Genomic DNA, 72,089 nt, shown 5'->3' with positions numbered 1-72,089 from the left:
TCAATGTTTGAGTCAATTATATTAACCCTAGTTGTGATGAAGGTTTGAAATGTTTAAGCTTTTCATCTCGTTTTGGCCTAGACGACAAGATTCTTCCATTGGCTTCGGAGCGCCAGTCCGTACAAATATGAGAATTGGGGGACTAACTAATGCTGTAGTGACATCATCATTATTAGAATCTGTAAGAACCAAAACCCTCTCCAGTTTTTTTTTCTGTCACTCATAAATTTGCATTTGTTTGATTTCTCACTTTTATATTTTCCTCTTCTCAATTTTTAATTGTAAATTTCTAATCCAAGTTGCCTATCGTTGCTTTTGTAATTCTAGGTGGAAAGTGGTGATCTAGTTGCATATGGCCTGATACCTGAATTTGTTGGGCGTTTTCCTGTTTTAGTGAGTTTATCTGCTCTAAATGAAGACCAACTTGTTGAGGTATGTTTGTGGTTTCATTTCATCATATCATTCTTCTTGCTGCTATTGTTGATGTGGACTGGAGGGGGCCTTCAGCATGTCTTGACTGATTGATGGGGTCATGCAATGTTGATAGACGCTGTACTATTGGCTGCAGAACTTTTAATTCTAGTAGACAATTGTGTTTTTCTGATTTTTTTCTTAAGTATTGTACTATTTACACAGGTCCTCACAGAACCCAAAAATGCTCTTGCAAAACAGTACAAGAAAATGTTCAGCATGAACAGTGTAACCTCTTGATCCTCTCTACCCATAAACTCAATCCTTTTTTGCTCCTTGATCTAATGTTCATTGAAGATGATGAAAGCCACTTTTTGGTTAATTACTGAATATTGCAGGTAAACCTACATTTTACAGAGAATGCACTTAGATTGATTGCAAAGAAAGCAATGGCAAAGAACACTGGTGCCCGGGGCTTGAGAGCCATATTAGAAAATATACTTACAGAAGCCATGTTTCAGGTATATTATGGGGTCCAACTTGATTGTCATGATATGAATGCAGGTTTTTCGTTTTTCAGGTCGAGCTTGTCAGCAGTCGTTGCAATTACCTTGAGTTCCTTGATTCCCAATTATGCTAAATCATAGCAAGTTTGGGGAGGAATCATAATATTGCGTTTAAAAAAATGTTGAATTCATCTTTACCCTCATCCCTCAGATTTTAGAATTACCAGAGAGTTTCTATTTAGGATGTTGGTTGCGATTCAGTGATTGGGGTTCAAGCCTCCAAAGGAGCTTGAACACTGTTTTCCAGTCTAACCTTATTACTTTTACCTTGTAATCCTGGTGATGTGATGGTTCTCCGTCTTTCACTTTCATGTGGGCAAGCTAACTGTTACACGGTCTCGGGTAGAACTCAACCCCAAAAGCTAGCTATTAAAGTGAGGGTTCTCTCATGCTTATGTACTTCATATTAGTTTGGTACTCGGGCAATGTGGGACTTAGCTTCACACTAACTACCATAGATCATAATTTTGTTTTGGCAGGTTGTTTCGGTTAGCTAGAAAATGTTTCTGAACAGTTCAGCAATCATTTCATAAATGTATGCAAGGGAAAATTTTTGGCACATAAAACAATGTTCAAGTTGGATATTCATAATAGGTACTAATGTTTCAGGATTGCTTTGGTGCGTTTCTTAGTGTTTTGATGGAAACATTGGTATTCCGCATTTCTAGAGTTGTTCCTTTCGGTTGCTTTGAAACCGAAATGTTTTGCCCATTTCTTGGGAAATGAAACAAAATTTGTTCTTGCTAGCAATGGTGACAGGCTAACTGTTGGATGATCTGCAGGATCTGAACCTTATCATCTTCAGTGTCTCATTTCTTTACTTGTGGATCCTCGTATTACCAACAAATCCTCATAAATGACAACTTCTAAACACGTGCAGATTTAGGTTGTAATGAAATTTAAGTGTCTGATAGATGCATTAGTTTTTGCACAGGTTCCAGATGCTAAGTCAGGAAATGACACTATTAATGCAGTTGTGGTTGATGAAGAGGCTGTAGGATCAGTAGACACTCCAGGATGCGGGGCAAAAGTTCTCCGCAGAGATGGTTTATTGGAGCCGTGTCTTTGTCAAACAGCATCAATGGGTCCTACGGTATGTTTTCTTGCTCCTCAGATGGGTGAGAGCCAACCCGTACCCGTCAAGCTAACTGTAACTCCCCGTCCCACATCGGAAGTCTACATGGATGATCTTGGGCATATAACAAACTTTGTGGGCTACTATTAGTACCTTGGGCTTCAGCTTTTGGGCCATGTGGTGTGGTTTGTGGATCAAAATCAAGGTACTATGCCAGTGGTCTGCTTGGGGCGTCATAGGTGGTATCAGAGCAATCCATGTACACGACCATGTGGACCTTGGAGTTTGATTTGATTTGGTTGTTGGTTTGATTTGTATTGGTGATTATAGTGCTCAACCCCTCGCGAGAGCGCAAGGCTATAAAGTTGGGGAGATTGTAACACCTCGTCCCACATCGGAAGTCTACATGGATGATCTTAGGCATATAACAAACCTTGTGGGCTACTACTTGTATCTTGGATTTAAGCTTTTGGGCCATGTGATGTGGCATGTGGATCAAAATCAAAGTACTAGGCCAGTGGTCTGCTTGGGGCATTACAGGTTGTATAAGTAGATATGTTGTATTACCTTTTTTACCATCACTAGGTTAGTTGATTGAAATGGTGTATGACTGCAAATGAATGTGGCAAAATACAAGAACTTTTTGCAAGTTGAAGATAAAATGAAAAAAGTACTATTCAAATGTAAAACTGAGGTTGGAAATTCCAATATCTAGGCCTATGAAGCTTCATCTTGTTTGAAATTGTTCAAGAAAAAGAAAGGAACTTAGTTTAGTTTTTAGAGCATATATATTAGAAAACACGTGTCTTTTATCTTTTATTTCTAGGATAAATGGAGTTTACAGGGTGTGTCAAGGCATTTCGTTCATAATGTTGGTGTTTTGTGCACAGTTCACCATAAATTCGAGTTAATCATAAATTCGAGTTACAAATGTGCTTGTTAGGTGAATGTGCATTACTACCACTCTGATCATGCTGTAAGCTGGAGCTGCAAATAAAACCTCTTTATTGATATGATCATGCAATTTTAGGTGGAAATGATTTGCTTCCCATACAATTGCATAAATTAGTTAGTATGCCAATAACTTTAGGGCATGTTTGATAGCCAGATGAGGGTTTGGGATAGGATTAATAAGGTGGTCTGGAGTTGAAGAAACATGTTTGGTTTGATTTTTACAGGATGGATTAGCAGTCCCATGGGATTCTCAATCCCACAAATGGACCGGATTACCCAACCCAAGGGGGGGGGGGGGGGGGGGGGGGGGTGTTATTACTAATCCTATCCCATGAGATTGGTGATGGACAGATTGATATACCCTTCCTTTTTAAATATATTGACAATATTACCCTCGTTTGCTCCTCCAGATATCTGTTTAGCAAGCACAGAACAACGACAATGATCGAGAAGTAGAGAATGATGACGATCTCAGGCGTGTGCACATCGTTGAGACAATAAGAAAAAACTTCAGTTCACTAATTTTATCAACTGGAATATCTCACAAATCATGCACTACCAATTTACCAACGGGAGTATTTTTCAATTTTGATCAAAAATTACAAACGGATTATTTCGAATCCTAAAAAAACCCAAGTACTCCGTACTAGGGAAGGGGTGGACTCACGGGAAGGATGAGAGCGGAGAAGACGACGGAGAGAACGGGGAGTACAGAATCTCGTCGGAGAGTAGAGAATCGCGACGACCATGGTCGTACAAGCCGCCACCGCCTCTAATTTTTGATATTTTGCCATCTTCTTCCATGCTTCTGATTCGGAGGAGGGTGAGATGGGGAGGGGAGATGTCGATTTGCTTCTGATTCGGAGGTGGCTGAGATGGGGAGGGAAGATGTGGGATTGGTAGTGGTTGGACGGAGTATGGCAGAGAGAGAAAGAAGGGACGGTGGAAATGGTGGGTTTGGGAATGGGCAGGTCTTTTGTTTCTTTTTTTAACGGAGGAAATGGAGTGCAGCTGGCTTGCATCATTTCACATTAACCATTTTTTATTTATTTTGCACAAAGGGTAAAAATGGAAATAGCATTTTCAATCCAATCCTATCCCATGTAAAACAAACACGTTAAATAACAATCCTATCGTTCAATTCGATGCTAAACAAACATGCAAATAACTAATCCCACCTCATTACTAATCCCTTCTCCATACCAATCCCTATTCTAATCCCATCTCATTACCAATCCCCTCAAAACGAAACCTGCAATCAAACACGCCCTTAGATTCTACAAACTTGATTCTAGAAATCAAAATCCAAACGCACTGACACTGATGCTTTTCAGAATCATTTTTTAAGCGGTTTGGTTGTTTTTTCCTTGCTCAGAAGTAGAAGCTGTTAACTAGCATGTCACTACTTCTCATGCGTTACACAAAAGTAACCTCCCCAAGAGCTATTGCAAACACCCCTTTGTAAGGTTACCAGGGGGAACTTTAGAAAGCATCTTCTCTCCCCTTGTGAAATGAGTTTATGTTGTTATTAGTAAGACTATTGGACTGAGGATTACACAGAACAATAATCAATTACTCACACGGATTGTCTTTTTTTCCCCTCTCTGCATCGCACGGTGATTATATTAACAAGGTCTCAGAAGTTTTTAAAACTGTTAAATTAAACTTTTATTTTTTCTTACAATCTTCAATTTCCCCAATCCCCACCCCCCGCGGCCAATTGGTAGTTTGTATAAAACCATTTATCTTGTAGTTGTTGCTAATTCAGTGTTCTAAAACTCGGTATTCCTCGCCGAGTATTCGGCGAGAGTAATCGCTCCAAGGTGCCTGGCCGAGGGAACTAATTCCCTACTCGATGGGCATTACTCACCGAGTACTGGCCGACTAATGCTGAGTACTTGCTCCAAGGTGGCTGGCCGCGCGAGTACCGAGTAACGAGTTTTAGAACACGGGTTGCTAACTTGTCCATTTCCTTCCCTTTTGTTTTCATTTCTTTTGCGAGTTCCTCCTTCATTCATTATAATGTCGTCATTATGCTATTCGAGGCAAAATCATCCGTCTTTAATTTATCTGAAGAGAACAATGAGTCCTGACTGTTTCAGCGCTACAATTGATATAATCCCTATTTCCCAGGAAATGAACAAGGAATTTGAAGGGGGATTGGAAGGAGAATTAGGGGTCTCATCCTAAGGCATGTGCTTATGACTCCATGTTTGTAGATAAATCCCAATTCATGCGGGGGCTTGTTGGATGTAACTTTTTTTACTAGCTTTCGGCTTGGGCATGTAATCTAATTTTATTCACTAATAAAAAGGTTTTTTTTTTTTTTCCGGGCCTGAATTCATGCATGCGGGTCCACGAGATGATAGATGTGATTGTATATGGAGTATTGAAGTAGCAGTGGTATATATTCGGTTTGAATTGGATATAAACGTGGATAATAATTTTTGATCGTGAATGAAGAGAGAATTCTAAAAACCAGATTTGATAATATTATTCCAAGGTTATAATTAGGGATGGCAGTCCCAGCCGCCCCGTCCCGCCCCAAATGGGTTGGAGATTCGGGCATTTTTTGGAGATCGGGTAGGGGATGGGGATGGGGATGGTTTTAAAAAAAAAAAAGGGGAATGGATAGGGGATGGGTATGAGTCTGTCCCTGCCCCATTCTCACCCCGTTTATATAAATAAGTTATATACATAAATGAAAGTTATATAGGAGTACTATATATACATAAGTGAGGAAGAAAGAAAGAAACTAATGCTCATTGTCAGTTAACATAGAAGTAATTGAATTCACTCACCACAGATAGAAAATTAGTAGAAAGAAGAGCTCAAATCGATAGTTCTAGTCAGATAAATATTGTTCACGTTGGAAACTCATGAAATAGCGTCGTGTTGAGAGACTGAGAAACTGAAGCTTTAAAAAGCTCTGCGTGTGTTGTTTGTTCTTGGCGTCTTGCTGGAGGGATACAGGATTAAGAACACAGGTTTTGTCTGTGCTTCCAGTTGGATCCCCGATTCTCCACGGGGATTTCCATTCCCCATTTGGGGTGGGGATGGAAGGTAAAAATAATTTCCCGGTGGAGATTGGGGAGGGGATGGGGATGGATTTGGGTTCGGGGATCGGGGACGAGGATAGTGGTATCCACCCCTACCCACCCCATTGCCAACCCTAGTTGTAATAGCTTATCTAAGGAACTAAATTGGCAAATTATTCGACCCTAATCCATCGACATCCTCCTATACTCGGTAGTCAAACATGCCTTTTTATTACGCTTGTTATGAATTTAGTATGTAAAGTAATTTTGTGATGACTAGATTTTTTCTTTTTTGTTTATGGCTACACGGGTTTTGTGTGTTTAAATAAAGGTTTTCAAGTATTGCCCATCAAGAAATTCGAAGACAAATTACTTTTGAAATGCGGATTAAAAAAAATACTTTTGAAATTATATATCTGGTGGAAAGTAATGGTTCGCGGTGGGTGATAATTTCATAAAGGATGTTAAGGAATTTAAGGGAAATATAGGATTTAGTTTTTTCCACTATGAAAATTCAAATTTAATCAAAAAGTTTTTGACAATAGCCCAATTTGGATTGAATTTCAGAATAAATTCTCCAATGGTTAGCAGATACCAGTCAAAATAGAATAATATGTACAAGTCCGTATTTATATACTTAGCATGTGTATGATATACAGATATAACTCACAATTTCTTGCTTGGGGAAGGAAAATAAAAAATCACACAAAAATCCAACTCATTCACAGATATTCATCTTCCCTCTTTGCTTGTTTTCCTTCCTTAATAGGAGAAAAAGAGCTTTTCATACCTCCCTCTCAATCATGTTTATCTACATCCATACTTTCAATCTTAATAAAGTTTTTACATTTAACATTGTATCGTAAATTGATAATGACTAATATCATTACACGTATCTATTTTTTTTAAAATATGCGGGCACATAGCAGGGATATCGTATTTGTTACATGTCAGAAAGAAGTGGTCGTTGCTTTCCCCTTGGCATCTTGTTTTTCCTTGGAATCATTAGAAAACAGTTGTCCTGATGAAATCATGAAAATCAACACTACAAGCTAAAAACAAGCAAATCAAAAAAGGGCTGAACATTTACAAAAACTAAAAAATAAAAATAAGAAAAACAAGTTTGGTTTCATTTATGTAAGTTGTTAACTTTATAGGATCGAAAGCTCGTAAATCACATAAGACTTACACGTACGATTGAAGCGCAACGGAATTAAGTTGCTTAAGCTTTTCACGATCTAAGGCCTGCTCTACAAGCACCGATTACGTTCACGAACACCGTCTTCTCTTCACGCCGGGTAGAAGAGACTACTAGAGTCTATTCTTGATATCCACACCGCAAATCCTAGGGTTCTTAGATGGAAACCCTAGAGAGAGAAGATATTTGACAGGAGAATGTTTTTCTAGAGGAGAAGGAGAGATTGAACTCTGACTCTTTGTATATTGTATCAATCTCCAAATATCTGCAGGACTATATTTATAAATTAAAGTTCAAGAGTTCAAAGTCTCCTAATAGATGTAGGAGATTTATTATCTTTGAACTCTCCTAACAGATAGAGATTAGGAGTCTGTCTCATCCTTCTAACCAACTCAATCACATAACCCATGTGGGTTGGGTCCGGTCCGAGCCGACCCATTTTTCTAACATCTCCCACTCATACACATTGGGCAATATGAAAATATCTCATCCATGTCAATCTTATCAATTCTCTCTTCATACAGGAAATGAGGCGTGCGATCGACGAGAAAGAAACAAGCTAAATAGGAGTACCATATTAGGCTTCCATCAAACTAACATGGCACATCACTCCACGAGATCTCGTCATTTCCCTAGACAAATCTAGCCACATTGGATTGAGCATCTCCAATCCCTCTTGAGTCCCAGCTCAGAGCTATGCTCAACCCCCTTGCGTTGGTGTGCTTCCAATTTCAAAATTATTTTTCATTTTGATATACTGTATATAAAAGTATAATAACTTGTGCCGGCACAAAGCACAACCAACCTCATGAACGCATGTGATACCAGAAAGTCTTCCTTGAGCCCTCATGTCAATTCATGCTAACCTTGCTACTTTTCCAGTCATGCTCCATGGGACCCTGACATTTCGTGGCCTTAGGTAGTCAAGCTAGAGTAGCAACACAAAGTCTCTACTTCATGACATAGTCTCAAGTCAAGTAAGGGTAACGAAGTGGTCATATAAATGTAAATGTATGTAGAAGACTTTGGTCTGTAACGAATATAATTGGTGGTAAACCAATTATATGTTCATATTGCTTGTGTAGGTAATCAGTCATGCAAGCGTCCCCTCCTTACGCCTATAAAAGGAGGGTTTCCCCCATTATAAAGGACCAAGTTAGAAAGCCAGTCAGTGTTTGCAATAATATTCCAGTCTCTTGTGTTCTTATAATTCCTTGTTGTGTTCTCTCTACGATCCTAACCTACTTAGTGTTTGTACCCACTTCGTGTCTGTAAACTTGGTATCAGAGCCATGTCTTTCATTCTAGCTTAAACCCTCTTCTGGGAACTTCTTTTCCAAAACTACTTCAAATCTTTTCTAAAAGAAAAACTTGAAGCGTATGCTCTGTGGTTGCCTTCACAGGATTCTTCACATCAGAAACTTCATCAACTATTTTGGTTAAAAGAATTTTGTATCAGTGAGTTAAAGTATCTTGAGACTTTTGGCTATTGAGCGGTGTGTCTCGGTTTATCTATCATAGTATACAGAATTTTATTAATCAAAATTGGTTGAAGGTCTTACGTTGAAAAAGAAAAGAATTGTTGTACTAAGGGAAAGAGGAACCCATAATTTTTCCTAAGAATGAATCATCTGTTTTCTACTTGCTCCTCCGCTACCTCATCTCTTGTTCCTTCACGTTCCTCCACCAGTAGAAATTCTTCATCTTCTTCTTCTAATCTTGAATATTTGTATGAGTTTGAATACCTTCCTGATGATAGTAAGGTTCCCCTTACTGATCTCCCGTTCCTAAACCCCTATAATGCTTTTGTTCGACCTCAAACCTCTGTAAAAAAATCTGTCACCCAACTTTTTTCCACAAAATGACCAACCTCTGTGAAAGAGTATGTCCAGGTCTCTAAATTTGATCAGTGCTTTATCGCCGCTACAGAAGCTGAACAACTCTTACCTTTGGAAATCCCAGTTGACTTGCCTCGTCTTTGGCAACAACAAGCATTTACCCACCTTCATTTTGGAGCAATCCGCTTGGCTGTCACTTTCCATGGGCAAAAAGGTTTGCCTGTTACTTCCAGACTTGCTCTGGTCGATACCAGGTTTCTACAGTATCAGCATGCATGTGTCGCTACAGTCCAAACCACTTTAAATGCTGGAACTATGATCTTTACCTTCTACCCCAATTTCAACATGCCATTAGCAGATCCTCATCTGCTATCCGCCTTGAAGGTCCAAGTTCAAATTGGTGGTGCCTCTCAAATTTCCACCACATATGCAGCAACCCTTCACTACCAAATGGCCTATCGTCTTCAAAACCATGCTTTTGACATGTCCTTACCTTCCTCCACAGATGAAGCCCTTTTCCTCACTGTTAACGCAACTCACCAAGCCTCTTGTATCCATGTTCCACGACAAATTTTCCGTCCTGAGCTTCTCAAGCTTCTCCCAGAATCTTGGGTTACAGCTTATGAGAAAAATCAAAACAAGTCCATACCTGTCCAATCATCAAATCCAACTTTTATTTCAAAACCTGATGATACAGTGGAGATTTCTTTCCTAAAAGAAACCTCTGCCTCAGCCTCCACCCATCCTGTCATTTTTCCCTCAAGAATTAACATGTTTGTAGATGGTTCTAGGCCTGGCCCTCCAATTAAATATTTTGATTCCAGTGGCCTTCCAGTCTTCTATTTCAAAAATCCAGAAACAGGTCATTGTTATTTTGATGCCTGTGACTGTGATGAGTGTCTAGAAGACAGTCTCCTAGAAGATGATGAGGACTTTGTTGAAGAACCATATCCCATATGTCCTTCGTCACCCCCAACTCCTTGTAAATCTCCACCTCCTCCTCAACCTCCATCTAATGATGGTTCGTTAAGTCAACCGAGTGGATGTTTTATGTTCACCTCATCTTCTTCCTGGACTGAAGCAGTATTCTTAACAAAAAAGCCTGTTTGACATGTTTCCTTCTTCCTCTCAAGAATGTTTTTGTGGGTATCCTCAAATGTCTCAACCCTTACCTATAAATCCTACTTCAGGATTCAGTGAGTCCAATATCTTTGGGAGCTCATCAGCTTTTCTTCCTCCACCAAAAAGACCATCTCCACCAAAACTTCCTTTCCCAAAGCCCCAGATAAAACCTGTCCAGCCTCCAACAATTTCGTCTCCACCAACTACATCTACATCTACTCCAACTACCTCTACTCCTTTCAAACCATCTGACCCAAATTCAAAGTCACCCTAGTTAATGGTTTAGCCAACTTCTAACCCTTCAAAAAATCCAATCTCCACTCTCCTACATACCTTAGCCACTATACCAGAAGCCCCATCTCCTGAACCAACCATTGAGTCTGAATCGGATACTGAATCCATTGACTCGATGCCCATTCCTCATGTTTTCATGATGAATCTAGAAAATACTCCAGAGGAACATGTTGATGATCCTATTATTGAAGAAGGTCCTGAGTTTGATACACCTCCACCTCCAGAAATCCCAACCTTTGATTCCTTCTCACATTCCAATATCCATACCCAAGGTTTCTCCTTTGATAACATTCCCCCATCAAAATGGTTGGATAAGCTTTATGAAATTCATGCTTGGTGCACTGCTGCTATGCTCTCTCCCAACGCTACACTAAGTATCGTCATTACTAAGTGTACAACAAAATTCATTGGCCATCTTCGTCAATGGTACTTGGCTCTTGGTGAATACCAACAGCTACAGCTCAAACAATTGCCAACCCTTGATCAATTTATCTCAGTCTTGCATACTGAGTTTCTTGGTGACCACAACAACACAAAAGAGTTTGTTCGAGAGAAATATCTCAGCATGAAGTGCTGTTCATTCAAAAGGAAAGATCTCGAGATTCATTATGACCGTATGTCTCAGAGATTTTATCTTCTCAATGGCATGGATGGTGTCAATCTCAAGCAAGCCTTTCTCAATTCCCTTCCTGAACCATTGGGAAATGAGACAACAAGGTTACTTCAGACAAAAGGATTGACGCTGAATGCAACATCTCTTGGTGGTATTTACCAGCACTCTTTGATTGCCTTGGAAAAATTGTGCAATCACCAGAAATTCCTCAGAACTCTTGAAGAACAGAGAAAACTTCTTGGTAAAGCATGTGACCGGCCACACTTATCCATAAAGTGCAAAGACAAGAAGTGCACTTGCCGTCCTTCATACCGGAAGTCTAAACACTTTCATAAATGGAAGTTCCAATCTCCTGGCAAGTTTTCAAAGTTTCCAAAATCTGGCAGGTTCTCACACTGGAAAAAATGAAAATTTTTCAACAAGAAAAAGTTCAGAGGGCAGCGAAAGTCTGATCTCTGCTACATATGCGGAAAGAAGGGGCACTATGCAAAACAGTGTCCAAATAAAGCAGCAAGGGACAAAATGGTGAGCTCTTTGGCTCTCATTGATGATGATCTTGAAGATGCTGATGTCGAATCTCTGTTTTCCATCGACAATGAAGCAACAGATGAAGCAGTCCTTGCATTCACTTTTGATGATTCAGACGATTCATCAGAATCAGGTAACTCTTCTGATGATCCTGACTCATTCCCCTATGAAGTCCAAACAATTGGTTTCTCCAACATCATGCTGGCTCAACCTTTAGCCAAGGTCAAAATCTTACTTGGAAAATATGAAAAACCCATACCAGTCATCGCTTTCTTTGATACTGGTGCAGTAGCCTCCATTCTCAACCCAGCAATCTTTCCCAGGTCCTTTTGGCAATCATGTTTTAGACCCTTTACAGTAGCCAATGGAGAAACTTTTGTTATCACCCTGATCAGCAAGCCTATTACCATCCAACTTTTCCCAGGATACACCATAAAACATCAAGTCTATGGTTCTGATCTCCTAGGAAAAGATTTATTGTTAGGCTTTGATATCCTCCAAAATCTCAGCAAAGTTTCCTGGCTCAAATAAGGTTTAAAATACAAAAACTACCTGTTACCCTGGACCACTCAGCCAAATCACTTTTCTATAGAAAATTTTTCCTCCATCAAAGAAGCCATAATCCAAACTTCCTGTGCTGAATCTCATTCCCAATTCCTCACCAATTGCTTCAACCCACTTTGGAAAAATCCAGATTTCTTCATTTCTCTTCCCTTTAAGAAAAATGAAGACAACAACCCCACCAAAGCTACCCATCATGGAATGAACCCAGAACACTATCAGTTTGCTCTACAGGAGCTCCAGCAACTCCAGTCAGAAGGATTGATTGAGTCCACAACCTCGCAGTGGGCATTTGAAGCATTTTATGTGAACAAAAGAACCGAGCAGATAAGAGGAAAGCTCCGCCTGGTTATCAACTACCAGCCTCTTAATCATTTTTTGCAGGATAACGAATTCCCTCTTCCTCGAAGAAGTGTTCTTTCTGCAAACTTGCCTAAAGTTCAAATTTTCTCAAAGTTTGACTTGAAAGCAGGTTTTTTGCAGCTGGGCATCCATCCAGATGATCGTCCCAAAACTGGTTTTTGCATTCTAGACCACCACTTCCAGTGGTTAGTCATGCCTTTTGGATTGAAAACAGCTCCATCTTTATTTCAAAAGGCCATGATTTGGGTATTTGCTCCTATTCTATCCTCAGCCCTTGTCTATATTGATGACATTCTACTTTTTTCTCCAGATATTGAGTCTCATATTGTCCTACTACAAATTTTTCATTCCCTAGTCCAAACCCATGGTATCATGTTCTCAGAGAAAAAAATGTTTCTTGCTCAACCAGAAATTGATTTTTTAGGGATGCATATCTCTAAAGGTCAATATATCCTCCAACCTCATATAGCCTCCCAACTTGACCATTTTCCAAATGAAAATCTTACAGCCAAACAAGTTCAACAGTTCCTTGGAATTGTTAATTATATGGCTGATTTCATCCCCAACCTTGCCCAATACCGAACTCCTCTCTCAGCTCTACTAAAGAAAACCCTTCCTCCTTGGACAGCCCTTTGTACCAAAGCTGTAAAAGACCTTAAAGCCATAGCCAAAACTCTTCCTCCATTAACCATATCTTCAGATGGAAAGAGAGTCCTTCAGACAGATGCCTCTGATCTATATTGGGGAGCAGTTCTTTTGGAAGAAAACACAGATCAAAAGCGTAGAATTTGTGGATACAAGAGTGGTGCATTCTCTCCAGCAAAGCTTCATTACCACTCTACCTACAAAGAAATTCTGGCAATCAAAAGGAGCACTGAGAAGTTTGAATTTCATCTAATTGGTCATCATTTTCTAATTGAGACTGATATGATGAGTTTTCTCAGCATGCTCAAGTTCAAACAGAAGCACCTCCCAAAAGCACAGTTACTCAGATGGGCAAATTGGTTTTTCAATTGGAGTTTTGATGCTGTTCACATAAAAGGAAAAACAAATGTCCTTCCTGATTTTTTGTCAAGACTCAAAAGAGAAATCAACCAGTTTTCAAAAACAAAACCCCATTCATTTGTCCCTGGTTGTTTTCCAATGATTTCCTGTTTCCACCCAGTCAATCTTCTTGTCCACCTTCAGTGCCATCTTTTAGAGTTAACCCTTCTTTCTAGATGTGTCCAAATGTATCAAAACCTTCAACATCTCTGTATTTTCAAATATGGTCTTGATGAAGGTCCCATAAAAGGTCTACCTTTCCATCCTGTTTATCCATTTCTCACCCAGTTTGAAGTGTCTTACCATAATGTCTTTTATTTCAAAAAAGAAGCCTATCTCCTCTTATGGTATTTAGTCGATGTGTATACTATAAGTATCTGTTTTAATAAATCAGCAGTCTTGGTCTATCTGGCTCATGCGGCGTTCAATCAAGTTCAACCTTCAGAAGATTTCTTTTTGAAATTTCTCCTGCTTTTTGGAAGCATACCCTACTGGCAACAGAAGATCAGACAAGTTCCCACAGGTCCAGACGAAGACCTCTAATTTGCTTTTTGGACAACTCGCAACAACAGATGTCTTCCTAATCATGATGGTTCTATCACTTGGAGAAAGGAGTATCACACTATATTCCTTTCAGCATATCAAGAGTCTTCGAGCATTGAGATCCACAGTGGAAATTATCTGGTCATGACTCAAACACTGTGTTCACTCAATGGATTGACACCTGCAGAAGTTCCCTCATCTCTCCTCCATTATGAAACTGCAAACTGGAAATTCAATGATACTTATCCGGAAGAATAGCGCCAAAATATTCGCTATCTTTTGACCCAGTATCACTTGACTGACAGAGATGAAGAAAGTAGTTCAGATGATCCAGAGTGACAATCACGTGCTCATACCAGCTGTCTCTTTCATGTGGTGTATATTTACTTTTGTGTACTGTACTATAAAGTGTAGTAGTGTTGTCCTCTTTTCCGGAGAGGGTGAAATTATTGGAAAGTACTGTTTAGGTAAATAGTAGTATTATTATTGGTCTGTTGTAATAAATGCTAGCAGGAAAGAAAATGTAAAGTTGTATGTGTAATAAATGTATGTAGAAGACTTTGGTCTTTAACGAATATAATTGGTGGTAAACCAATTATATGTTCATACTGTCTGTGTAGGTAATCAGTGATGTAAGCGTCCCCTCCTTACGCCTATAAAAGGAAAAGGGATCCACATATGTACAGACAACAGCATATGTGGTATGATTCACATGCTACGGTGGAGTAATCCATAAAGATTGTGTCACTCCCAAAAACACCGTACAGACATAAGTACAGTCGCTACTAAAAGTGTCTTACTCGAGACTCTCAAATTTGTCGCATGCACTGCGCCCTATCTAGGTCTTCATCTGGCTCAAGCAAAGGCTACACAAACTCTATGTTCGGTCAAGAGTGACCTCATCTTGGTCCAACTAAGGCGATAATACGCTAAACTCAGCATCATATAAAGAGTATAATTATGTCTCATCTCGCTCGCCCATCAGCGCCGATGTAGGTTACCGTGTGAGATGGTCAACCCCATGCCTTTTGACACACAATTGTAAGTGCATAAACAATAAATATCTGAAGGTGTCTTAATAAAGCATAAACAACTCAAATCCTACGAAGTCCCAGACTACTAACATGGCTCTGAAAGACATCCCTTGCTATAGGCTTTGTCAAGGGATCAGCAACCATACTGGTCGTGGATATATGCTTTAGGACCACCTCTCCTTGCGCAACCATGTCTCGAAAGTAGTGAAACTGAATATCAATGTGTTTGGATTTTCCATGATATTTGGGATCCTTAGCATAAACAAGAGCTGCCGTACTATCACAATATAGAGTCACAGGCCCACTAGATCTAGGCTCTGTGTCAAGGCGCTGTAAGAATCTCCGCAACCAAACAGCCTTTTAAGACCTATTTATTGCCAATGGTCTTGCGCCAAAGTAGAAAGATCATCCAGCTCCCACACCTGATATTTGCTCATAGAACTAAACTCATCCTCCATAGCAGCTAGTCATTTCTTACAAGCAGGTGAAGACAAAGCCTCATTATACGAACTAGGCTCATCTTCCTCTTGAGGAGCACACATGAACGATTTCCCTTCAATCTCAAAACGACGACGAGGAATACTTTCACGATGGCTCCTACGTGGCGGAGGATCTTAAGAATCAATAGTCTAGTGGAGTACTCCCACTAGGAGGCAAGCTACTCCCACTACCCAGCAACCATATGATGAGGATTTAAACTCCCACCCTCACTGAGAACATGTGTAACTTCCTCTGATTCATACATCTCATAAAGATTAAGATCTTCCCTCGCATCTTCTCTGCTTGGAAACTCATGTTCAATGAAATTCACATCTCTGGACTCATCAATCTCAATCAATCCACCATCAGGTTGTTTGCATATCATAAAATAATGCGCACACCTGATGACCCCCAGGGTCTCAAATGGTCAAGGACTAGCTTCCTACTTGCCCATAACTCATATGGTGTAGAAGCGGTTGATTTTCTTGGCACATGGTTAAGGATGTAGGCCGCACTTAATAGAGCATCTCCCCAAAAACTAGTTGGAAGATTAGTATGCGCCATCATCGACCTAACCATATCTAACAGTGTACGATTTCTTCTTTCTGCAACACCATTGTGTTGTGAAGTACCTAATCTCGTTAACTGTCATTGGATACCTTTATTTTCACTGAGCCCTTTAAATTGCTCAGATAAGTATTCACGTCCGCGATCTGTCCTCAAAACTTTTAGGGTTCTCTCTTTTTGATTTTCAACTTCTTTAACAAATAGAATGAAGCTGTCCAATGCTTTCGATTTACGAGTGATCAAACAGACATTTCAATATCGCGAATAATCATCTATAAATGTGATAAAGTAGGTACCGCCATGTCATGTCCTAACATTCATGAGTCCACAAATATCTGAATGTACTAGCTCTAGTGGATTTGTAGCTCTCACTGCCTTATCGAATGGTTTTCTTATCGCTTTTCCTACCATGCAAGACTCACATATTGGTAGGTTGACTTTAGCGAGTGGGCCTAAAAGGCTTTCTCTCGCTAACCAAGTCATCCTATCTTGGCCAATATGACCTAACCTGGCATGCCATTTCACAGAATTAGAAACAACATCATTATCATGAAAAAGCCATAAATGCATTATTATTCAAACCATCCAAATCCAAAACATAGAAACTACCAAAAATAGATCCATGCCCAAACGGCGTATTATCTAGGCAAGTTAAAAAACCATCTCTACTGAAATTAAAGGAAAATCCTAACTCAACTAAAACTACTACTAATATCAAGTTACGTCAAACTCCAGGCGCATAAAGTACATCATAGAGAATAAGTGTGCGACCACTTTGCACTTTAGCTGATAAATGCTAACTCCTAGTAAACACTTGGCTGAACTATTCCTCATAAATACACTCTAGCTACCAGCAGGAATCCGCCGATACTTGATAAATCCTCCTCGTTCTCGGGCTACATGTTTTGTCGCTCCTGTGTCAACAATCTAATTAGGATCAGTATGAGCAACCAATACATGAGAGCAAACTAAGCAATCTGTGCGAGAAATAGTGTAAGATGGTACCTTTTTCAGCTCAATGCAATCACGAGCTAAGTGTCCAATCTTCTGACAATTGTAGCAAGTGACTTTGGATTCATCCTTGCCTCTGCAGTGCTTAACACGTTCTTTTGGCGCATTATCTCTAGCTTCTCCATGCTTAGCCTCGCCACCCTACCTTTTGCGCTTAGACCCAATTATCTTGCGCTGGCCAGGTTCAACCACAAGAACCGCATTGCCTTGCTTAGCATCTTGGCGCTCTGCTTCAAGCTCAAGATGACACTTCAAATCATTAAAGGTTTTAACCATTTCATTGTGTGTAATTATGAGCTTGAAATGGTCCCATGTCTCTTCAGGCAAAGACCTAAGCACAGCGAGAATCTATTGCTCATCAGTCAGAACGTTACCGGCAGCCCTAAGGTCGCGTATCATAGCCGACATAACCCTCAAATGTTCAGGCATGGAATGTTGGGGGTTCATTTTATAACTGTCGAACTTCAATGTTAACGCGCGCAACCTAGTTGCCGTTGTGCCACCAAAAGCAATATTCAGTTGGTTCCACAGTTCTTGGGCCGTGGCGCAGTTTTCAAACTCGCCAATGAGATCATTGTGCATGCTGGCTAACATAGTAAAGCATGCACAACGGTCTTTCTCGACCCAATTTTGATAAGTTTCCATGTTTCGGCGGTCTTGGGCAGTGGTCCCCTCTTCGGGGATAGTCATGGTATTGGTCAAGGTTTCAAGTACTTCTTGCTCATTAAGGAGATACTGAATTTTCTTGTGTCACATGTCATAGTTTTTCCCATCCAGTTTTTCTCCCTTAACAAGATCAGCAACAATAGTCTTCGAGGCTTAACAATACTTCATAGAACACCCAGCAAACAGGCAAGACCACATGTGATATATCTGTAACACCCCGAATTTTAAGAACGTTAAATAAACAATTTTTTGAATATCTAAATAGAGTCTGGCTCATTATTACATCATAACCTCCATAAGATTACTTTCATTACAAAAGGGAGGGAAACTAGGGTTCCTAACTACAGCTCCGCCTGCTCCTCCGTCCTAGCCAGCTCTTCAGCTCCAAAGGCCTCCAAGGTATAGAGTTCATCATGTTCATCTATAAGATCTGACACACATTATACCAGCGTCGCCACCAATATAATATGTCAGGGTCACCAAAAGGTAACACCGTGAACTACGAAGGCTCAATAGAAAACCGATACCCATTAACCCTTAAATTAGAAACATTAAATCATAACATTAAAAGTTAACAATGACACATCCGCATTTACTATTCAAACTAACGTTGGTGTCCATGATTTTCTGAGTTTCTCCTACGCGACTCGTCGTGGACCGTGTCTTCATTTATCACTTACCAAATCAACATTTCTAAAATCGTTTTAACACACCCAACCTCGGTTCCGCCGTTCCGGTCTCCCGAGTATCCTCATAATGGTTCTGCCGCACCGGGTTCCCATTGGCACACAAAATTTGCATTGGCTCCTCTCCACGGATAACCAAGCCATTCCTCACCATGGTTTCGCCGCTCCGGGTCCCATGGGAACGCACACAACCTCACAATGGTTCCGCTTATCCGGATTTCCATTGGAACACACACACACATTTCCACAATGGGCAAGTCCGGCCTCATTGCGATTTCAAAACACACATTGTCATTAACACACCCTAGGTGTCATGTTTCTATCTTCCTTGATTTTTTTGTGTCTCGTCACATGCATAGACTCCGCGGTAGGACTTTTCACGTATACATAAATTATTCATTGAAATCTTGAAACTAAACTAGCAAGATCATCCAACTCTATGTTATTTAGCATGCTCAAATCACAACTTAAATCATAACACCACATGTACGGACGCCTTTGGAGTGAAATCACTTATGCTTTATCACACAACAAGTAATACAAGCAATACATGTATGCATGCTCATAACCATCTTTGAATACTTCCGATCAAGCGTTAACATTCTAATCTTTTAAAATCCGTCATTTCCTCCTTTGTGGGAAATTCTAAACAACATATGTTTATTGAAGAAAAGGTTGATTATTCAACATGCTTATACTTCCATTAGCAAAAATAAGTTCGTTGACTATCATGCATTCCAAACATTATAAATGATAGATAACCTTATCTACTTAAAGAAAACGGTTAAGGATAATCCTTATTATACTTTGAACTAAAAAGTAAGGACATGCTACCCTCCAACATACGGTTCTTTGCTATACGTTGAGTTAGTGGACAAGTGACTCTACATATACTTAGAGATAGGGGATAAGAATAATCTATCATTCTTCTTGGCGGTAGGGCGGCTACGGAAAAGTAAGTCGGCTATCGGACAGAATGACTTTCTACGGTAAGCTTCTGGTAGCTTCGAAAGAGAAAGGTTTCTCTCGAAACTAGTTCTTGACTAAAACCTACTAACTTTTGGATCGAGAGGGTGGCCGGGTGGCGGTTTAGGATGAGTTTCAAAAAGAACTTCAAGAAAAACTCAAGAACACCAAGAACAAGAAAGAACAAAGTAAGAACTCAAGAATTTCTAGAGAAAGAAGTTGAAAGGTTGGAAGGTGTGAGTTAAATGGCAAGAATGGGGTGCTATTTATAGCAAAAGTCTTGGCTATTATCCAAGGAATAAAAATTTTCTTTAGCAATTATTGTCCAATGGGTAAAGATTTTCTTAGAAAAATAATAGGGCAAAAGGTACATGTAACCATATATAAATATATTTGTGTACTTAGAAAATTTAGTAAAATACTTTACAATGTACTATATAATCTTTTAAGATTTTCAAGTATCCAATAAAAAAATATAAGATCAAAATTTTCTAATAAACTAATCTAATAAGCACATGTTCCTATTATATTATTATATATATGTACACACATGTCCAAGTTTTCAAATATAAATGTAGGTACTATTAGGTACCATATAACCCATCAAGATTTCCAAGTATCAAATAAAATATATGACCAAGATTTTCTTATTAGAATAATTCAAGAAGTACTAGTACTTATATATTTATTAGTGTACTTAGAAATCTAGGAAATTAGATATTCACATATCTTTAATGTATATAAACACATGGGAAAATCTAGGAAGTGATTTATTTAATAAACCTTAGTACTAGTTAGTAAGACTAACTTATTATCCAATGGATAATATTTTTCCTTGTATTTTTTGACCAATAGATAAATGGAATAAGGTAATATATATACTTGAATAATATTTGAAATAACCAAATGTCCTTTAGGCATGTGTATATAAGTCTATATACAGCTATATATGAGTTCTTTATCAAATCTAGCACAAAATATCTTTGATAGAAAATCTAGGTTTCCTATTGTCCAATGGATAAAAGTTTCTCAAACTTTTATTGTCCAATAGATAAAGGTTCATCTATGGTTAGGAGATTGTAACTAGATGAATTGGTAGTTCGATTCTTCCAACTAATCGGTTGAAAACTAATTCTACTTGACACGTAGGATTTCTAGTCAAGAAATATAATTTAAGATTTTATTTTATACACTAGGAAAATATACAAGTGTTTCTACAAGTACACTTGTCTTTTGAAAATGATTAGATTGTCCGGTGCAAAGAAATATAATTTTATAAGTCTCAAATCTAGTTATGACGGATTATTAAAGTTAAAAAGGAATTTTAAAGAAATCCAAGTAATTTAAAATAAAATTTAAATATTTAACAAAATTTTTATTTACCAAAAATCAGGGTCGTTATAATATCTCACTACTGCAACTGATTTTTTTTTTAATTTAAAGCTGAATATACCAATTATACTTCTAGCCGAAATATGAAAAGACAGAAACGAAGGCGATCATGCGAGAGCGAGCCGTAATAGCTTTGATGCCAATGTTAACTTTATAGGATCGAAAGCTCGTAAATCACATAAGACTTACACGTACGATTGAAGCATAGCGGAATTAAGTTACTTAAGCTTTTCACGATCTAAGGCCCGCTCTACAAGCACCGATTACGTTCACGAACACCATCTTCTCTTCACACCGGGTAGAGGAGACTACTAGAGTCTACTCTTGATATCCACACCGCCAATCCTAGGATTCCAGGAGAATGTTTTTCTAGAGGAGAAGGAGAGATTGAACTCTAACTCTTTGTATATTGTATCAATCTCCAAATATCTGCAGGATTATATTTATAGATTAAAGTCCAAGGGTTCAAAGTCTCCTAATAGATGTAGGTGATCTATTATCTTTGAACTCTTCTAACAGATAGAGATTAGGAGTCTGTCTCATCCTTCTAACCAACTCAATCACATAACCCATGTGGGTTGGGTTCGGTCCGAACCGACCCATTTTTCTAACATAAGTTGTGTTAGAAATATTCATATCATCTGCATCAAGCTTAAGCTTATACCTTGTCACTGTCGCTTTGCTGCCTTCACTGCTGTTGAAAATACAGGCGACCACTGTCGCCATGACCATCCATCGTCATTTTCCCCACATTATACTGTGATGATTGATTTTTTGTTGGTGCAAAGGTTTTCAGCGCGAGAATAGGTTTCCAACATGCATCATTTTCGACCACATAAATTAATCATGCACAGTATATTACACGTTTGTTAATAAATTTTGGTACTTCCAACAGGTCTCCAACAACCACCCAACTCTAATTAGCCTCATCCTTCAAGTTCAAATTATGAGCCTTCATTTTTCGGTAGGAGTTAGGGACCGACCAGTACTTTCCTTCCTTAGAGGAGTTTAAATTTTATTTTATTTTATCAAGAGATTGAGACAATTTATTTCATAAAATTATAGACATTGCACTAAAAATTGGAGAAAAAAAAAAACTTACAATCATAATAGGTGAAAGTATTACTAAAGACATAAATATCAAATTAAACTGTTGAACTGGGTTAGAGCTCTTATTTTAGTTATGCCATATTTGGGCTTAAGAAATACTCACTCAAAAAAAAAAAAAAAAAAGAATGAAAATTAATGCATTTTCACTCTCTAGATATTCAACATATTAAAAGGTAGGGGAAAAAACTGAAATAGTCCCTATAGTTAAGTATTTGTGTCAATTTGGTCCCCGAAGTTGTAATTGGCTCGATTTACACTCTGTACTTTTCATTTTGTTCCAATTTGGTCCAATTACAAACTTCCGTTAGTCCGCCGTTAGTCCTTTAAACAACAAAATCATATGGCCCCCTTTTTTGGGGTTAAAATAGACTCGTTCGGCTAAATAAGCCAACTGGCTTATTTTTTTATCTTTATTGAATTTTTTTCGTATTTGTTAGTTTTTCGTCAATTTTTTTGGGGTTATTGCATCGTCATGACGAGAGGAATCTAAAAGGTAAAAAATTATGATCGAAATCCTTTTTTTTTTGAATAAAGACGAAAAAATTGGCTTATTTTTGTCTTTATTCAAAAAAATTCGGTTTCGATCGTAATTTTTTACTTTTTAGATTCCTCTTGTTATGCCGATGCAATAATTCCCAAAAAAATGACGAAAAAACTAACAAATACGAAAAAAAATTGAATGAGGACAAAAAAAATAAACCAGCTGGCTTATTTAGCTGAATAGGATTACTCATTCCCCTCTTGCCCTAATATACCTCTGAACCAAAACACAGCTCATTCTTTCATTCTCCATTGATAAGGAGGCACTTGGGAGGAAAATTTGGTTATAATTTTCTACAAAAAGTTGCTATCGAATTCAACAATTTCATGATCAGCCATGGGGCATCATAACCACTGATATTGTCTACATGTTCAACTTGTGAACAAATACTGAGATGCCTTATTTTTCTGCATAGTACTGAAAATGCATATAGAACCATGTCCAAAAGTTATAACATGATATAGATCCAAAAGTCACAATATGATAAATAACCATATCCAAAAGTCAGAATATTCTATAAACTCAGTTTCAAATTTACCATGTCATAACCTAATACATAGACATAACAAACCAATCAACTAGGTTACAATAAACCTAACTTAACAGCCCAAGTGGTTACAAAAAATAGTGCCCTGTCATTCCATTCATTTTTCTACACTTGGCCCATACACTGATTCCTGACTAGGAATGTTGAAAAATAAATCAACGCCAATTTTTTTGTCTTTATTCAAAAAAATTTGAATTTCGATAATAATTTTTTACTTTTTAGATTCTTCTTGTCATGACGATGCAATAACCCTCAAAAAAATTGATGAAAAACTAACAAATACGAAAAAAAAAAATTGAATAAGGACAAAAAATAAGGAAGTTCACTTATTTAGCCGAACGGGTCTGTTTTAACCCCAAAAAAGGGGGCTATATGATTTTGCTATTTAAAGGACTAACGGCGAACTAACGGAAGTTAGTAATTGGACCGAATTGAAACAAAATGAAAAGTATAGAGTGTAAATCGAGCCAATTATAACTACAGGGACCAAATTGACACAAACACTTAACGATAAGGACTATTACAGTTTTTTTCCCTAAAAGGTATTACACTATGGATTTGTTTGTTTAATAGCACTATCGGTTGAGCATCATTTCTATGCATCGCACAGGTTTATTGCTAGTACATATTTATGTGAAAATAATGTACGTAAATAAATTTCAGAGCGTTAAATATTGTATGTGTTTCAATTTAGTTATTTTGTAAATTAATTACCATATGATAACAGGAAGATTTACATAAAGAGTTCAATGCTAGACTCTTTAGATGTCAAAATCAAATCATTCAGGCAATCCTTTCATATCAATTTTATATATTACTCTGGGGGTGTTCCAGGTAACATTCTTTTTCTAAAACTTCTTTTTCTTCAATTCTCAAACTCAAATATAATGAAAATGAAAAATAATTTTTTGATTTTTCTTGCACCGTATAAAAGATCTCAATGAAATCTATGAAACAAAATCCATATTGGTAGAAAAATTATTTACGTAAACAAATGATTTTTGAGCTTGAAATTACCTTCCTTTTTCTAAAACCTTCCTTTTATTTAGTTGGAACACCACCTCTAGCTAACAGAATATTCTTAAATAAATCACAAAATTTGAAAAATTTAGCGTCATTTGTCGCATTCGGAGTCCTTCTCACGAAAAATACCCTCGTGTTACTATATAATACTAGTGCTTGCCCGTGCCTACGGCACTACGCACCTCGGTTGAAATTGAAATTACCCTTTGAATCTTGATAGTGGCTCAAAACATTATTTCAATTTGTAGGTAGCTAAAATTTTTTAGGTAGTTCCAAATTGGTGGAAATTAACCCATTTTTCTTGAATGGCGAAGATTTTTTTTATTGATATAAAAAAAAAGATTACCCCGCGACAATCATCTGCAACTCAGCACAAATTTGATAAAATAAAAAAGGAACAATACAAAGCAAAAAAGGAAAAGAGTTTTCAGATCACAACCCGACGCAGAATGTGCATAAACCCAACTAAGAGATAGGAGAGCACAAACCAACTTGAAGTATTGATCCAAAATGAGCCCCTGTCTGCTTGAAGCATGAAAATGCCGAGCACCACCTAGAAATTAGTGCAGCAACCAAAATCAGTATTGATCCAAGCTACCAGGGTATTGTCCATAAGCCATAGCAACCAAGCATTTTGGTACTGAATCATGTAAACACCATCAGGTGTCCTAGAGATAAGAAAAGTTCATACGAGTCTGAGGTATACCGAAATGAGAAGCTACAATAAATATGACAGTTCAAGTGTTGGCCTCCAAAAGAAATCACCTCAAGAAGGGAATCATTGAGCTACGGTCTCCAAACAAAAGACCAAAAAATTATAAGAAAAAAAACTCACCGAACCACCACATAAGCAACCCACCGAAATAAATAGAATTTGTCAATCTTTCTTATCAACTCAAGCCAAGAATGTAAAAGCGCTAAAACCATCAAGGAAGAAGGATTATTGGTAATCATTAAAGCAAAATTGGTCCCCATGCAACAATGTACAGTTTCACAGCATCAACCAAAAGTTATAATGTATAAGAAAGGTGTGAAGATTATTACTCGAAACAGCTGACCTGTCAACTTGTATATGCAAAAATAGGCTTTTTGACCACAATTTAAGGGAACAAAAGGAAAAAGACTATTGGTTCAAGTGAATCCGAGTCTCTGGGTCCCTACACTTCCCGCGATTTCTTTCCAAAACTATTTTCTGTTTTTCCTTGGGGCCTATTCTGCTTAATTGGCTTAAGAATACTTCTCTTGCACTAGAATTGCCAGTAAGTACTGATCAAAAAAATAATGCCAGTAGGTCTTTTTTTCTTTGAGTTCTGCCTTTCGTCTACAATTTGCTGCACTAAATGGGGAAAAAGAGCCTATAAGCTGAGGAGTTTTGAATGATGTTTGGAATTTGAAGAGCCCATAATTTTTTTTTGCTTTTGTTTCCTTGGCTTTTTTAAAGATGTCTGAATGGAGTTCATTCTATTTCTACCATGCACTTTAACAAACACCTTGAAAGCAAACGTATGCCATGGGTGATTAATAAGAAACCGAAAACCCAACAATAATTGCAAACTTCAAAACAGAAAAGGATACTAAACGAATAAAACATTGAACTTACAAAGGAGGGAGAGAGGACGATGGTGATGGAGGTGGTGCCGAGAGAGAGAGAGAGAGAGAGAGAGAGAGAGAGGAATTCTGGCGTGGGGGTTTCAAAAGACGAAGTACGGTGAATACGTTTTGGAATGTGGTGGCGAGGCATGTATGGCAGTTGTGTAATTAGCTTTAAAATGTGGGCTCTTTAATGAAATGGGCTCTTTAATGAGATGAGAAGAATGCCTCTCAGCCTTTGGATCAAATCAATCCTAGTCATTCCAATAATTTGTCCTCACATCCTTCTGTTTTATAATAGAGATAGAAAAATGTTATATGACCTATGTAGCATAGACAGTTTTTTTTTAAAAAGGTAGTATAGACAGTTGAGACCTAGACATTTATTTGTGGCACCCGCACATTATCGTGAGACTTTCAGCATGAAATATTTTTTACCCGTAAACTTTCATTTAAATATCTCATAACTAACTATACTTCACATTATTTTCAAGACAAATGCTAACCGATGCAATGAAGCACCTCTTATGTGGGCCCGTAGGTAATGATAATTGACCCCTGCAGTATGTGGGCCTGTAGGTAATGATAATTGACCCCTGCAGCTTGCAGGTTGAAGAATTGAAATTTTAAAGTCAAATTACAAATTCAACCTTTCAACTTTTTTCCTCTCTGGATCCGTACATATAACATGGTGCAAAACTTTGTTAACGAATAGTATATATTACTACATCTGTCCCAAAATATTTGTCCGGTCCGTAAAATGAGAACTAAAAAATAATGTATTTCTCTTAAGAAAAATTTAAACTTTTTTTATAAATTAAAAGAACTCATCTACATCTAGTGAATCGTTGAAAAAAAATTAAATTTTTCTCAAAAAAATTGTATTAATTTTACATTATCATTTTGCGGACCGGACAAACATTTTGAGACCGAGAGAGTTATACATTTCACCTATTTATATTTCTTTCAAATACTATATCAATACTCTCTATTTTATCTATTCTATATTATTACTGGGAAATGATAATATCAAAACTATTTTTTTCAGTGCCAAAATTCTAGTACACAAAAAGCTTATACCATATTAGAGGTGCGAATTACTGACACGACTCGTTAACACAACACGAACACGACACGAAATTAGAGGGTTTGGGTCGATTATTTTTTTGACATGAACACGAATATGACACGACCCACAAACACGATAATTAAATGGGTCAAACACGGATTTGACTCGCGTAACTCTATAAGGACACGGATAACCGTTTAATTTTTCAGGTCGACATATTAACCTGAAACGACACGACTCAAACACGACACGGCACGATTAGTTTTGATTCTTTTGAATTTCCTAAATGGGTAGGCATTTTATCTTGCCGCAAGAGTGAGATCATTTATCTCATTTTTTCCGCGCTAAAGTTTTTTATCACACCACAAAGGTGAGGTCTTTTCTCTTTTATCTTGCCACTAGAGCGAGATCTTTTATCTCATTCTTTTCCACCCTAAAATCTTTTATCACGCCTCAAAAGTGAGGTTGTTTTTCTTTTATCTTGCCATAAGAGTGAGGTCTTTCATTCTGTGCTAAAACTCACTTTTTATCACGTTTTCACTAAAAACCGTGATCTTTGTGAATCTCCTTAATGTGACTCATATCTATTATTGTAGTAGTGGTTATAACAATATAGAGCAAGTAAAATAGAGAGTATTGATATAATATTAAAAGAGATATGGATCAATTTTTGCTTTGTGCCTTTGTGGAAACGGATTAAGCAAAATAAACCGCCCAAAAAGAGAAAACCAAGCAGTCCAAAGAAAGAGAAAAAGGGTAAAAACATCAAATAAATAATTACAGGGCAACATTGAGCAATTATAGTTTTGACAGTGGAAAAAGTTGCTCTTCAATGCTAAATGTGGTACATGAGTGGACATGAAGTATTATAATATTACTCTACTTACGAGGTCAAGGGGTGCAACAATGCACCCATTAGACGGTATTTTCAATTGGACACCTGTAGTTTACTTCTTTTAAATTCGACACCTTGTGTTAGATTTTGTCATATCTCTAACAGAAAGTGGCTAGCATGACTCGATTTTCAGATGAGGAGGCATGCACATTTCGACGCTATCTTGGCCCATTTTCACTTGAAGTGGGATTTTGACTCAACACATAACTCTTCTCTCTCACATCTATTTTCTCTCTCCATTCTGTTCACAAGTGCTCCCAACTTAGGGTTTGTGTTTTGAACCAAAAGCCTAACTATGTACCCTACAATGTTAGAGAATATAGGATTTCACGAATTTGTCTACATCATCTCTCAAATAGGGTTTTGAGTGTTTTGAACTACTATTGGTGGTTCAGTGTCAGTTGTGATATTAATTCTTGAGATCGTCTTTTTTTTCCTCTTATACTAGAATTGCTCAATTTCCATTGTATTGGTTTGGTATTTAGAGGAATGTTTATGATAGTAATGTCAAACTAGTGGGTGTGATGCCAGGCTTACTTGGTCATTGCCATCTCATTTTGGAGGTTTGAAGGGATTAACGGTTCTGAATTTGGGGAAGATATCAAATTCATGCCCAGTCTGTATGAGCCTTCAAATCTTGAATCTAATTGGGAATCAGATGAACGGGCCAGTCCCGAGTTTGTTGGTAATTTAGGGAATTAAGGGGGTTTTTCTTGTCTTTTAATCAACTTAGTGGATCTGTTGCTCGTCTAAATATTGAGCCATGTGATAGGCGCACAATATCATAGATATAAGCGTCTAAGTAGGGCAAGTTAGCGCGTTAGAGGCGCGTTTTATCTCATTTTTCACTTGATGTCTTGCTTTTGTATTTTTGTTAGTTTTGCAGGAATAAGGCGGATTTTACGCCAAGATTGGATTGCGAGGCCTTGAGGCCGGTTTGGACATTGCCGTGGGAAGTCAATGCAGAGGCGTGAGGCGTCGAGTGATGTCGTTGGAGCATCGGGTGCTGAACGTGCATGGCAAGGCTCGGATTAGCCACTAACAGAGGCGGTATCGATACAGATGCGTCCATAGGCAAAACCAAAGCTGCTGGTATCGATATAGCTATCGATACCAAGTGCAACAATGGGAAAAATATTATTTTCTATGTTTTAATTTCGGATATTGGGATTTTTGTATAAATACCCCCGGAACTTCGTTTTTAGGGTTCGGATTTTATTTTAGTAGCTTTAGACTACGGTGTTTTTCTTCAGAGCTCTTTTCTTTCAAGTTCTCGATGATTCATTCAAGTTTTCATACTTCGATAACTCGTTTCAATTTCTGTTCTTTATAAAAGTTGTTCGTTGGTATTCAATTAGTTCATATCTCTTGTTTAATTTCCTCCTTGAGTAATAGAAACATGTTTCCAACTAGGTTTTCTGTCGTTTCTTGCTTGATAATGAGTGAGTATATAGTTGTATAGGTAGGGTCGTGGGGTAATTAGCACACCGTGGCCAGGTCGGATACTTTCTTCTCCTATTTCAAAATAATAATGAAAAGGCAATTTTAGGTTAGTAAAGCACTTCCATTAGACAAATCTGGGTATTGTTGGAGCCCATGTGAACGGGGAATGGAGGATGGAGGATCAAAACTCATTCTCCGCTACGCATGGGTAAACAGCGACCATAAATGTTCGCATCTTTCGGGATATCTTTTTTCTCTCTAAAGTCGAACGTTTTCAAGAACAATGAATGGAGCAGATAAGTCCGGACTAGTTGCGAGTGCTATGAACCTTACGACTGTGCCTCCTTTTTAATTATTTGAAAAAACCAAACAATTCCGTAAGATTAGTTAATCTCAGCATCAAACACAAGGGGTGGCTACCTAAGAGCCAGTTTAAATAGTTAACAACATGAGTTATTGTTAGCACACATTATCATCTCTGTGTATTTGACTTCGGTCTTACCGGATATTGTGTTATGCTGATCTCAGCCCTACGCTTGGGACAACCCATTATTTTAGGACTAGAAATCCGCTAAGCAACATATCAATTATTTCCATTAGAAAATGGCTAGAATCTAACGTCAAGTGTCTCGAATTTAAAATAAGCAGTCAATTACATGTATTTTTAGTTAAAAAAAACTTGAAGTACATGCTCTTATAAGACATTTATGTCAAAATTTAGAGATTATTCTAAAAAGTTACTAAATTTTTAAGTGATTTTCGACCATCGTCACATAGAGTTCCTTTATATCACATTATCGTGGAGACATCACAAAGTTAGTAACTGTCCGTACCTAGTAAAGAATTTAGGAACATCATCTAATAAGCACTCCGAAAATTCTATGGAAACCAACGGGATGTACACCGATAGTGCACATATCAGCGGACGGGGCTTACATCCAGGTCATATATAAATGATCTGGATAGGTCATTACTTTTAAATTACTTTTTTGAGTGGCCTCCAAAAAAATAATCTCAACCGAATAAATACGAAGTGTTTGATCCAATGTACCAATATTTTGTTTAGAATATGGGATCCTGGATATTGAATGGAGTTCTGCTACACACACAGTAGATCTGTGCACAGATTTCGCTGTGGGGTCACCACGGATCCCACATAAATCATCAGGACCGTTCATTAAATGTAAAACATTTTTCAAGGGTCCACGTAAAAAATAAGCTTAATCCGATACCTATAGATGTTCGATTCAACTATATATAACTTTTCATTATCCGAAAATCTGAATGAAAAGTTAGATAGTTGGATGAAGGATCCATAGGTATCGGATTGAGCTTATTTTTTACGTGGATCCTTGAAAAAATGTTTTACATTTAATGAACGGCCCGAATGATTTGTGTGAGATCTGTGGTGGGCCCCACAATGAAATCTGTGCACAATCTGTGAACAGATCTGCTGTGTGGGTAGACTTTCTGATATTGAATGTAATCTAGGTGGCAAATGGGTATGTTGGATCGAGCACTTTGCTGTGTTTGGTTTGGTATTTGAAAAGTTTTTTAAAAAATAGTAGGGGTAATAAGTGGAGAAAGATAGAGAAAGAAAAATGTTAAAAGTATGAGAAATCTAAGAGGAATTTTTTAAAAAGTAATTTTTAAAAATGAAAGAGAACAAGGCATTATAGCAATTCAAATCAACTGATTGAGGGCTATTCGCAGCCCCGCATTTTCTCACTTAGTTCGTTAAAAATTTTCAATTATACTCGATAGTTAGTTACCGAAATTGAGATACATTTTCAGCATACAATTACCGAAATATAATTATTTTTTCAACAACTATTTACCGAAAATATATGTTCGGCAGTTATTTACTGAAGGTTGAACATATTTTCGACATGTAGTTACCGAAATATAATTTTGTTTTCAACAGCTATTTACCGAAATGTTATGTATGATTTTCAACAACTATTTATCGAAATGTAGTAGGCTAAGGGAAAAAATACGGGGTTGCGAATAGTCGCCCCCAACTGATTTTGTTACCAGGTCACTCTGAAAAGTGTTTTAAAACAGGAAATTAATAAACAATTTTAATCATTTGAGCACGAACAAGAAGTGGTCCCCGGGCCCCGCAGAACTGGAAGCTCATGAAGGGCAAGCCAGTTTATGAAACCAGTAACAGCCAGTCTATCTACCATAAGTGAACAATATTTCGGTTTCCCATAGAAGATTCTAATCACTGTTGGCATCAAGTTGAGTATTATTTATCCTTCACTTAGGATAATGAATATTATCCTCATTTTTATTGATTGAAATGGTGTGAATTCCATCACAAAATGAGTCATGCTTATCAAAAAGTTTAGTCATGCGGCAGGGGTGGCAAATGGGCGAGTTTGGATCAAAATGGGTAAGTTGCAAGTGGATTGGGTGGATTGGGTCTTTAATGGGTCCTTGACCCATTTAGACCCATTAATTATGAGTCTAATTACCCATACCCAACCCAACCCATTTATTTAAAAGCAAATCCGACCCGCCCATTAACCCAATTACATACTACTCCTATATACTAAAATGACTAAAATATATATGTACACTAAAATGACCAAGTGGCTTATTTTTTTATTTTTATTCAAATATTTTTCGCATTTGTTAGTTTTTTTGATTATTTTTTGAGGATTATTGCTTTGTCATGACAAGAGGAATTTAAAAAGTAAAAAATTACGATCGAAATTCATATTTTTTTAAATAAAGACGAAAAAATTGGTTTATTTTTGTCTTTATTCAAAATTTAGGTTTCGATCATAATTTTTTACTTTTTAGATTCCTCCTATGACAAAGCAATAATTCACAAAAAAATTAACGAAAAACAAACCAATGCGAAAAAAATTAAATAAGAACAAAAAAAAGAGCCACGAACTAGCCACCTTTCCATTCATAAGTTGAATTTTCTCTCTCTAAACACATTTCAAGGTGCAGGTACAGAGAAAAATTTGGGACTTGTATAAAGTGCTAGGGTTTTTTATATAATATAAACTGTTACAAGATGTATATATATCTATTTTGTTTGTGCCCATAAATTTTCATTCGATCAAAATCAAAACTAGCCCGTTATTTCAAATTGAACCGGTACCTCTCTCTCTCCGAATGAATCGACTTCCCTCTCTTGTCTGTCTCTAATTTCAAGTATGGAAAATTGGCCCAAATGGACCCTCTGTCTAATCGTATGCGGGTGAAAGATTTAGTGCTTCCCGATAAATATCGACGGAGATGTCTTCGTTCGAACTCCATGACTGTGTCCGAGTTGCAGTACTGGCATTAATGATTTGATACTCTGTCTCGGTGTTCTGTGTTCCGGCTCAGAATCCTCGACTCGTTTTGTATAAGCTCGGCTCGAATCGGACTCGACTTGTTTACAAACAAACAAAGTTTGAGTTCGAATTTTTGGTTCATTTAGTGTACGAGTTCACTACAAAACTTGGTTCAACTCGGCTTGTACTGTAACTGTAATTCGTAACATAAAACTGTTCAAACCGAGTCATCAATTCTCGATTTGACCAAGAAAAAAGTTCGGTTCATGTAACATGTTTACTTTTATTTTTTTCATTTCTGTGGTAGGTCTATTTTTTTGTTGGGTAATGTTCATGACCCATTGGGCATTTAAGTTGACCTAATTAAGACCCAATAATAAATGGGTTAAATGGGTTTGGACCCATTCTTGTCCATCTAATAAATGGGTTGGGTTGGATTTATTTTTTAATGAATTGATTTAGATTTCTTAATAGGTCTGGGTTCAATTTGCCATCCCTAGGACTCATGCTCATGCCTAACAAAAAGTGCCCGATTAGTAGGAAATCCATTTATGATGAAATTCATACCATTTTAATCAATAAAAAAAAAGTAATGTTGAGAATGAACAAAATTGTACTCGTTTGCGTCTTCGTACGTTCAAACCCCACCCAGTCTCATAGCAGAACTCAGTTAAAACCTCGCATGTGGCTCCCGCTCTCTTCCTCCAGTCCTCCCTCTCTCTCTCTCTCTCTCTCTCTCTCTCTCTAGATACACGTCACACGAATATATAACCTCCTCTCCCTCTCTCTCTCCTCTCTTCGTTAGCCCACCTGCCTTTTGTTCCTTGTCACAGTCCCCCTACCTCCGTCGTCAATCCCAATGCCTCCTCTCCTCCCCTAAGAAAAAAGCCATCACCATAACCCATTTCCCCCCAATCTCCCCAAAATCACTCCAATTCCAATGACGCCAATGAACCTTAAGCCCAAATCAACCACCCAAAGCCTCCCCTCCGACGCCGCCCGCCTCCTCGTCCGCGAAACCCTCCGAATCAGCGCCGACCTCGCCTCCTCCTCCTCGTCCGCCGCAGCTGAGCCCTCGTCCGCTGCGTCGGCTGCGGCGGAGAGCGCGGGGCTTAGGCCTTCCGCCGCGGCCAACCTCGGGCTTATCGATGAACAATTCGTCGGGTCGAGCTTGAGGTTGATTTGCTGCGAGGAGGTGGACGGACGGCGGTGGGAGTATTTCGCGGAGAATGGCGGAGGCAGAGGCGGCTCGAAGCAATTCAAGAACGGATCCATCCGTTCCGTTAGCTTGCATAGCCCTCAGGCCCCTGTTGAGGTCTCTTTTGTTGAACTTTATGTATATTTGTGCATGCTAGCTGCTTATACTCTGTGCTAGGTATAATCTGGTCTTGTATTCAGCGGTGGACCCAGGATTTGTATCTACTGGCCTGAATCACACATATTTTCATATTGATATATTTTGGACGTATATATTGCTACTTGCAAGGTCTGAACGAAATTGTGTGCAGGTGCGCAGCGTCTAATTTTATACCTGCAACCTAAAAAATGATTGATAACTTTAAATTTTGGAAATTTTTACCCCGCACATATAAATGACTTGCTGGTAACCTAAAAGTTAGTATAATACGCAAGCCTATTTGGAGTTGTGTAGGGGCCCGGGTCCCCCTACACCCCCTTGGGACCTGCTTGTATTTGTATGCATATGTACATGCAAACAGCTTATATGGGTGTTAGGTATGTTCTGTGTTTAGAAATCGGCTGAACCAACAAACATGCCACGCGTGAAAGAACAATTAATAACATAAACAAAGATCGCGAGACAGAGAGATTTTTATGTGGTTCTCCAACTGTGTAATTAGATACATCCACGTGTGATCAGCCGATGTATCTTGTACTCTCTTAATTCGATACATAGATGGAATTGGTGTATATGTAAGTGCATCTAATACTCTGAATAGTCAGCGAAGCGCGACCCAAATTGAATCAGATTCTGCTTCACAAGCCCAAAACACTCTGTTCCTTCTTCTTACATTTGTGTATTTATGCTGTACGTTATGAGACTATGTATTAACCGTCTTTTTGCTTTTCCTCTGAAATATATCATTTAAACTCACTTGAGGTAGGCTATTAATCATGTTTAATTATTGCGTGCATTGATTTGATATGCTATAAGTTTTTCATTTGCCATAGACACAGAACTAGTTAGCGGAATAAGCATTATAATTTGTATTTTTGGTTTAAGTTAACATGGGTCATGTGATTATTAGTCAGTATGTGTTATGTTACTGGGACTAGTGCTGAGTGTCTTTTGGGTGCAAGTATGTGTCCAAGGATAAGCTCTTTCTAAACTTTTGACTTTAGGATTTTGGGGTAGATGTCCAGAAGTTAGGGATCCTTACAAGGACACGTCCTGGACACTTAATATGTCCAAAAGTCAGGTATTTGTATCGGGACACATATTAAACGCTTAATTAGTATTTATACCTTCGACAAATTTGACTAGTTTTTTCATGAAGGGGTGACGAAAATTATAATTCTTACAAATCTTTTCATTTTCGAAGTCGATCCAATCCATTTGTTTGTACAATTGTACTCTATCCCAAATATTTTTGGAACATCTCTAACAGAGGGACAAATAGTCGATTTTGAAAGAACTTATTGGCAACCTCTTTCAGATATGAACTGGTGAATTGCATCAGTATCTCAATTATGATTGTTGTCAAATGGTTTGGATTGTACCTAAAATCAAAGGGGACTAATAAAAAAAATGGAATTTCTATTTTCCATCAAAGTAAAAAAAATATTTCTGTGGAATGTGATGGCTTTATCTTAACTATCGTAACATTTAGACGATCTGAGCGGCTTAATTGGTTTTGGTGTTGGACACATAGTCCACGCTGTTACTCAAGAGTGTCTGAATCATCACTACTTACATGTAGAAGAGTCTTCCAAACAGAGAAGATGATGTTAAGCTGCTGATCATGTATGAGGTAATGTTTTGGGTAATTGGGTTTCACACTGATTGCATATAAAATGAATGAAATTATGTGCTTTTGAGTAACGAATGAAGTATTTTGACTTTGTAAGCTTCTGAAGTAAATCTTTTGTTACATTGATGGTGTGGCATAGGAGCTGATGTCATTCATAAGATCTTATGTTGTGCCTGAAGGTTTTCCTGATACTGTTGCTTCATCATATGTACCATACATGACATGGAGGGCATTGAAGGTACTTCTTGGAACTGCTAATCCAGTTTGTTGCTCACGAGGCTAGTGTATTAGCACGATAGTTAGACTTCTGCTGGTAGTCCGGCAGCCTAGTTTTCTGCTGCTGATTGCATTAACAATGACTACATTTTTCATTATAGCACTTTTTTGGTGGAGCAATGGGTGTTTTCACGACAAAAACGCTTTTGAGTTCAGTTGGAGTCTCCAAAAACAGAGCTACTCCAGGCGCTGTAGCCATAAATTGGATTCTCAAGGTATGATGATAGTTATAGAGTCAGCATGAGCTACTGTCTCTATTTTGGATATCATAGTCTTGTTTAAAGATTCTTGTTGATGTTGATACATGAGATTGGATTCATATCTCTACATGGGCTGCCCAAGTAGTATCCTTTGAGTGACACTTTCTCTCCTTCGGCCATACTGTTAGTTGCGTTTCGATAGTAACAGTGGTTTTGATGACTATCTGCTCTCTGATGCTTACAGTGATCTGTTAGTATTGTTCTGTTTTCGTATTCCGTCTCTGAGTTCGTGTTGATTAGTTTATGGTTGGGGGTAAATCATAAGACTACTATGCCATAGCCCATAGGTCTATACTCCCTTTATTTCGCAAAAGTTTGTATATTTAGTTCTTGGGACATTTTTCAGATAATTAATTGTTACACTCATGTCCCATGTCAACAAATTATCACCTCCACACCTAGTATACATGAGTTTGGGTGGCTCTCCATTGATTGCTTATTGGTTTTTATTTTGAGATGCTTCTTTAACATTGTATCAGAGCTAGGCTTTCAAAAGTTTTTTGGTAGTACACTCTTAGATTGGTTCTGCCTTGTTTGTGCCTCTAGTGCCTTTAAGTCGTTATGATCTTTACTTCATCTATCCTTTGCTTACCTCCCACTTGCGAGGTGGGGATCACATGTGTGGGGGAATGCTAGAGGTGTCCCATACTTCCAAAGGCCTCTCCATCACCAATTTGGTTTTGAGGTGGATCAACTGTAGTTGCTTTATAAATCATAGTCATTGTCATTGGACCTGAATATTGTTATCGATTTTTTTTCTTCCAAAATGTCTGGGACTCTTTAAGGTATTTTTGGTTCATTTGCAGTACATACAACTGAAAATGTGCTGTTGTGTATTCCCTCCCATGTATGGACGATGGCATTTTCATTTGAAGTGGAATCTGGGATTAGGATTAGAGCTTTGCGCCCGGAAGTGTGCATGGAGTGTGGACAGGAAAATCATTGGTGACTGACTTGAATAAACAAATATTGACCTAGTTGTTATATTGTGTTTTCCCCAATTTGAGCCATCTGAAAGTAAATAAAATTATAAAACCCAACTAAACGATGGGAATTGATTTTCTCCTTCCCTTCAAAAGTATAAGGTCACTCCAATTTTTTCTATTCGGAGTCCTTGAAAGCTCATGCAGTTCTGATGGTATTGGTTTTGTTCTTTTTCCTCTACATATGTGGGATATTCCAAAACATCTTTTCCTCTGTTTTTTGTTCTTTTTCCTCTACATATGTGGGATATTCCAAAACATCTTTTCCTTTGTTTCAATGTGCTTCCTGACCAGGAGAACTCTAGAGCTGAGTGTGGTTGTAATTGTGTTGGTCTATGGTTGATACGTTGATCTATAATCTCCACAAGCTAATTGATTATTTCTAAAAACGAGTATTAAATCCACTTGGGATTAATATTTTGATATTTGATTGTGCTAATTTTGATCAAGATTGTTATGTGCCTAGTCGGTTTTTGCTTAATCAGGGTTTATAAGTTCACCTCTAGTGTTTGAATCCGGTGCGTAAGAGGTATTACAGCTGATTTTGCCAAATGCATCACAATTCACATGCTTTATGTGTAGGATGGTGCTGGTAGGATAGGGAAAATGCTTTATTCTCGGCAAGGGAAGAAATTCGATTATGATCTGAAACAGGTGATACTGCTCTCAAATATAACTATTGTTGTGGTTGATTTAGGTTGGCATATTTCGTTCTTATGACAAGAGTCTCATTGTTAAAATTATGATGTTTTTCAGCTTCGGTTTGCTGGTGATCTTCTATTGGAACTGGGTGCTGGGGTAGAATTGGCAACTTCAGTTGTGCCCCACCTTTTTCTGCCTTTAGCTTGTGCTGCCAATGTAGCCAAGGTGGGCTCTCTCTCTCTCTCTCTCTCTCTCTCTCTCTCTCTCTCTCTCTCTCTATATATATATATATATATATATATATACGGGGCGGTTCCGGGGACACTTAAAAAAACCCTCCAAATCTTAATCTCATAGTTCCCGATCAAATTTTGATGATACGAGCCGCTCAATGTGTTCAGAACGTGATTTTAAGGGTGTCCGCGAGAAACTGGCAAAAAAACTAACCGGGAAGGGCTTGATTTGAGCAGTTTTTTATTGAACCGTTCAATAAAGTTCAATAAAAAACTGTTTGGATGAAGCCTTTTCTGGTCATTTTTTTTGCTGATTTCTTGCGGGCACCCTTAAAATCACGTTCTGATTACATTGAGCGGCTCGAATCATCAAAATTCGATCGGAACTTGGGGGGGTTTTTTTAAGTGTCCCCGGAACCGCCCCGATATATATATATACACTAGTGCTTGCCCGTGCCTACGGCACTACCCATCCCAATTGAAATTGGAATTACCCTTTGAATCTTAATAGCGTCTCAACTTGATGGCATTTTTGTAATATATTTGTAAGAGTGTGGATACTTTCTTAAGAGAGTTGGAGAGTACACATTGACCATTGGATCAAATCAATTTCAACCTTTGGATCAACTTGTCTTGTGTGGAGGCCCACACCCTTGTGTTTTATTATATAGATATATGTATATCATTAGTCTCCTATTTTATGAATGTTGTCTGTGTTGAATTAGCTTGCAGCTTTACATTCATATTTAATTACCTGCAGAATGTTGGTGCTGTTACTTCCACATCAACTCGTACACCAATTTACAAAGCCTTCGCTAAAGGAGAGAACATAGGGGATGTTACTGCAAAGGGAGAGTGTGTTGGCAATATTGCAGATCTGGTATTCTTCTCCAACTTCTAATGCAACTTTCAGATGCTTGTGTTTGCCGTGGTGACATTGAGAATGAATTCTGATCACTGCTCATATCCTGCAAAGGTTCCGAATATGATTAGTATGTTGTTGCCTTCTGCTTTGAACCTGGCGTTGAGATGGGAGAAAATGGTAACATACGGGTGTCCAGTAGCAGGGCCAGGATCTCTACTTGGCAGGGGCCGAACTAAGAGGAGAATAAAATTCGACAAAAATGAACTTTTGAATATTGATTAAGTTGAGCTATTTGCCCTTAGTACCTACCTAAATATGAAGTGCTTCTAAATGCCTCATATTCTTTTGGTTAGATGAATGGTTAATTTCCAGCAAGCTTTATAGGCACTGTAAACGAGTGAATCCTTTGAGTAGGATAAGTTTTGGGGCTTACCTATGAAGTACACGTATGGGACCGAGTAAGGGTACTAGAACGATACAGGTACATCGATGAGATGATCTAAAAAGATAAGGTATTGACTTAACAAATGTGCTTTTACGGTGTAGAATGTAGACAAATGTATGATGTATCGCTTGTAGGACTTGCACCATAATATAGAGAAATTATCTGAAAGTCTTAGATAATTTAGAATCCAACATAACAACTATAGTTGAATGCCAAACTTAAGGTACAAAGAGTTTAATCGCATAACACTAAAGAATTCATCTCTATATAGGATAAATACCAATCTGGATGGTGTACAGATATTCACACACACATAATTATATTTCTGTATTGGGGATTTTTGGGGTACGAAAAAAATGGTGGTAAATATTTGGCGAACCCGGTAGGCATGTAGAAGTATCATTCAAAGTAACAGTACATGAAATGTTACGGTTAGTATGACATGATTTTGCAAGTACCCATGATCCGTAGGGGCTTATAATTAAGCACAAGAAGTGCAGAAGAAACTAAGGGCGAGATCAATGGGCATAAAATCTAGAAATAGAGGAAGGCGGGTCCGACATGGGGGTCGGGGGGTGGCTGTTGAAGTTCCATCTTGAAAGATTTGTGATTTCTTTCCACATATGCTGCCTTTTCTTATGAAAGAATCACAAGTGTGCACAAGTAAGTATTTCACCCACTGAGCCAAATGAATTTCTACCTTTTGAATTACTGCATCACTTCATTAGTAAGACTGTGAGAGTAATGACACTTGGATGGGCACACCACATCTGTTCATTGCAACATGTTAGCTTGTTTGGAAAAAAAAATGTAAACTGAACCACTGTCTTTGTACGTTGAAACATACTCATCTACTCTTACACAGTGCTCCTTGCCTCATTGGATAAGAGATTGTCTTGTAGGAATTATATGTACTGCTATAATGATGTATATACTTTTGCACTGAGCATATATAGTCTGAGCTAATGGTGAATCCTGTGTGTTTCGAAGCTGGGAACTGGGTTCAGCATCATGATGGCGAAAAGAAATCCCTCCCTAGTCACAACATTCGCCCTCCTTTCATGTGGATACCTTCTCAGCTCTTACCATGAGGTTGGATATCATCGTGTAGTTGCTTTTGTTTTTCCTGTATATACCAGAAATTTCTTCCATGTGGTGGAACGAAGCGTGTTATTTATTTATTTTCCGAACCAGTAGTTTTATTTTGTTTTGGCCAGGTAAAATCTGTCGTGTTGCGTACCCTGAATCGAGCAAGGTTAGCTGTGGCAATAGATTCCTTTCTTAAGACAGGTTAGGACAAGCTTTCTACTCACCTTCACTTGTGTTTCTGTTTTGTCATCTTACTTGATCAAGTTTCATATGTGCACAAAACAAAGGTCCTTTTTGTGATTTTCGTTGGCTTAATGGTGTGTGTGTGTGTGTGTGTGTGTGTGTGTGTTTTTTTTTTTGTAGGGAGGGTTCCAACACTGGAGGAGGGGAATATGATGGAAAGTATATTCAATTTTCCATGGTCAAAAGAGAGGCCTGTTGTTCTCGGTATGCATCATGTTGATAAAGTACCTGCTCTACCTCTAATTTAATGATTCGCAATTTTGAAACCAAAGTTTTCTTTCAATTTTGGCAGGATCAAGATTTAAGGATGCATTCCAAGATCCATATTCATATCTTGGCATAGAGCCTATTTTTGAGGTATATTCCTTTGAGTGAGATTCTTTTTCTCCTACATATCCTCTTTTATTTCCGTCAGCTCACATAATTTGAAGTCCTCTTCTTTTGTTCTTTTCTTTTACTTTTTCAGAAAGAGAGATATGTAGTAACGTATAATTCTTCAAAGGGCAATATATATGCATTGCTCAAGGATCAAGCAAAATCCGATGACATTTTGAAAGCAGCTTTCCATGTAAGAATCTGATGGCTGTGTTACTTTGCAAGGACATCAACACAGTTGTGGTTACAATGTATTTATCTTGTATTACAGGCTCATGTTCTCCTGCATATCCTTCGCTCATCACCTCAGTGTCGGTCTTTGCCTAGTAAGCATGAAGAAGTTGATCAAATTATGCCTTTTACTGATCTTGAAGCTCATATTGCTGAATCTTATAAAATGGTCTCAGCTTTATATGGGCCTTTCAAGAGCAAAGCTACAGAACAGGTACCTAAAACATGGACACCTTGCCTTGTCTTGAGTGGTGCTCTAGTGATTACTGATTATTTACTAGTAATTAAGAATATTAATCAAAACAGAATTATCCGCTGCCACTAAAGAAAACCTAGTTGTTCATTCTGAAATGCTTGTCTCTGAATATGGGGCCCATACCTCGAAGTCAGTGATGGAACACTTGTTGCTTCTTTCACTCATTGATGTTTGCCTACGATAATTCTTGTATATGACTGACTAATCTTTTAGATATAAACTTTGGGGTTGTACATGATGGAGGGTCAACAGAATAATGCTGAACTGAAGCAATTTCTGTTGTGCGTCAATTTCAACATGTTTCATAATCATTTAGGTGTCATTTTCCTGGAACACTGATCCTGCTTTGAGGAGCAAAAATGTTGAAGCAACCTATGTCTTCAAAGGGCCCGTTTGTCTGAGAGGAATAATAGTGAAGGGATATGTAATCTCACAGGATATGTTGGCCCCTGTGATTAATTGTGGTGGGATTAATAATACCACACACCCCATGGTATAATGTATCATGCACTTTGTGAGATAATACATCTGATGTACCTTTAATTCGGCTTGTAAGAATTTTAACCAAACAGGAAAACACCGTATATGTGGTCCACTTGGATTAATAGTCCAATCCAACGCTCATATCTAGTCAAACAAACAGGCCCTAAAGGCCATCACTTTGAAATGCCAGCCAAATACTGCACAATGTGCTGCTCCAAGTGAGCATAAAATTTGTGCATGTTAAGAACTAGTATATGTAGGGGAGTAATAAGAAAAATAGATAAGCACACGAAGAGATTACTGTTTTTAGTGGGCAAATGGCACACTGGGTTATCCAGATTAGGTCTGCGTTTGACTGGTTTGCATGCACTATTGCATTGCACCAGTGGAAACAATTCTCCAGTAGACTTGGTGCCACCTGCTTTCAAATCTTCTTGGACGTCCATTATCACAAAGAAAGGCAATACTGTTGATGACTCCTTAAATACAATAGGCACAACCATTTCCGGCTGCTTGATTCGTACATTGAAGAAGGTAGGCCTGGCTGTAAGTGAGCGGGAGAGGGGTTAGGTAAAATAATCAGAAATGATTCTCACACAGAGAATTTTGCACATATCTTGCACATACATTTTTGTGGGGCTCATATCGGGGTCCCACAAAATGATCCGAACCGATCATCTTTTTTAAAATATTTTTTGGAGGGTTCCTGCAAAAAATCAGCTACAACGGATATCGGTAAGAACTTTCTCAAAAATTGTAGGGCGAATCATTCTGTTTTGCCCTACGAATTTTGAGGAAGCCCTTGCTGATATCTGTTGGAGCTGATTTTGTACAAGAACCTTCCAAAGAATATTTTAAAAAGGATGAGCGGTTCGGATCATTTTGTGGAACCCCGATATGGGCCCCACAAAAATGTATGTACAAAATAGGGGAATTTTTAGGCCGGCCCAAAAACTTAGGCTCGGTCTTCATTTAGTCCTGTACAATTATTTGTATTTTTTATTCCAACCTTGTCCCTTCACGCGCATCAGCGCACAGAACTAGAGAGCATCTAGTATAGAAAAATTATCCAATGCTCCATGAGCACTGGTGCACCATTAAAACAATGTTTAAATTTCAAAAAGTCATATCTTTTGTTGGAGATATTCATTTTTAAAAAAAATTATATTTTTGGAATCTACTCGACGATATCTACTAAACAAGATCCATATTGAATATGAAATTATGAAAGATTAAAAAAATACCATTTGCTATGAGAAAATTCTATGAGAACTATTTCTATGAGAACTGTCCCTATGAAAACTGTTTCGGACAAAAATACCCTTAGTTATATGAACTAGCTATCAGAACTGTCAATTCTCATAGTCAGTTCTATGAGAACTGCCAGTTTTCATAGTCACTTTTATGAGAATTGACTATGAGAAGTGACTGTTCTCATAGAGAACTAGCTTTGTGAACTGGTTATGAGGACTGGACTATGTGAACTGACTATGTGAACTGAAAAATACACAGTTCACATAGTCTTACCACACACTAAAATACACAGTTTTCATAAAATATATATAGTTCTCATAGAAAATATATGGTTCTAATAGACAATTCTCATAGATAATACATAGTTCTCATAGAAAAATACACAGTTCTCATAGAAAAATACTCAATTTTCATAGACAGTTCTCATGAATAACACACAGTTCTTATAGAAAAATACACAATTTTCATAGAAAATACACACACGAAAAAAAATTGAACAAAAACATAAAGGTAATCAAAATCAAATATAGTTATAAAATACCCTTGGATATGTGAACTGGCTATGAGAAGTACCAAGTCTCATAGTTAGTTCTATGAGAACTTCTCAGTTCTCATAGTCAGTTCTATGAGAACTGCTCAGTTCTCATAGAGAACTGGTTATGTGAACTGAGTTATGAGAACTGGTTATGTGAATTGCCAATTCTCATAACTAGTTCTATGAGAACTGCCAGTTTTCATAGTCAGTTCTATGAGAAGTGATTGTTCTCATAGAGAACTAACTTTGTGAATTGGTTATGAGAATTGGATTATGTGAACTGAAAAATACACAGTTTATATAGTCTTACCACACACTAAAATACATAATTCTCAAATATATAGTTATCATAGAAACTACACGGTTTTAATCGACAGTTCTCATAGAAAAATACGTAATTCTCATAGAAAAATACATAGTTCTCATGAACAACACATAGTTCTCATAGAAAAATACACAGTTCTTATAGAAAATACACACACGAACAAAAATTGAACAAAAATAAAAAAGGTAATCAAATTCAAATAGAGCTATAAATATTCTCACCGCCATATTTTAAAAAATTAATCAAAGTAAAAAAGTAATAGTTCACATAGGAAATAAATTGATTTAGAATTGAATTTTTAACTGTCAAGTCTTATAGTCAGTCTATGAGAACTACTACTAACTATGTGAACTGCGTTATGAGAACTAGCTATGTGAACTGCCAATTCTCATAGTCAGTTCTATGAGAACTGGACTATGTGAACTGATTATGCGAAATGAAAAGTAAAAAGTTCACATATTCTTACCACATACTAAAAGACACAGTTCTCATAAAAAATATATAGTTCTCATAGAAAATACACGGTTCTAATAAACAGTTCTCATGGATAATATACAGTTCTCATAGAAAAATACTTAGTTCTTATAGACAGTTCTCATTAATAACACACAGTTCTCATAGAAAATACACACACGAACAAAAATTGAACAAAAACAAAAAAAGGTAATCAAAATACACAGTTCTTATAGAACAATATAAAGTTCTCATGGAAAAAATACAATTCTCATAGACAGTTCTCATAAAAAATATACAAGTCAAATATAAAATACATAGTTCTCATAGAAATTATACAATTCTCATAGAAAAATACACAGTTTATATATATATATATATATATATATATATATATATATATATATATATATGTTCATTCAGTTTCAAGAAAGCATTTATCAACAAAATCATATCTGCTCCTAAACAACAAAGCCAAAATCATATCCATTCATTTGAGATCCAACAACAAAATTGGATCAGCGCAAGGATTGAAACAATTCAAAGAGATCTGTTGTTCAAAAAAAAATTACAAAGAAAATTCCAATCAGTTAAAATCGAGTCAAAACGAGATTTGATAAATCGAGATCGATACATATCAAAATCAAGTCTCCCGATGCCGGCAACACTTTCAAAATTCCAGTAAATTCAAATCTAGACTTGAGGAGCTTCAGTTGGCGATCATGGTCTCGTTGACCTCCGTCGGTGATGTCGCGGAGGAGGACCGGGTGTGGCGGCGGCGGCGCGACATTGTCTAAGAGGAGATGACGGTGGCGGCGGTGGTCGGGTCGGAGCTATAACTATCTGTTGAAATGCAATTCGAAATTGTTGCGTCGTCGTCGTGGTTGCTGGATTTATCAGTTGAGACACAATATCGAATCTAATTGAAAGCAATTGCCATCGTCGGCGATGATGGTGTTAGTTGTAGACGTGACTGGGTTTGAGCGGTGAGATCTAATGGATTTTATCGGGGTTGGGTAAAGGAACAGGAGCATCAAATTAGGGAGAGAGAAAGAGGGGTTTATTGTCTTCAGAGAGAGAGAGGAGGAGGAATGGCAAGATGGAGTTGACGATGCAAAATAAAAAGAGCAAAAAAGTCATGAGAATAACATATCCGAGCCATCCAGCTTCGGGGAAATATTTCAGGGTTGGGATCAAACCAAACCTAAAAACTAGGACTGGCCTCTAATTATCTATACAAAATATATGCAAAATAATTTGTGCAAGTAGCACAGTTGTAAAATAATAGCTATTCCATTGTGCTACCGATTTAAGGTCTCGAGATTCCTATTTCCTGTAACCAGTGTGCCTCAAGGGGAAAGTTATTACTATATAGAAGGTTCCTGTTGAGGCAACCGTTCTGCAGTGTATGCATCCATTTTTGATAATTTTATGTTGTATGCAACCTTCAGTTTATTCTGCTTGATATGGCAGTTTGGAACTTTGTAATCTGTTTTCTGCGTTAAGTACGTGGAAAATGTTATGTTCTTTCACTTCCTTTATAATTGTTTTTCAATGAAATGCGGGTGCTTCGTTATGGGTTAACCATTTGCGCTTCATATTCGTATCCAACTGGTAAAACTGGATTTTATGTGTGGAACTTGGATTGAATATGCACAGTTGTAAGATCTTTCAAATAATTAGGCTGCACATATGTTTCTTGTTTCGTGCAGGGCTGGGTTATGTCAGAGTCGCTTCTTAATCCCGGGCGAGCTCGGCTCTGTGATGCTAACTAAGGCAATTGGTTCGAATTAAACTTGTGTTGAAGCTTGGGTTGGGCAGCCACATGGAGAACGACCATGAAAGCATGTTTATCTAACAGCAAGCTTTCACGCGCACCACTGGAATCAATCAAAACCACAATTTCTATCAGTTCTCCATGTTCAGCACGGAAAGAGCTAAACAGAATGATGGTACGGGCAGGAGTATAATAGGTATAGTGCAGTTACGGCAGATGTTTCCAGTGGAATTCTACAACCAACAAAGAGTACATTTTGTTTTTTCAGTTCATGCCTTTATTTATAAAATCTATTTTTTTTTTCCTTCTCTGTTTCCTTTGGCATGCCTTCTGGTGGCTTGAGTATATGATATCTAGGGAACATGGAAATAAATTTTGATGTAAGAATCCTAATTTACGTAAGTACAGCTTTATGCCTATGTGATGTGTTTTTCATAAATGTCCATTTTAGCCTTCTAGAGTTGGAGCCCGGTTTCAAAACTAAATTTTTTGCACTTGTGAAGGGGATTCTGGATTAATTGAAGTTAGCTGCTAGTTAGACTAGAGTATTTGTGTACCTTTTAGGAGTAATTGATACAAGTGACAAGCGGCGTAATCGAATGACCATTCCACTTAAAACATGCATCATGCGATTAATTCTGGAATCTTAAGTCAAGACGGACCTGTGAACTTATCTGGTTGTGATGCCCTAGTCCGGTTTTGGGGCATCCGTGTTCCCATTTTTTCTCAACCGTTGGATCTCTCTTTTTTAATCCCAACTATTGGTTCAATTCTGTTCATAGTAAGTGTGGCCAACATTGTGGTTAGTATGAGTATAGATTGTGGTAGGCTTGTCAATGGACCGGATTGAATCCGAATCTGATAAGCTCAATTCCGATTTGAATCCAAATTTTAGAAATTCAATAGTGATAATCCGAATCTGTAAAATTGGATATTTGATTCGAAAATACGAATCCAATCCGTTTTTTTTTTGTGCTTCTAGAATTTTAGGAAAAAGGAAAAAAGTAGGGAAATGATTTTGCCACTCCATTTTTAGCACCAAAAATATACTTGCAGGGGCGTAATGTTAACAAAAAGGGAGTGGCAAAACAGCAGCCAAAAAATGTACAATTTTTTTTGGGAAATGATTTTGCCACTCCTCTTTTTTGTTTGCTAACGCCAACCTTTTTTTTTGGAGAGAGAGATCCAGACCGTGAACCTGTAAATTGCATCACCTACAACTTGATACAATAATTAACCTTGATACTCAATTTCACACATCAAAAACCTTTCTTTTTCAAAATTATTTCTGTTGGCATGGGAGCTGTCCATTTACACACTGCAGCTTTGTTCGAACAAACAAATAATGGAGGAACCATTGTCTACTGTTGGTTCAAAAGTATATACGCTCGAAGTTTCTCTCGATTAGGGTCAGGGTTTGGAAGGGTAATTTCGTTTTTGTAGATCTGTGGAGATAGAGAAGTGGGATTCAAACATGAGAGAGAGAGAGAGAGAGAGAGAGAGAGAGAGACCTTGGTGTGGCTTGTGCTCGCCAATGCTGGGCCGCGCAGATTTCGCGCTCGGGTGTTGGTCGCTGGAGGTGAAGGTGGCTCCGTGGTGTTGGTCGATGGTGGTGGCGAGTTCGTTGCCCTCCCACTCCCGCTGGGTATGTGTGACTGGGTATGTGATGGTAGTGGTGGTGACTTCTTCTTTACAGTCTTACAGAGAATTGAGAGAAGTGAGAACGTATTTTTGTGTTATCGATCAAAGGAATAGGATTTTTTTTTAAAAACAATTCAGATTGGATCGTTGTCAGATTTAATCCGATACAATCCAAATCCAATCTGTGGGCACACGCCCTTGGAAATCGGGTGCGCCCTTTTTGGAAAAAATGCGGCGAAACGCCTCGATTCAGAGTCGCCACTCGGGTTTTTGCTACGTTGTTTGATTTTGAAAAGGCATAAACTGGTTCGTCGTCACCTTGAAATCTGAGGTTCAGGAGCCAAGTTATGAGAGGGGAAGGGTTTTAAGGCACCCCTCTCGCCCAATTCGGAGATCGGTCTCTACTCGGGCATTTCGCAAAATGTTTGATTTTCTCTTTTTAATCAATTTTTAGCCAATTAGGGTGGGGAACAGTTAAAAGGGATTAAAACTATAACATATTGGCAGGATGTGACAAATGGCATGCTTGCTTTATTGAAATAATTAATATAGATTGAAAACAGTCTCCTGTGAGAACTTTAAACAGACTGGAGGACATACATTGTTATGGAGTGATTTGCACAAGAAGAAACTAGTATGCATTGATCAAGTCACAGGAGACTGACTGTTTTGGAGTGATATGCACAAGAAGAAACCAGTATGCACTGATCAAGTCACAACATACTCATCCCACCTGCGCATGCCACTTCATGATTAACGTGTGCTCGTAAGCCTAAGCCCACAACTCTTATTTTCAACTCTCTGGGCTCTGGAAGTGACTAGTGTACACCCAGGGCAAACCAAGCAGTTCTATATACAGATATGTATAGCTCTAAACAAGTTAAATGGGCTCAGAGGCCAACAAAAGAATAAAGCACCCCATAAATAGTGTGAGGATAAAACAGAGGCCGATGCCTAGATGCCATGCAATGGCCAAACATTGGATTGGGTTTGACTAGTGCACGCTGGCAGTAGACTACCGTACGCCAGTTGTAACTTCTTGTCCAGTACTTGGCTTTGCACTTCCTAGGTTCTGAGACATGTTCAGAAAGACTCCAGAGGCATTCTAAAGCAGCAGAAATGAAGATTGAGAAAGTAAAATTAGCAGTTCTAATTACGGAAAGCAGTAAACTGGTTCTTAGCATGCTTCACAGTGATTTATGGAACGAAAGATAGAAAAATAGCTAGACAATGATCCCCACGCCAGTACTGCACATACAGCCATGACTGCGTACGCGTACAATGGACTGGCGTGTGCCAGTTCTAACCGCTACGGCTTTGAAGCCTTGCCAACTTTAGGGCTAGGACTGGTATTGATTATCAGCCTTAACCCTGCCAGCCCTTCCTCAAGGATCAGAATAGAGAATATTACCAAGGTATTATACCTTTGGTTTTGAGCTTGGAAGGAGTTCGAGCTTGAGCTTGTGATTTGATGAGTGGATGGAGAATGTATATGGGTAGATGAGTGTTATAGTGTATGGTGTTGCTTGCTATTATCTTTCTTTTTGGGAAGAAAGAGATGAACAAGGAGGCTTTGAGGTTTGATCTTATAACTTAAGAGTTCAAGTTGGTAACCAAGACTTGTAACCCTTTGCTTGGGCTATGGAGAGGGGTATATATAGGAGGAGTGGAGGGTGTAACCAGCTGGTTTGAGAGCTAGTTGGCTTGGTAAGGAAGTCTTCCCTCATTTAATGAAGATGGAAAGGTGATGGGGGAATGTGAGTGTAACGCCTCGATTTTCCAAGGAATTTCGGAAACATTAACCCTAAAATAAACTGAATTTTATAAACTACTAGGCCCCTATTTGTCGTTATACAAAATGTACATTAAAAAAAATACAAAAAAGAATCTAATAGTTAACTTAAACATCTTCAGAGCAACTCTAGTCTTGATACAGATCTCAAGCATACTCGGTCTCTGCTCTTGGTATTCCTCTTGTGTCAAACAGTTCCACCATTGAACCCTGCACCCTCTGGCAAATTGATCGCCGAAACAACCGATTTACCAGGATACAAACGTATCCATGAGTGATAATTCACCCAGTAGAAATCCTAAAACCCAATACCACAGTATGCAGATCAACAATATAACAATTCATAATACACAGAAGGTATAAAATAATAACACATCGTCTTTTTCTTTACTATCCATCATCTTATATGTAATCTAAAGATTATCTCCACGAGATCCTTTCCTCCCATATCCACTAACTACAACTATCTCATGGGTCCACCTTTTCTCTTGCTTATCCTGTACCAGGGTCCTAGGTGAGCGCACCTAAGTTATCTACCCCAATAATTTATTAAACACGTAAACGTCCACTCAAATACAAATCAACAATGCATCATTAATAGTAATTTCGCAATCAAACACTTGTTAAACGATCATAAATTTTCACAGGGTATAACACTAATCATTCCAGCACAACCGGACTAAATTTTATAATAAATAGGACTAAAAATAAATTAACAATTTAACAGCAGGTCATCATCTTCAATAAACTTTAAATCTAAGTCCTAACTCCATTAAAATGCAGATTAAGGTTTCGGGTTTCCGGAAAACTACCTCAAACGCGATTCTAAATCCGGATAAGTGTTGTACGGTGTTCGTAGATCGCCGTATTGGTTCCAAAATCTCGAGGCGGCGTCCGGCGGCACTCCGACAGGGCCCGCAGCGACGGTGTGCCCACGAAACTCACGGTGTGCACACACCCATGGCCACAACTCTCTCTCTCTCTCTCTCTCTATTCTAGACTCAACAATAGAATTGGGAGTGAAGTAATAAACTGGTGTTCAATTTTTGGATTTATATGGGTATGTATAATGAGAGAGAATAAGGTAGTGAGAAGGTGAAAGGATAAGTGTGGAACTGGTGGAATAAAGAAGGAGAGGAATACTGATAATGATAAAAGGGATATGGGACAAGTGCCACATTTGGTGGGATTTTCTTTAATTCTAATGTATGTGGACACGTGTATGTATGGGGTGAGAATGTATGTGGACACGTGTATGCATAGGATGAGAGACAGAAAGAAGTGGAGAGTAAGTTTGAATAGAGTTCTAGTTAGGGTTTAGATAAGAAAGATAAGAGATAAATATGAATTCCTGATTCCCTGTATATCTAAAGTTTAAATATATATCTTATACAATAGTGCAAATAATATCAATTGTACACATAATAATATATTTTAATTATTCAATTTAATTAATTATTGAATTAGAAATTTAACAATATAAATTTGTATTAAAAAAAATTGGGTCGAAAATCTGGGTCGTTACAGTTAGAGAGAGAGGGAACATCCTCTGTCCGAGATTGCTTCTCAGACGAATGTACAGGCCACTGGGGTGCCACAAAAGTCTTGTGAACGTGGCTGAATAAAGGTGATGGGACTACCTTTGACCGGCGTACGTCAATGTATGACATGTGTACGCGAGTCAAAGTTCGATGACTGACACGTGGCAATTTGACAAGCGTACGCCAGTTGTCCACCAGCGCATGCAGGTAAGGTTTAGGCTGAGGCTTTTTGGTTCGGGCTTTAAAGGGTTCGATAGGGATTTAACCACTCAAAGCTCAAACACACTAACGTTCTCGGGGTGTTCTTGATCTTATTTATCATTGGAGAATCAAATACCATAAGTAAACTAATTTGGAAAGCCCAAAATAGGGTGTCTACACAATCCGATCCGTATTTTGTTTATCGAATTCAAATTATCGGATTACGGATCGACGTTATTGGATTTAGATCGAATTTTACGGATCTCCGATCCATTGATAGGCCTAGATTGTGGGTATACATTAGTGTAAGTATGACCATACATTGTGGTAAGTATAGCCAGTTTGTGTGGTAGGTAAAATTGTTTTTTTGCGAAAAATCATATAATAATCTTATTTTTGTGAGTGGTTTTGACCTAATGGTTGATATTTATCTATTTTTCAATCTAAAAGTTTATATTTTGGGGGCATCCATAGACCAATATCACTGTTGGCAGGGAAGAAAAATTTGTGAACTTAAAGAGTAAGTTCTTTACTCCCTCCTTCCCAAATTCTCGGTCAAGTTTTTATGTGCAATTTTCAATGGCCTATATCTCTTAATGTATATTATTCAAAATGTGCAATATAGATTTTGTTTGATAGATTTTAATTATTTCTAATTAAACAATATTTTCAAAAATATAAAAAATAATATACATTGAGAGATATATGCAATTGAAAATTGCATGTAAAACTGTAGAAGACCGAGAGTTTGGGACGGAGGGAGTGATAGTTTTTTTCCTAGCTGTCATTCCACCACATGATTTAACAATACTCCTTCCGAAACATTATCATTACACTTCAAGCATTTTAACTTTTCACAATTACTCTTTATAGATTTCAACTTTTCACAATTATTCTTTATAGAGCGATCATTATTAAATTTTTTTCCACCAACATTTCAAAAAGAAATCTACCTAAAAGGACAAAATGAAAAAATTTACAAATTTTACCCACTAACTTTGTAAAAAGAAATTTATTAAGGGATAACTCAAAATGAAATATTGGACCATGTAAAAGGGACAAAGGGCAATTTGGAAAAAAATTGCACTCACCCCTCTTTTTTTGAGTGCTCTACTTCGTAAATTCAATTTTTTTTAATGAAAATATAGTCATAACTCATTGAAGTTATTATGTTCCATAATTATCCTTTATGGAAACATTATTATTACACTTTTATCCATTAATTTTTTAAAATAAAATATACTTTAAAGGAAAAAAAAATGGAAAATGAACTAATTTTTACCAACTAATTTTTCAAAATGGACATTTATATATTATTAAGGGATAGCCTAAAATAAAATAGTGAACTCTTAAAAAAGGCACAAAGAGAGTATAACATTTTCTGACTTGTAAACCGTGCACAAACAATGGTATGTGGTAAACATTATTCCATGCCCTAAAACATTGGTATTAATGTAGTCTGTAAGTTAATAGAAATACTCCATGAAGAAATAATTATAAAATAAGGATTCTTCTTTGAGAGAGCGAAAGGGTGAAGAAATGGTTTAGTATTAAATTACTACAAGTACTGCATGTATTTTGTTTTTGTCGACACTCTTTTCTAGTTTATAAATAAATGGGGATCCCAAGAGTGGGAAACTGTGTATACTTACGTAAATTAAAATAAAACAAAATACAAAAAAATCAATTCAACAAAAAAGAACATACTTATTACCTACTAGAGGTCGGGACACACGCGATGCTTGTGCAAGTTGAATTTTAATAAAATTGTGAAAATTCGATCAACCAATAAATAGGAAGGTATTGTGCATATTTTGACAAAATTCAACTTGCACAAGCATTGCATGTGCTGGCCTCTAGTATATTATGTCCTTCCAAAAAAAACAAAGAAATACTCCGTATTTAGAAAGTAAATTATGTAACACCCCGAATTTTGGGAACGTTAAACAGACAATTTTTATTGAAAATCTAAATAGAGTCTAGCTCATTATTATATCATAACCCCCATAAGAGTACTTTCATTACATAAAGGGATGGAAAACTAAGGTTCCTAACTACAGCTTTGTTTACTCCTCCATCGTTGCCAGCTCTTCGGCTCCGAAAGCCTCCAAGGTGTACAGCTCATCCTTGTTATCTGCAAAGTCTGACACATTATACCAGCGTCGCCACCAGTGTAATATGTCAGGGTCACTAAAGGTAACACCATGAGCTACGAGAGCTCAGCAGAATAATTTCATACCCGCTAACATATAAATTACAAACAACGAGCCATACAAATAGTATACAAACTCATGATTTTCAAATAGTACATGCATATTTAATAAGCAATTTACAATGACACATCCACATTCCCTATTCTAATGTTGGTGTCTGTGACATCTGTGTTTCTCCTACGTGACTTATCGTAGACCGTGTCTCGTTTTCATTTACAAAATCAACATTTCGAAAAGCACTTTTTAAATGCGTTACCAATGAAGCTATCACGTCCAGCTCCATTGGTAACACATACAATGGGCTACCAAGTCCGGCCACATTACGGTTTTCAAATCCATACACACAATGAGCTACCACGTCCGGCCACATTGCGGTTTTTATAATTCACACAATGGGCTGCTAAGTCCGGCCACATTACGGTTTTCTTGGCTCCTCTCCGCGAATAACCAAATTACACCTCCAATGAGACTATCACGTCCGGTTCCATTGGCAACACACACCACATAATGGGCTACCACGTCCGACCATATTACAGTTTCAAAACATTATCCACATCCTAGGTGTCATGTTTCTACTTTCGATTTCTGTGTCTCGTTTGTATGCATAGACTCCGCGGCAGGACTTTTCACGTAAATACACATAAATTATTCATTATAATCTTGAAACTAAACTAGCAAGATCATCCAACTCTATATTACTTATCATGCTCATATTATCCCTAAGTTACCGCAATCATGCTCAAACATCTAACACACAACTTAAAGCATAGTATCACATGGACAGACACCTTTGGAGTGGAAACCACTTATGCTTTATCACACATCAAAACAAGAAATTCTAGTAAACATGTATACATGCTCATAACCATCTAAATATCTAAATATGAATACTTTCAATCAAACCGTTATTTCTTACGTTTCAAAGTCTGTTCTTTCTTTCTTTTTGGGAAGTTCAAAGTTTGTTCTTTCTTTCTTTTTGGGAAGTTCAAAACAACATATGTTTTTCTAGTAATTCAAATCGAGATATCGACATGGTAATATTTCCTTTCGAGATTTTCGTAAAGTAAGTTACTAGCTAGCTTTTATGTTCTTTCATGCATTTCAAACATACAAACAATATACACATTTCTACTTATACTTAGAGATAGTGAGTAAGGATAATCTACTGGTTGTTTTTCTTTCATGCATTTCAAACATACAAACAATATACACATTTCTACTTATACTTAGAGATAGTGAGTAAGGGTATTTTACTGGTTATTTTTCTTTCATGTATTTCAAACATACAAACAATATACACATTTCTACTAATACTAATTAGAGATAGTGAGTAAGGATATTCTACCGTTCTTCTTGGCGGTAGTACGGCTACGAAAAAAGTACGTTGGCTATCGAACGGAGCGATTTCCTACGGTATGCTTACGGTAGTTTCGGAAGAAAAAGATAAGACTTTCTTTTTCTCTCGAAACTAATTCTTGACTAAACTACTAAACTTTTTGGATCGAGAGGGTCATCAAGTGGTGGTTTGGTGGTGGCCTTGGAAGAGTTTCTTGAAGAACTCAAGAAGAAACTCAAGAACACTAAGAACAAAGAAAGAACAAATACAAGAATTCTAGAGAGAGAAGTTGAAAAGTGTGAAGGTGTGAGTTGAATGGCAAGAGGGGAGGGGGGGAGGGGGGGGGGGGGGGGGGGGGGGGGGGGGGGGTGCTATTTATAGCAAAAATCTTGGCACTCTCTCCCTCTCTCTGGCCGGCCTCCCTCCCTCCCTCTCTTTCTGTCTCTCTTTCTCTCTCTCTTTCTCTCTCTTTCTCTCATGGATTTGCTCCATTGTGTTGTCAAATCTTGTCTTCCAAGCATGCCAAAACCTTGTCAATCCATCATAGGTGTAAGGCTAAGTAATCATGGAGATTTTCTAAGGCTTAAAGACAATCCTAGGTGATTATACTCTAGATTGCAAGTCTTACAAGTCTAAGATATGAATGATTAGGCTAAAAGAAGTAGTCTTCCCATATTTAGTCAATCCTAGGCTAGGTTGTAAGTCCAATTTCTAGGATGATAAAGGGCTAGATTTCATGTTTAAAGTAGTCTAAAAATGGGTTGTAAAGTAGTACCTAGGTTGAGTGTGAGGTTGGCTAAAAGAGGTAGCTTATTGGGGTGTACCAACACATGAACACACCTCACACACACACACTCTCTCTCTTGGCCTCTCTCTATCTCTCCTCTTGACTTTCTCTCTCTCTCTCTCTCTGTACCATGTGTGTGTATATATATATCTATATACATATGTGTATTTAGGTACTAAGTAGCCCTAATGAGTCTAGGAAGAGGTAATGATTAAAGGTAAGGCTTTCAAGTGATATCCCATTGATCAATGGTTAAGACTTTCCTAGAAAGTCTATGTATGTGTACATAGGCATGAATATGGTAGGCTTATGTACACACACACACACACACACACATATATACACACACCTAGAGAAAATCTAGGAAAGTGATCTTTGGAGGGTAATTAGGTTCAAGGCTATTATTCTTAGGCTTGCATGCATGGCAAGTCAAAGTATACTACATTTGGAAGCGTATTGATTACTATCCTAGGTCTAAAAGGTTCAAGTAGGGTTAGAAAGGTTCATAAGGTTCATCTATGGTTAGGAGAATGTAACTAAGTGAAATGGTAATTGGGTTTCTCTAATTAATCGGTTGGAAGCTAATTCTACTTGCCAAGTAGGATTTCTAGCAAAGAAATATAACTTTAAGATTTTATTTTACTCACTAGAAAAATATACAAGTGCTTCTATAAGCATACTTGTCTTTAGAAAAAGGACTAGATTGTCCGGTGTAAAAAAATATAATTTTATAAGTCTCAAATTTAATTATGATGGATTATTAAAGTTAAAAGGAAATTTTATTAAGCAATCTAGGGTTTAAATAAGGATTTTCAAATATTTAACGAGATTTTTATTTACTAAAAATCGGGGTACCAAAAGATATGGATTTGGATGAAACAAGTGTCCCTTATTAATTATTTACACTATCTGATTTAAACCAATTTAATTAATTCCTAAAAACTTCCAATGATATTGCCATAAATGCAAACTTGTTATAGTTTTAATCCCCTTTAACTATTCCCCCGCCCTAACTGGCTAAAAAATGATCAATGAGAGAACAATGCAAATGTTTTAAATCATTATGTCAGGTTGGAGTGCTGTGGTGATGATCTAAGGAATAAGCTGGATTATAACTCAATGATGCAAATTTGTGCTTCAATTGTAAGTTTATGTTAGTACCCCGTACGAACAAACAACATTGAGATGAAAGCCCCTGACTAGGAAACAGATCGAAAATCTCAAACGATGTTGCAAAGATGGACAAAAGACGCAAAGGGATGATGTTACAAATTAAGTGTGTTTGGTACCCACAAACGGAACCCAACTCATACAAACCCATATGAAAATAACATGCATATAGTAAATTAGCATGATAAACATGTGCAAGTCGGCCTATTTTATCTTGCCTCACCTCTTCACCAATTTTCACGATAACTATGTAAACCTCTATCCACTTGGTCTCTTTTTCTTTTTAAATTTGTAACAAACAACCTAATAATCAAAATTTGCACTCTAGAGTATCAAATATTCTGCCTAATCCAGTACTTATTTTTTTGGGCAAATTTTCGTAGTCATCTCTGTAGTTTTACGGTTTTCTCATTTTTGTCCCTCTCGTTTCAAAGTGCTCTAATTTCGTCCTTTTATTTTGTTTTACGTTCCAAATTGGTAAAATCGTTAACACCGTTAACGAAACTAACGGAAAAAAAAAAGTGTTCCAATTTTCAATCCGTTTGAACCGGTGCAAATATCTTATTTTTCTGATCATTTTATCTTAAATGGTCATAATGGATTTTTGGCTCTAAGGCCTTTCAATGAGTACCCTAAGAGAGCCCTGAAACTAAATAAGGAGTCTTCGGGTGCTCGTTGAAAGGCCTTAGAGCCAAAAATTCATTACGACCATTTAGGATAAAATGATCAAAAAAAATAAGATCTTCGCACCGGTTCAAATAGATTGAAAATTGGAACACTTTTTTTTTCCGTTAGTTTCGTTAACGGTGTTAACGATTTTACCAATTTGGAACGTAAAACAAACTACTGGGACGAAATTAGAGCACTTTGAAACTAGAGGGACGAAAGTGAAACAACCGTAAAACTACAGGGATGAGTACGAAAATTTGCCCTATTTTTTTTTTAAAGTGAGAAGGTGGAAAAAAAGGGGAGAAGGAGACACCAAAGTGGTACTCTTTGATTATATATTAGAATAGATAAATCAGAAGCAGTAAAAAATAAAAAAAACACCTTGGTTAGAATTTTTTCTTTTGTTTTGTCAATTTTAATTTGTTAATTAAATCCTTCTGTGGCAAATGAAGCAAAAATAGTTATTCAAAGAGATTGTCTATGTACGTAACAGCAAGAATGATGAGTATTTTATTTTTGAGAAAAAAACCGAAATGGTCCATGTAGTTTAGTGTTTGTGTCAATTTGGTCCCTGCAGTTTAAATTGGCTCAATTTACACTCTGTAATTTCCATTTTGTTCCAACTTAATCCAATTACTAACTACCATTAGCCTCCGTTAACCCTAGACAGAAATGGGTCCCTTTTCTAGTGAATTACTGAACCCTTTCTTCTCTAACTTCGCAGACCTAAAACTTTTTCCTAAAAAGCAAAACGGAGTCACTTTTTTCTAAAAACCGGGTTCTCTGGCCCGTGTTCTTTTTTTCTAAAATACTTGAATTATTTTTCCGATATTCAAGAGGTGACCAGACATACCAAAACTCTATACTCAGTGGAGACTCTAAGTTTTTTTCTAAACCCCTTTTGTGGGCCGAACTATGGTCGGACCTGATTCTCCTTTACCCGGAGATATGTAGGCAGCTTGATGAAAGCTCGGTCCCTTTTTAAAATAAAACCCACTTTATTTTCTAAAATTCAAACATTTTTCAAAAATATCCGAACCTTTTTTTATAGAACACAAAACTCCTTATTTTTCCGTTCTTTTCAAGAAACACGTTGCAGTCTATAGGAATCGGATCACTTATTCAGGCCCTAATCCCTCTCACTCATTCCCCCCGAAGGCGAACGAGACACATTTCAATCGAAGGTAAAATCCTGGGCGTGACAAATGGAGAATGGAAGTCGTGAAAAAAAATGGAGAAGGAAACAATGAGATTCTGTATTTTGGTTCAGAGGTATATTACGGTAAGAGGAGAATGACAGATTACCGTTTTAAGCTTAGAAAAGGGGCCCATTCGTGTCTAGGGTTAACGGAGTCTCACGGCAGTTAGTAATTGGACCAAGTTGGAACAAAATGAAAATTACAGAGTGTAAATCGAGCCAATTTAAACTGCAGGGACTAAGTTGACACAAACACTAAACTACAAGGACCATTTCGATTTTTTTTCCTTTATTTTTTTAACGAAAAAGGACAAAATTTACTAATCGGATGGGAAGGCATTAATGTAACATAATAAAAGGCAATAACAATTGCAAACAAAGACTAAAAGTGCAATTCAGTGAACATTTAATGACTACTACTCTTACCGAGGGAAAAAACGAACACTAGGTATTGTTTTCGTGAATCAGTGATGAAGGAGTTTTAGAGAAAGGCGTGTAGTTTGTGAAGTAGGGGGATATGTGGTGGGTGGTAACTGTTTTTGGAAGTTTTTTTTTTAATTTGTGTTAAAATGTCTAATACATCCTCATAGTTAACTGTTTTGTATTGTGTTGTTTTTTTAGAGGACATTTTTGGAAAAAAAATACATGACAGAAGAGAGACACCAAAGGGGTGCTCTCCCTTTATAATTAGAATTAGAATATATAGATGAAAACGCACACGTATGCGTGGATGAAAAACATACTTCAATTTCGGCTGAAACATGCAGTTTAGATACAGACAGAGTGTACTGATAGTGATAGGTCTTTTCTTTTTTCTTTTTTTTTTTTGACAAAATTAATAAGATTATCTATTCTAATATATAAAGGAGGAGTACCAGTTTAGTGTCTCCCCTGTCATGTATTTCTCTTTTCCAAAATACCCTCTTAAAAGAAAAAACATACAAAATAAAACAGTTAATTTTGGGGATATATTTGACATTTCAACACACACAAAAAAACTTCCGCATTCAACTATTGTGGGTAAAAACTATAGGGGCAAAATAGTAAGAGTGTCAAAAAACTCTACACATTCACGCCTTCTGTTGTCAAAGAACTCCACGTGTAGTAACTGCCTACAATTTTCACCATAATAACTCCTTCAATCTACACAACCATGGCGACGACCCAATTTACATGAGAAAGAGAGAGAGAGCTAGAGATACCAGTTTTGTGAAGAAGAAGTCTGTCAAATGTCAACAATTTTCAGGTTTGTACCTTCATCTTCTTAATTTCCACAGTTATTCTACTCATTTTTCCCAGTAAACTTCTGACTTTTAGTTTTCTATTCACACACGGAAATAATTTTGGATCCTTGAGGAATATATTGCACGCGCGCGCCCCCCCCCCCCCCCCCCCCCCAATTCAGTAAATTTTGACTTTGGTTTTTTATTTTCCTTCGTTAATTTTTTTGGCATCATGTAACTTGAAGATTTCATGGGCCATTTTCATTCTAAAACTTACGTGCTTTCAGAGTTTTGTTGCCGTTTGATAATTGGCCGGACGGATACATGCGCTCATATGCCTAGCGTTACATCCATTCGATCCATGAGATAACATAAAAGAGAGAGAGAGAGAGAGAGAGAGAGAGTAATATGTCTACCATTACACCCATTCGATATCGACGGGATAATTGGGAAAAAATTTAGTTCATACTCTTTTATATTCACACACACACACACATATAGCTTATATATATATATATATTCTAATATATAAAGGGGAGTACCTTTTGGTGATGACTCTTTTTTGAGGCTGACTCACATTTTGCCTTTTCCAAGAGTTGGTGTTGAACTTAAAAAATTAAACACCCTACCCAATTCTCTCTATCTCCCTCCAATTCAATAATGAGTTTTTCCTATATCTCTCTCTGATACTCTTCTCTTTCTCTCAATGACATGGCTAAAGTAATAGTCACTTATTTGAAGCCCGTTTGGATGCTTAAGTGTTATTCCGAAAAAATTCTTCCTTCGTTAAAAGAGGTATGCTTCTTACCTACATTTTGATTTTCCTTTCTCTATTTATTTTGTAGTAATTTGTTTCAACTCTAACCTAAGTGTAACCTCGGCTGTTTGTCTTACAAGACCTAAATTGATGAAATATGCCCACTCCCTATTGTTTATACTAGAGGACGGGGCACACGCAATGCATGTGTAAGTCGGATTTTGTTAAAATTTGTGAAAATTAGATCAAACAATAAACAAGAAGAAATTTTGTCAAAATCTGACTTGCACACGCATCACGTGTGCCCTGGCCTCTAGAAACGCAGGCATATGCAATGCATTTATAAGTCGGATTTTGACAAATTTTGTACAAATGCTTTCCACTTATATTGTTTGATCGAATTTTGACAAATTTTGTCAATATCCGACTTGCATATGCATCGCGTGTGCTCCGGCATCTAGTATTAATAATTTCCCATCGGCACTTACATAACAGAGTTCATTAGAAAAAAATTGGACAAAGCCAAACTAATCATCTAATTATTGTAAAACGAGAAAGCACAAGGCAATTGATGTCTTTCACCCCAACCCAGACGTAGCCTGATGCAAATAACGGGGTCTAGATCTAATGAGCCAACAATTTCACAATCAAGACAACAGTGTCGGTGAGTAGAACTGAGTCACCAAACTCCATTTCGTATTGCTCTGTCTCATCTGATTTCTACTTTTGCATTATTTAATTTCCTCTTTAACATTACCACCATCCTTAGTGTTCCAATCAACACCATCCCTGGATCAAATGATCAATTTTTTGTTCCCAAACTTCAGCACATACACATCTGATCCTCTTTCTATGACAAATTGTGCTATCCTAATAGCAAAGAATGTTGTTGTTGTTGAGATCAATGAAGCAATGATGCTGAAGTTTCCGGGAGAAGAGCACACATGTTTAGGTTTTGATGAGACAAGTGAGATTTCTAAACTCCATCCCACCTCCAGGAATGCCACTGTAGACACCCCAATTTGACTTCCCGATCATTTTACTTTCTCCTTCGGTTTCTTGATTCCCCGATGATGAATCAGGTCGAAAACAGTCTCGAGAACTTGGAATGGCTTGAGTTTGGCATGTGAGGAACCCATCCTTAGCCCTAAAACCCTTGAATCAGAACCTGGACCTTGGGTTTGATAGTCGCGCGACATACTGGGATCCTCGCGATGGTCCACTTGCCAGGTGGTGGTCAAAGTCAAAGCTTTGACCATTGACCCTTGCGGGGTTGGCTGGACCCTCGCGCGATGCTCTTACTTCATCGCGCGATGGTCAACACCTGTCACTTTCACCCAGATTGCGTGGTGGTCAGGGGGCTACAGGCCTATGTGACCCTGTTTTCGTCGGCTGAACAGCGTTCTGGGGGGCTCCCTTTGCACCACCTCACCCCCCATTCTCCCATCACCTTTGCCACCCCACTTCTCCACCAAGCAATTGTAACCAGCATTGTTGGCTGGTTACAAGGCCTTGGCTAGCCACCAACTAACCCTTTCTTCTATAAATACCCCCCCCATGCTTCATTGCAAAGGGTTACAAAATTCTCTCAAAGAAAGAAGAAGCAAAAGCTCAAGCACAAACATCACACACCACACTCTCTCCTACATAGTCACCTCCCAAGCCTCACCACCTCATTTAAGCCATCTCCAAGGAACTCAAGCAAAGGTATAATATCTTTCTGCTCACTGTTCGAACCCCTGAGGGGGGCTGGCTGGGTCAAGGCTGGTAATCGATACTAGTTCTGGCCCTAAAGCTAGCAGGGTTTCAAGAGCCGTTACCTGGAACACCCTCGCGCGATGGTCCCATACACTCGCGCGACACTTCTGTCTGCGTGAGATTGGACCACGTGGGGAAGGGATCCTGGTCTTTAAGTTCATTGTTGTGTTCATTAGTCTTTTAAAAGTCTTTTAAGGAGCTTTAGCTCCCTGCTTTGCAAGTTTGCATGTTAAAAATCATTGTTTAAGCCTAGTTCATAACTCCTCTTGATTTGGAATGCTCTCGGGATGCTCTTGAATATGTCTCAGAGCCCTGAGTATGCAAAGCAATTCCTGGAAATCCAGTCTGAACAATCGCGCGCCTGTATGACTCTGTCGCGCGATGGTTCTAGGTTTTCCAGGGATTGCCCTTGCATGAGCAGCTTGGCCTTGGCCTCCGTTTAGATACCCCCACTGTTTAGGGGTCGTGTTTTCACAATATTTCTATCTGCTTGCTGTAATATTGTTTACTTTCAAGTACTTATAAACTGCTTGGTTTGCACCTGGGTGAGCACTGGTCCTTCCAGAGCCCAGAAGGGGGTAAAATCCAAAACATTGGTGGAACGTCAACACTCGCGCGAGTGTATGGTAGTGTCGCGCGATGGTTGGCTTGCATGTAGATGGATTCACGCATGCAAGCTGGCTGTTTGTTCGTGCCAAAATCATACACAGCGCTGCTTTGATGTGTGATCGATGTTTTGAACTTTATTCCATTTATTATGTGTCATCTCACTAATCCATGCCATATCTTATCACATCTTGCAAATATGTTACAGTTTTAAATCCCCGATTAACTGTTCCCCTGCCCTAATTGGCTAAAAATTGATTAATCAAACAGAATCGCAAACAAACATCTTTCGCAAATGCCTAAGTAGAGACCGATCTCCGAATTGGGCGAGAGGGGTGCCATAAAACCCTTCCCCTCTCGTAACCTGGCTCCTGAACCCAGATATGGTTATGACGGACTGGTTCCTTAACTTTTTCAAATCAATCAGCGCGGCAAGTGCTTCGAAATACGGTTCCTCGGGTGTCGGACCTTCAAACCCGAGTGGCGACTCTGTATTTTTGCGAGCGCTTGCTTCCCTGCTCGTGCTCCCTCGACCCGAGCCCCTCGCGTCCCGGAATCCGAAAATTCCGAAGGGCACGCATGCCCACAGTGGCGACTCTGCTCGGGATCGAACCAATATTGGTCTATGTTTAGATTTTAATACACTTGAAGAACGATCGCGCAAAAGTTTGTCAAAACGGTGAGCTTCGCGCTGCCGAAGGTTTGAATGGTGATTTAACGGGACCTCGTGTCCGGCCAATCCAATCTGGGACTTTTCCGATCGTTCTCTCGTGTAGTTTCTTCTAAACATTGTCTAAATAAAGAGAGCCTAATTTGAAAAGGGCATTTGCGAATTTGCAATTCTGTTTCAATAATCAAACCTTTTAGCATTCTCATTTGCATCGATGTGGGATAAGCCTCGTTGGATCGTTTTGGCAATCCGGCACGGTTTACCGGAGCTCGGGGACCCCGAATGACCAACAACCTTCGACGATGATGAGTCATTCTACCGTTTGACTGTTGCTCTGCGATTACGCGGGCAGTGGGAGGTATATCTTGGCTCTAGTCCGAGGAACCCGTTACAAGCCAAAACCAGCCTTTTTCACGTACAAACCACTAGAACTCTCCAAACTAGGACAGGTACCTGCAGGGTAAGATCTACATGCATCTAACCCCCATATACTGTCTATGTGTTACTGCTTTCCTTATCGCATGCACTGTACATGCATACCGTTTTACGTAGGGGCATGTTTAGGGCGGTTTCTAGGTTGTCTCTCTTTCGAGTCTGTCTTATGTTTATTAGGACGCTGCTAGGCCCGATGAAGAGTCACGCATCTTTGCGGTGCGTGTTATCAGATTTTCAAAAGTCCTAGGATCGGCAAGACTTTGGGAAATCAAAACTTTCTAAGTCCTTGTCTATATCCCAATTGAAGTTTCAAACAGAAAACAAGGAACGACGGAAAGGATGCCGTGATGCTCATATCACCTTGGTTATCGTGCGCAGCACGTACACTGCGCAGGCTATGGCACCGTGTCGCCTACGCCGCCCCGGTTAAGGTATCACGTCATCCACCCCGAGTTATTTCGAGTTCAAGGTTGAAACTTCAAGAACGGAAAAGTCAAAGGCTTAGACTATTTTTGACATCTCCTAGTATTATTCGATTCAAACGAGGATACACTCTCGAAAAGAAATCCGAGGATTTTGGCAGCATCCGAACATCATGAGACAGACTCGTCTGTAGTCTTAGAGTCTAAGGGCGACACTGACGACGATGGCTGCATTATCACTTTAAAGTCTTTTGTTTAGAGTAAGGTTGCTGCAGGGCCCTTATTGAACCTTTTCTTACAGCAAAGCAAAGCAGGGTTCTGAACCATTGCGCCACCAAGGAAAATATCGAGCCAGAAAGCCAAACCCACTTGGGAACGTCTGCATCAGAATTCCGTTCAAAGGCTAGTCAGGTTGCGAGATCAGTCAGTCACAATGGAAGACTCTTCGCGCTCCCTGTTGGCCGCTTTACGATCAGGATCACCGTCAATTCTCCAGGAAATTGAATCTCCGTCATCACCAACCTCCCCGTCCTGATCAAGTTCATCTGGAACCTCCATTATGGCAGATCATCCGCAACCACTGAGTCTCGAAACCACACTCATGAACATCCAGAACAGCATCGCCACCATGTAGCAAAGGGGTGCTCAGACTGATGCGAATCTCACTAGGCTCAATGACCTTATCAACACTCGTCTTCCGCCAGCTGCAGAAGTGGGAGGCGAGGTCGATGAGGACGACCATGCGGAACCAATCTTTGTTGAAGACCCTAACCATGCAGGGCGAATCATAATTCAGCCCAACCCGAGAGAGGCTCACCCGGAGACAGCAAATCTGAATCTCGCTGTGGCAAGGCCCGTTCTGGATCCTAACATGACTGCTCTCATGGCAAAGATCGTCAAGCTGGAGGAATCTGTGTCCAAATCCGAGAAGATCAGCGCTGGGGGAATTGACCTAGATCGCCTCTGCTTGTATCCCAATGCTAAGCTCCTCGACAAGTTCAAGATGCCTGACCTCACCAAGTTTGATGGGAGTGGTGACCCGAAGACTCATCTCTATGGCTATCATGCCGCCATGAAACTCTTGGCTGTTGAACCCGAGGCTATGTCCCAGCTGTTCCCTCAGACTCTCTCAGGACCCGCTTTTCACTGGTTTTTGTCGCTTGACATCGCTAAAAGGAGGACGTGGGAGGACATCGGTGCTGCGTTTATTTCGCAGTATAGTTACAATTCCCAGCTCAAGATGGCAACCTGAGAGCTTGAGTCCACGAAAATGGAAGCTAAGGAATCCTTTGCGGATTTTGTCAAAAGATGGAGGACGAAGGCTGCTCAGATGACCGATCGCCCGAGTGAGAGAGATCAGCTCCGAATCATCTCTCGCAATCTTCAGCCTGATTATGCTAGGCATTTGGTTCTTGTCCAAGCCTCCTCGAACTTTGATACTTTCTTCGAATTTGGTATGGCTATCGAGGATGCGCTACAAAGTGGGATTCTGTCCAGAGGGGAGTCCTCTAACCCTTCGAAACCAAAGCCTCGGGTCTACTCAGGAAACACCAATGCGTTGTTTGGCAGTGGGACATCTTCCAACACGGCAACCAGCGACAATAACGCCTCCTCTTCCAATGCAACCAATCGCATCGCTGAGATTAACCAGGTGCAAACCCCTCAAAATAACCGGCCCCGCAGTCAGCCCCGCAGTTTCTCCGCGTTTGAAGCTCCACTGTCGTCTGTTATGGAAAAGTTGATCCAGTCAGGGCATCTGAAACCCCTTGACCCAACTCCTCTGCCTAAGAACCCTTCACCTAACTTCAAAGCCAATCTTTATTGTGCCTACCACCAAGGGGCTGGACATCTTACGAACTCCTGTTTTCGTCTCCGACATGCGATTCAGGATCTTATAGATGAAGGGACTCTCCACGCTCCACCTCCACCAACCCAAAAACCAAACATCCTTTCCAACTCCCTACCAAAGCACAATGCTGCTCCCCGTATCAACCAAATATCCATCAGCTCCACTTATATCAACCCTAGCTCCACTATATTCAACCCCACTGACCATATAACCTCAACAGACCAACCCAAGCCGGTCGTGCCCATGCCTTCTGAGCCCGAAGCCGAGATCTTCTATATCCATCTTGAAGAAGGACAATCGTCCAATCCCGATGTGCCCCTCGCATGCCTACAGAATGGAATGTTTGTGTTCAACGCCTCCATCAGCAACCTGTTTCACCAGTCCATCCCTTCCGTGCAGCTCAACTCTGCTTCTTCCTTGGACAGCCCGTATTTTGATGTGATGGATCCAAACTCCTCTTTGAATTTGATAAGCCGTTTTAGGCCTGCTGTCCCTCTTCTACCGGAACGGCAGGTTGATATGCAAGTGGTGGGGTGGGCTATTGCCGATAATGATGACTATGCAGCCCCCATAATCAATGAGTGGACGGAGCTAGAATTAGACGGCTTCCCCCAGAACCCCGAATACGTCACATTTAACCATGCTTGGTATGACGCCTGGATGGCTAATTATGAAGCAGACATGCTTGACCCTTTGGATGGATTCTCTTTGGGCATGCTATTTCAACAGCCTGAACCCGTTCTGCCTGAGGAGGAGTACTATTGGGATCCCGAGCCCGCGTGGCAGTTTCCATTGGAGTTTGACCTCAATCCTCTTCAAGGATACGCTCTACCCAATCATGAGATTCAATTCATAGAAGAGGAACTCGTTCAGGGGGAAACTCGCGTCTTGGGGGAATGCTTTCTCCCTTCTACTCTTGACAGGCTGGTTGGCTCTGTAACTAACACTGAGTACGACCCTACATTCTACATCATTAGCGAGGAACTCTCACGCCCCGCACCGCCTTATCCGACCCAGGAATATCGTAGCATTATGGTTACAGACCTTGTTCCGCCGGCTGACCTCTGGGACGTTGATGATGTGGTTAATATCCAAGTTGGGTCCGAGGTCTGGACTGTCAACCGCTCTCTTGCCGATGGGGGACTCTGGGACGTCCCATTTATTGCTAACACGGAGCCTGTTGAGGAGGCTGTAATTGTTAAGGATCCAGATTTCTGGGAGTCGTTGCTGTTCAACGATTTGGCTCAAGACCTCGATCTAGGCATGGAAGCACTTATAGCCCCATCGCCTTCTGACAAAGGAAAACGCAAATTGGGGGAAGTCCCTGTTGATCTTTGGAATGACAGTCAAGACCTTCAGGTGATACCCTCTCTAGAGAACGTTCTCAACGTTACGAGGAGTGGACGAATTTTTCAGCCTTCCTATCTGCAGGCCGGGAGCTCATCCAACTCTTCTAACAAAAGGAACGAACCTTCTGCATTCTCAAGGTCTGCACCGTTTGAGGTACCTCCTAGCTCCCCGAATGATGACATGATTCAGAGGCAGTTGGAGCGAATCCCTGCCGCTATATCACTCTGGGGACTAATCTGTTCCTCCCGCGAGCATCGTCAGAAGTTCTGCCACACTCTCTCTCGCCTTGAGATTCAACCGGATGTCACGCCTGAAGCAATGATATCTATAATTCTCCCGCTTACTTCTAAACACACCGTGGTCTTCACTGACAAGGATCTACCGATTGAAGGGGTTGATCACAATCGCCCCTTGCACATCACTGTTAAGTGTAAGGGACTCTGGATTCCAACTGTTCTGATCGACAACGGATCGGCAATCAATGTTTGCCCGTTGAGAGTGGCTTACTGTTTGGGGCTAGCCAAGAAGGACTTTGCACCTTCCAATCTGGCTGTTAAGGCATACGACAACACTCGTCGCGTGGTCGAGGACACGCTTGTGCTTAAGCTTGACGCTGAAGGTTTTGAGATGGACGTCGAGTTTCATGTGGTTGATATCCCGGCCACCTTTAATCTCCTGCTAGGAAGGCCATGGCTTCACCGATCTGACATCATGGCTGTACCGTCTACTCTTCACCAAAAGGTTATGTTGGGACTCCCTACTGGAACTTTGACTATCTGCGGGGACTCGGGCATTCGCCCGCTTAAGGAAGATGGCACGCCTGTTTTGGGGATTGCGCACGGCGATGAAGATGTTGATCTCGGGGGTTTCTCTTTCGACACTTCTGGGTCAGTTTTGGCTATCAACGTGGATGGGGACTTCATCATAAGCTCTGTTGCTTTAGACATCATGAGGAGGATGTCCTATCTACCTGGTCTTGGCCTTGGGATTCATCAACAAGGGATCCTGGAGTTCCCTGCCTTTCCTTCCTGCGAGGGCCGCTTTGGTCTGGGGTACTCCTCCTCTACCAAGGATGCCAAAAGAAGGAAATGCACGGAAAAACCTCGATCTCTTTATGGTGACCCTGACAGCTACTTTGTGCGCGAAGTGGGGAATGACGTCTACACCGGGCAGCCTGAGCCTTTTATCGATTCAGTCACTGGGGAATTGCTGCCAGGGTTCGAGGTTTTTGCTGATGACACTTGGTCCTCTAGTGATGAAGAGCCAGCAAGGGCGGAGTTCAAAAGGAAGCTTAGCCAGCCCAATCTGAAGACTGATTGGCTAATGTCTTTTGATCAAGGGAGCTTGGATCAGCTGTTTTATGAGTTCTCCCAAGTGGGTTTGGCCAAGGAAGCTGAAGAGGCCGAGGTGTTCATGCTTGGTTCCGACGACCTCATGGATCCCATCTCCTTCATCACAGAAGCAAAGGGTAGCCTTAAAAATTGCATTTTCAAACCACGCCTTACTTGCATTGATGATGTATCGGAGTCTGACACTGAGTCTGTTGAGTCGTTTGAGTCTAAGTCTAGCTCTGAGTCGGAGTTTGTGCCTCTTGGCCCTCCATGTCATGGCTTTTACTTCGAGTTTGATTCCCTTGTACTTGGCGACCCTACAGGGTCTTATGAAATGAAGGAATCCTCTTCTGACTACTTGAATGATCTTTATATAAACTATGTCGACCCCGACGATGAAGGGATAGATTTTGATGGGGACATTCCCAAGGAAATCCGTGCCCTCATCGAAAGGGAAGATGAAAGGCATGCTCAGCCGTTAAAAGAAGAAATAGTCTTAATAAACTTGAAAGATGAGAATGATCCCCGAATGGTTCAGGTGGGCTCCACTTTATCCCCAGAGGAACATCATGATTTCAAAGAGCTGCTCTCAGAATTCAGTGACATATTTGCGTGGTCTCATCAAGACATGCCCGGCATCGACCCAGAAATAGTGGAGCATCGAATCCCCTTACTACCAAATGCAAAACCTGTGAAGCAGAAGTTGAGGCGAATGAGGCCAGATTGGGTGCAGAGGATCAAGGAAGAGGTTACTAAGCAGATCGACGCCGGTTTTCTCATGGTTTCTCAATACCCCACATGGGTTGCCAACATTGTTCCAGTTCCTAAAAAGAATGGGCAAATTCGAGTGTGCGTGGATTTCAGGGATTTGAACAAGGCAAGCCCCAAGGACGATTTTCCCCTGCCACATATCGATGTACTGGTTGACAATACGGCGGGCCATGCCCTGCTTTCATTCATGGATGGTTTCTCCGGATATAACCAGATTCTTATGGCACCAGAAGACCGTGAGAAAACGACTTTCATCACCGAATGGGGGACTTATTGTTACTTGGTCATGCCGTTTGGTTTGAAAAATGCTGGTCCTACCTACCAGAGAGCCGCTACGACCATTCTGCATGACATGATGCACAAAGAAGTTGAGGTCTACGTGGACGACATGATTGCTAAGTCAAAAACTCGGGAAGGACATGTTCCTGTATTGAGGAAGTTTTTTGAGAGGCTCCGAAAGTTCCGCATGCGTCTCAATCCACAGAAATGCACCTTTGGGGTCACGGCAGGCAAGATGCTCGGTTTCATGATCACTTCGTGTGGAATTGAGGTCGATCCATCAAAGATCAAAGCGGTGCTTGAAATGAAACCACCGGAGACTGAAAAGGGAGTGCGAAGCTTTTTGGGGAAGGTTCAGTTCATCAGCAGATTCATCGCCAAGTTAACCTTAACTTGTGAGTCGATGTTTCGTCTACTCAAGAAGGACACCCCGTTCGTATGGTCGGACAGATGTCAGGCGGCTTTCATGTCCATTCAGAGTTATCTGCAAAACCCGCCTGTCTTGATGCCACCGGTGCCTGGAAAGCCCTTGATTCTATACTTATCTGTGGGTTCTACATCCATGGGATGCTTGCTAGCTCAAGAAGGTGACCAAGGAGTGGAGAAGGCCGTTTACTACTTAAGTAAGAAAATGGTTGGGTCCGAAGAACGCTACACCGCCTTGGAGAAAACGTGTTGGGCTTTGGTTTGGGCCTCTAAGAAGTTGAGACACTACATGCTGGCTTACCCAGTGAAGTTGATTTCTCGAATGGATCCACTCAAGTATCTGTTTGAGAAACCGGCTCTCACTGGTAAGTTACCACGCTGGTTGCTCCTTCTGGCAGAATTCGATCTCGAATACGTCACGAGGAAGTCGGTGAAGGGACGAGCAATTGCTGAATTTTTGGCTGATCACCCTGTGGATGGACTGGAAGATGCAGATTTTGTGTTCCCAGATGAAGAAGTGCTAACAGTTGTCGAGGACGTCTGGACTCTGTACTTCGATGGGGCGGCCAACCAGAAAGGATTTGGGATCGGGGTTTTGCTAGTCGCCCCCGATGGTTCTCATATTCCGCTTGCATTCAAACTTAACTTCGATGTTACAAACAACCAAGCTGAATATGAGGCCTGTATCGTGGGTATGGAGGCTGCACTCACGCTCGGCGTTGAACGACTCGAAGTCATTGGGGACTCCAATCTCGTTGTATCTCAAGCCAATAGGGACTGGAAGGTGCGTGAAGAGGGGTTGAAACCTTATCATCAGGATTTGGAGGGGCTAATTCCTCGCTTTAACAAAGTGACTTTCACCCACATCACCCGTTTGAAGAACCGGTTTGCCGATGCCCTCGCAACCGTGGCTTCCATGGTCGAATTACCCTTCAGAGTCAAACTCCGCCCAGTCTTAATTGAACAACGGGACCGCCCCGCTTATCAATATGTCAACGCCATCGATGATGTCGATGACGGCCTACCCTGGTACCATGACATATGGAACTTCGTCGAGAATGGCACGTATCCGGCTGAGGCCTCTAAGAAGGATCAGACTGCATTGCGGAGGATAGCCGCCCAGTATATCATTTGTGGGGGAAAGTTATATAGGAGGTCTCATTGCGGAATGCACAAGCTCTGTGTCAACGGGACCGAGGCCGTCAGAATCATGGAGGAGATCCACGAGGGGGTCTGTGGCCCTCACATGAGCGGCGTCATGCTGGCTAGGAAAATCTTGCGCCAAGGCTATTTTTGGTCTACTATGGAGTCTCAGTGTGTGGATTATGTACGGCGATGTCACAAATGCCAAATTCATGCTAATCTAATGCATGTTTCACCCTCTAACCTGTTTGGCATGGCTTCGCCTTGGCCTTTCTCTGTATGGGGCATCGATGTCATCGGCATGGTCAGACCATCCGCATCAAATGGTCATAGGTTCATC

General features: G+C 39.1%; 3 protein-coding genes across 6 annotated transcripts in view; all 3 read left to right on the top strand.

The window, feature by feature from the left end:
- LOC131326273 (CLP protease regulatory subunit CLPX1, mitochondrial) overlaps positions 1–5,490 on the top strand; it is a 17,996-nt gene extending 12,506 nt beyond the window's left edge. The window contains exons 10-15 of one of the 4 annotated variants that reach the window (XR_009199957.1): positions 82–181; positions 328–432; positions 637–699; positions 810–932; positions 1,912–2,558; positions 5,140–5,490. Coding sequence is in view for 3 of the 4 variants with exons in the window: in XM_058358995.1 (XP_058214978.1) it covers positions 82–181; positions 328–432; positions 637–699; positions 810–932; positions 1,912–2,202 (682 nt within the window). In the remaining variant the exon portion in view is untranslated. Of the gene's footprint in view, positions 1–81; positions 182–327; positions 433–636; positions 700–809; positions 933–1,911; positions 2,742–5,139 lie in introns of those variants that run through there. The other 3 variants (XM_058358996.1, XM_058358997.1, XM_058358995.1) reach the window with 3 other exon arrangements.
- A 27,689-nt stretch (positions 5,491–33,179) lies between these two features.
- Positions 33,180–46,620, top strand: LOC131326272 (protein root UVB sensitive 6). The gene is made up of 13 exons (XM_058358994.1): positions 33,180–33,781; positions 35,596–35,694; positions 35,834–35,947; positions 37,558–37,629; positions 37,732–37,842; positions 38,611–38,730; positions 40,151–40,252; positions 40,378–40,450; positions 40,613–40,696; positions 40,785–40,849; positions 40,959–41,060; positions 41,139–41,312; positions 46,117–46,620. Exons 1-13 carry the CDS (start codon positions 33,407–33,409, stop codon positions 46,177–46,179), a joined length of 1,554 nt encoding a protein of 517 aa, XP_058214977.1. The 5' UTR covers positions 33,180–33,406; the 3' UTR covers positions 46,180–46,620.
- Positions 46,621–49,084: 2,464 nt separating this feature from the next.
- On the top strand, positions 49,085–70,397 carry LOC131327628 (uncharacterized; the record flags this gene model as incomplete). Its single annotated transcript, XM_058360775.1, has 4 exons — positions 49,085–49,237; positions 49,323–49,400; positions 67,626–67,808; positions 69,981–70,397. Coding segments are annotated over exons 1-4 (831 nt in total), but the record flags the coding sequence as incomplete, so codon positions are not given.
- Between the last annotated feature and the right edge of the window lie 1,692 nt (positions 70,398–72,089).

Source organism: Rhododendron vialii, chromosome 5a (genome assembly GCF_030253575.1).
Source record: "Rhododendron vialii isolate Sample 1 chromosome 5a, ASM3025357v1".
In the NCBI taxonomy this organism is placed as follows: domain Eukaryota; kingdom Viridiplantae; phylum Streptophyta; class Magnoliopsida; order Ericales; family Ericaceae; genus Rhododendron; species Rhododendron vialii.
The sequence above is the reverse complement of the archived record's forward strand: the minus strand, read 5'-3'. Positions and strand labels throughout refer to the sequence as shown.

What these genes read in the sequence shown, in the direction of transcription:
- LOC131326272 (XM_058358994.1), top strand. Translation starts at nt 33,407, where the DNA reads ATGACGCCAATGAACCTTAAGCCCAAATCAACCACCCAAAGCCTCCCC. An exon ending in GCCCTCAGGCCCCTGTTGAG is followed by an intron (nt 33,782 to 35,595) that starts GTCTCTTTTGTT and finishes GGTGTGGCATAG; the next exon opens with GAGCTGATGTCATTCATAAG. An exon ending in CCATAAATTGGATTCTCAAG is followed by an intron (nt 35,948 to 37,557) that starts GTATGATGATAG and finishes CTTTATGTGTAG; the next exon opens with GATGGTGCTGGTAGGATAGG.